At 49.1% G+C, this 71,824-nt stretch overlaps 1 protein-coding gene across 1 annotated transcript; it reads left to right on the forward strand.

Annotated features, from left to right (window-relative positions):
* Positions 1-9,573: 9,573 nt before the first annotated feature.
* PARP1 (poly(ADP-ribose) polymerase 1) lies at positions 9,574-49,451 on the forward strand. Its single transcript, XM_066595136.1, has 23 exons — positions 9,574-9,780; positions 16,036-16,198; positions 24,534-24,649; positions 26,556-26,773; positions 28,413-28,509; positions 29,889-30,005; positions 31,054-31,230; positions 31,359-31,497; positions 31,578-31,718; positions 32,135-32,362; positions 33,551-33,619; positions 34,269-34,401; positions 35,768-35,963; positions 36,080-36,208; positions 36,714-36,797; positions 41,469-41,591; positions 41,665-41,793; positions 42,498-42,596; positions 43,438-43,590; positions 45,013-45,140; positions 45,773-45,834; positions 46,026-46,140; positions 48,609-49,451. Exons 1-23 carry the CDS (start codon positions 9,661-9,663, stop codon positions 48,691-48,693), a joined length of 3,021 nt encoding a protein of 1,006 aa, XP_066451233.1. The 5' UTR covers positions 9,574-9,660; the 3' UTR covers positions 48,694-49,451.
* Positions 49,452-71,824: the final 22,373 nt, after the last annotated feature.

Consider the following 71,824-nt stretch of genomic DNA (forward strand, 5'->3'; position numbering starts at 1 on the left):
ATGGGTTTCACCTGCCATCTTGGTTGGGCATGGCCAATTTTTTCTGAGGTACATTAGTACTGTTGGTACACCAATTTTTTTGGGCCCTCACCTACAGTGTAATCATAGTAATTTCTATGTTCTTCGCCTGCACTCATGGTACAGAAAGGTGTGTGGGGTTGGCCTACACTTTAGCTACATAAATGTAACTGGGGCCTTGTCTATACTGCAGCTACTGAAATGTGAAAGAGACTGTTATCTCCCTAAACTGCTGCAATGGGAATGTTACTGGGGCCTGTCTTGAGTGCTACTATTACTGAAATGGAACTAAGACTGCGCTCCCCCTATACTGCTGCTAGTGATATGTTAGTGGGGCCTGTCCCTAATGCTACCGCTGAAATGTTAATAATTCTGGGCTCTGCCTATACCACTGCTAATGGTATGTCACTGGGGTGTGGAAACAGAGGCTTCACAAAGACATGATGGCGGCGAGGCCATTTCCCACCAACGCTGTTACTGTTAAGGTGCATATAACCACGGACACGTGTAGAGGACACATAGTGCCTCCAAAACATCCCCCTCCTCCTCCAACAATGAAAACATTCTTGGCAAATACCTTTGCATTGGTCCGTCTGGTGGCAGTCCAAGAATTTCACCTTTAACGACACAACAAGAGAGCCCCCCCACCATCCCCCCGCCACGGCCCACTTAATCCTGGCCACATTCCGAAAACCAACTACATAAAACCGCGCTACCAGGTCCGCAGTCACCACCACATTACCACCAACGAGGTTACTGTTAAGGTACATATTACCAGTCAGACTGGGGCATGCAGTGTGGGCCGAAGCCCACCTGTATTAAGCACGACATTACTACCTCAGCTGTGTTGGGCAATGCAATGGGATATTTTTATGTACCGCCGGTGGCTTCCTGGCACCCACCCATGCTGTGGGTCCACAGGGAAGTATAAATGCATCTGTTTCCACTTCTAAAGAACCCCAGTCAGACTGGGGCATGCAGTGTGGGCCGAAACCCACCTGCATAAAGCACGACATTACTACCTCAGCTGTGTTGGGCAATGCAATGGGATATTTTTATGTACCGCCGGTGGGTTCCTGGCACCCACCCATGCTGTGGGTCCACAGGGAATTATAAATGCATCTGTTTCCACTTCTAAAGAACCCCAGTCTGACTGGGGCATGCAGTGTGGGCCGAAGCCCACCTGTATTAAGCACGACATTACTACCTCAGCTGTGTTGGGCAATGCAATGGGATATTTTTATGTACCGCCGGTGGGTTCCAGGGAGCCACCCATGCTGTGGGTCCACAGGGACTTCACAATAGGGAGTTGTACCTGCCTGTGTCTATGAATTAAAAACCGCGGTCTGACTGGGGCATGCAGACACCTTGACAGAATGAATAGTGTGTGGCACATAGGTTCCCCATTGCTATGCCCACGTGTGCAGCTCCTGATGGCAGTGGCACAGGATTATATTTCTCATTGCTTCTGTACAGCATTGTGGGCTATCGCCCCGCCCCTTTTAAAGAGGGTCGCTGCCTAGCCGTGCCAACCCTCTGCAGTGTGTGCCTGCGGTTCCTCGTCATGGCAGACGCACTTATAAATAGACATGAGGGTGGTGTGGCATGAGGGCAGCTGAAGGCTGCGCAGGGACACTTTTGTGTGCGCTGTGGACACTGGGTTGTGCAGGGGGGGTTGGGCAGCATGTAACCCAGGAGAAGTGGCAGCGGAGTGTCATGCAGGCAGTGATTGTGCTTTGTTGGAGGTAGTGTGGTTCTTAGCAAAGGTATGCCATGCTAATGAGGGCTTTTCAGAAGTAAAAGTTGTTGGGAGGGGGGGGGGGCCACTCTTGCCGGTATTGTGGCTTAATAGTGGGACCTGTGAACTTGAGATGCAGCCCAACATGTAGCCCCTCGCCTGCCCTATCCGTTGCTGTGTCGTTCCCATCACTTTCTTGAATTGCCCAGATTTTCACACATGAAAACCTTAGCGAGCATCGGCGAAATACAAAAATGCTCGGGTCGCCCATTGACTTCAATGGGGTTCGTTACTCGAAACGAACCCTCGAGCATCGCGATAATTTCGTCCCGAGTAACGAGCACCCGAGCATTTTGGTGCTCGCTCATCTCTATTAAAGAGAGAAAGACAGAATTCCCTGTGGCTGAGCACTTTTCTAGTCACGGACACAACATAGAACACATGAAAGTTCTTTTACTTAAAAGCAATTTCAAATCGCAAAGCCACAGAAGAATTCGGGAGTACAAACTTATAACAACTTTTGAGACTTTCAACGGAATGTTAAATTGTTCAAGAGGATTAATGCGTGACTGGGAAGTATGAGAAATCTATAGCACAGATAACACTCTGGCCTGGTGACCCCCTAACACTAATTCAAGGGACCATAAAACCTTCAGATCTTTATCAGTCGACTATTTAAGTATGTTTTTATTTCTCTACTGATCCTGTTGTAGTATCCTTTCAAGTGCAAATTAATCACACCATGTCTGTGTCCTGTCATAAATATGTGAGTATATATATATATGCATGCCTCTTCAGATCTATTTAATTAGGCCTGAAGAAGAACCCTGAGAGATTGGAAAGCTCGCTAGAACATCATGTATTTTTGTTAGCCATTAAAAAGTATCATATCTACAAGATTACTTGGTTTCTCTTACTGAGAACAATCACATTTTGCTCTACTGGCGACACCGGATCGAACCTTTTTCATGTTCTTAGCAAGAGAGACCAAGTAATCTTGATCCAAGTGCAAATTAATCACAGCAGGTCTGTGCCTGTTCATATGTATGTATAAATGCATGTTTCTCCATAAGCCTGAGGAAGAACCCTATGAGGTTAGAAAGCTCGCTTTAGCATCATGTATTTTTGTTAGCAATTAAAAGGCATCATATCTACAGGATTACTTGGTTTCTCTTGCTAAGAACAATTGTAGTGGCCCAGAGTTAGCGGGGCCCCGCCATAATGTTATATGTCTGTCTTGTGTAATTGTCTTGTCAGTGTCTATATAGTGTGCATTTGGTATGTGTATCGCACCTTTGCAGCACTAAATGAGTTAATGTCTGGTTTATGTCTGGAAAATGTATCATGTTTTATGTCATGTGACTGTGAGATATATATGTGATTGCAAGGGAGATGCAAGGGGCTAGCATTCCATTCCAGCCTAAATGGAGTGTAAGAAGGTCTTATGACAAGTCAGCAAGAGGAGTCAGTGAGTGAGCCACACAGAGACAGAGTGGTCTGCGTGTGAGTGAGAATGGAGGAAGCTGAGCGATTCCCCTCTGTTTGGCCAGTCTACCCAGGATGTGCCAATACTACCACTAAGTACTAAGAGTGAGAGAAGAACTGCTGCATGGGTAAAAGCGCGGAGACAAGTAAATGTGAGTGTAGACCGGTAGAGAGAGAGTTGCCGGGAGCGGGATCACACAGATAACTGGGACTGTGGATAGTCCGGAGTACCCAGAGAATCCTCCCTCCACACCACTTTATTCCGTTGTATTTGTGCCAGACTGCGGATATTATTGAAGTTTGACAAGTTACAGTAAACGGACATTACTGACCGCTTCTGGTTTGTCCAGAAAGTTTCCCTGTGTGGGGACTGAGTTATTGACATCATCCAGATTCACCGCAGAGGACGGAACAGTGGCATCACGAGTGAACAAGAACTTTAAGGTAACTCCTAATTACTTTTCCCTGTGCCTTCCCCCAGCAGTAACTTAGATGGGTCCTGATCTACCCCCAGAGGAGGAGATGGTAGAGCCACTGTGACATAGTTATCCGTATCTACCCCACCATCTCCTCGGCTGTGGGCCTGCTCCTTCGACGCAGCACAATCACATGAAGAATTTCACATACAGACATCTTTGGCTCCTCACTTTTCCAGCACCCTCCCTTTTTTCTACACCTCTACACAATTTCCCCAGTCTGCAGTACTATTTGTTACGCAAAAAAAAAATGGAAACCTAACAGAACGGAAACAAACCGAGAGCTGTTATGGGAATAATATCAGATTCAGAAGATTTCACCAGTCTGCTCCAAATTGGTTATAATGAGAAGCTTCATGCATGATAATGTATTTAAGCTGACTCCTGTTATCAGTCACTCTCTAATACCCTTCTGATTTATTCAAACGTTACATCACAAAATAGGAGTATACAAAAAGAGTTATTGTGCTGATACAGGATTGGTTAATACAATAATATGGTAATTCACATATTAGTAAAGTATCAAAAGTGAAAGACTTTGCAGAGAAGCATACAACGTTATCTGTAAGGGAGCAGCTTATCCAATCAGAATACACAACTGCTCTGTGAGAATCATGCGTGGGAGGCATACACAGGAGTTAGGCCGCCTGTACACGAGTGGAAATTCCGCGTGGCGATTTCCCGAGAGATTTCCGCTGCTGGAAGCCTGCATAGGATTGCGTTAACAAATGCAATCCTATGCAGACAGCCGCGGTTTGGCCGCACGAAATCTCGCGCGGCAAACAAACCGCGGCATGTTCTATTTCACTCACCCGCCGCCGGCTCCGGTTTACGCATGCGTCGGCTGCCCGGCAAGCCGGCACATCAAACAGCTGGAGCCACGGGCGAGTACACGCTGGTCCCTGCAGGCGCTCGGGTCGGGTCCCGCGGCGAGAATTCTTGCCCCCGGATCCGACCTGCCTGTCTGCCGGCGGCCTCTAACACATTCTGATGTTGTAAATGAACACGTTAAACCGTTTAACTGCTAGCTATTTCCTATGAAGGTGAATATAGCAGTATATATATGATGGGTTTGTGTGGAGGACTGTGGTGGATGATGGGGGTTGTTTGGAGGACTGTGGTGGATGATGGGGGTTGTGTGGAGGACTGTGGTGGATGATGGGGGTTGTGTGGAGGACTGTGGAGGTTGGTGGGGGTTGTTTAGAGGACTGTGGAGGATCATGATGACCGCTTCTATCCTGATGCCAGACCCGGGCCGCGAACTGTATGTGAGTCCGGACAGGTGTCTGTGCCCAGGCTTACATGCAGAAGCAGGCGCTGACTCCGGTCTGAAGTCCACATAGCCTGGTGGCGGCAGGTGGTATTTGGAAGATGATAAGAGAGTTGTTTGGACTGTGGATGATGATGAAGGTTGTGTGGGGGTTGTGTGGAGGACAATGGGATTGTGTGGAGGACTGTGGAGGATGATGGGTTTGTGTGGGGGACTGTGGAGGATGATGGGTTTGTGTGGGGGACTGTGGAGGATGATTAGTTTTTTGTGTGGGACTGTGGAGGATGATGGGGGTTGTGTGTAGGACTATGGTGAATGATGGGGGTTGTGTGGAGGTTGTTTGAAGGATGATGGGAGTTGTTTGGAGGACTGTGGATGATGATGGTGGTGTGGAGAACTGTGGAAGATTCTGGAGGTTGTTTGGAGGGCTTTGGAGGATGATGGATTTGTGTGGACTGTGGAGGATGATGTTTTTTTCATAGGGAACTATGGAGGATGATGGGGGTAGTTCGGAGGACTGTGGAGAATGATGGGTTTATGTGGGGGACTGTGGAGAATGATGGGGGTTGTGTTTAGGACTATGGTGAATGATTGGGGTTGTGTGGAGGATGATAGGGGTTGTTTGGAGGACTGTGGAGGATGATGGTTTGTGTGGGGGACTGCAGAGGATTATGGGGGTTGTGTGAAAGACTGTGGTGAATGATGAGGGTTGTGTGGAGCAGTGTGGAGGATGATAGTGGTTGTATGGAGGACTGTAGAGGATGATGGGATTGTTTGGAGGACTGTGGAGGATAATGGGGGTTGTGTGTTGGACTGTTGTGGATGATGGGGGTTGTTTGGAGGACTGTGGAGGATGATGGGGGTTGTGTGGAAGACTTTGGTGGATGATGGGGGTTGTTTAGAGGACTGTGGGGGATGATGGGGGTTGTTTGGAGGACTGTGGAGGATTTATGGGTTTGTGTGAGGGACTGTGGAGGATGATTGGGGTTGTGTGAAGGATTCATGGGGGTTGTGTGGAGGACTGTTGAGGATGATAGTGGTTGTTTCGAGGACTGTAGAGGATGATGGGATTGTTTGGAGGACTATGGAGGATGATGGGTTTGTGTGGGGGACTGTGGTGGATGATGGGGTTGTGTGAAGCACTGTGGTGGATGATGGCGGTTGTTTGGAGGACTATGGGCGATGATGGGTTTGTGTGGGGGTTGTGTGGAGGATGATGGGGGTTGTGTTGTGGATGATGGGGGTTGTGTGGAGGAGGATGGGGGTTGTGTGGAGGATGATGGCGGTTGTGTGGAGGATGATGGTGGTTGTGTTGTGGATGATGGGGGTTGTGTAGAGGATGATGGGGGTTGTGTGGAGGATGATGGCGGTTGTGTGGAGGATGATGGCGGTTGTGTGGAGGATGATGGCGGTTGTGCTGGGGATGATGGGGGTTGTGTGGAGGATGATGGGGGTTGTGTGGAGGAGGATGGCGGTTGTGTGGAGGATGATGGGGTTGTGTTGGGGATGATGGGGGTTGTGTGGAGGATGATGGGGTTGTGTTGGGATGATGGGGGTTGTGTGGAGGATGATGGGGGTTGTGTTGGGGATGATGGGGGTTGTGTAGAGGATGATGGGGGTTGTGTGGAGGATGATGGGGGTTGTGTTGGGGATGATGGGGTTGTGTGGAGGATGATGGTGGTTGTGTGGGGATGATGGGGGTTGTGTGGAGGATGATGGCGGTTGTGTGGAGGATGATGTGGTTGTGTTGGGGATGATGGGGGTTGTGTGGAGGATGATGGGGGTTGTGTGGAGGATGATGGGGGTTGTGTTGGGGATGATGGGGGTTGTGTGGTGGATGATGGGGGTTGTTTGGAGGACTGTGGAGGATGATGGGGGTTGTGTGGAAGACTTTGGTGGATGATGGGGGTTGTTTAGAGGACTGTGGGGGATGATGGGGGTTGTTTAGAGGACTGTGGGGGATAATGGGGGTTGTTTGGAGGACTGTGAAGGATTTATGGGTTTGTGTGAAGGACTGTGGAGGATGATTGGGGTTGTGTGAAGGATTCATGGGGGTTGTGTGGAGGACTGTTGAGGATGATAGTGGTTGTTTCGAGGACTGTAAAGGATGATGGGATTGTTTGGAGGACATTGCAGGATGGTGGGTTTGTGTGGGGGACTGTAGTGGATGATGGGGTTGTGTGAAGGACTGTGGTGGATGATGGAGGTTGTTTGGAGAACTATGGAGGATGATGGGTTTGTGTGGGGGTTGTGTGGAGGATGATGGGGGTTGTGTTGTGGATGATGGGGGTTGTGTGGAGGAGGATGGGGGTTGTGTGGAGGATGATGGCGGTTGTGTGGAGGATGATGGGGGTTGTGTTGGGGATGATGGGGTTGTGTGGAGGATGATGGGGGTTGTGTTGGGGATGATGGCGGTTGTGTTGGGGATGATGGGGGTTGTGTGGAGGATGATGGCGGTTGTGTGGAGGATGATGGCGGTTGTGTTGGGGATGATGGGGGTTGTGTTGGGGATGATGGGGGTTGTGTTGAGGATGATGGGGTTGTGTTGGGGATGATGGCGGTTGTGTTGGGGATGATGAGGGTTGTGTGGAGGATGATGGGGGTTGTGTGGAGGATGATGGGGTTGTGTTGGGGATGATGGGGGTTGTGTGGATGATGGCGGTTGTGTTGGGGATGATGGGGGTTGTGTGGATGATGGCGGTTGTGTTGGGGATGATGGGGGTTGTGTGGATGATGGCGGTTGTGTTGGGGATGATGGGGGTTGTGTTGGGGATGATGGGGGTTGTGTGGGGGATGATGGGGGTTGTGTGGAGGATGATGGGGTTGTGTTGGGGATTATGGCAGTTGTGTTGGGGATGATGGGGGTTGTGTGGAGGATGATGGGGGTTGTGTTGGGGATGAGTGGGTTGTGTGGAGGATGGTGCCCCACATCGTTAGTGTTTGTGCCAAAAGGTTGGACCCCCCTGTGTGAGGGTATATGTATATATTGCCATATGTTCTTTATGCTTTTATACCTGTATGCAAGTTCTATTCAAAGTTAAAATGATAAAAACTTATATGTCGCCTTACATCAGATATTCCAAAGGCCTTGCAAGGCTGAGAGAGATGTCTCCAGAAATTCAGAGATGATACAGAACCGGATACGAAGGCCGCGTACTTGGCTGTTTTCCCAGAAGCGCCGTATCAAGATAACGACTGTTCAACTATGTATATAATCATCACTGCCTCAGCCGGAAATCCGGACTTCCCATATATGGTTATGCGGTGAATTTGAGCCAATGAGACCATTACCCATTCCTAGTGATGAGACCAAAGGGTATAAGATCCCATGTAATCTGTAATAAAGTGCGCAGTCATGTCCCCGTGGGAGGAACTATACCAGACCTCCGTGTGTGGTGTCTCTTCTTTACCGCCGGCAGCGGGGCATTGGGGTGGGCCCGATTGGTGCTGTACGCAGAAATTTCCCTGACACTTGTATTAGAAGGCCTGAGGTCATTATTATTTGGGGGTTCAGGCTGTATATGTTCTTGTCGGTATCTGTACTATGACCGGCTTATACGAGCGTATAATGTCACGTATATAGTACCGCATGTATAATGTCGTGTTTTACCGCTGTGTGCGCCGGCTATCATTGTGTAGGGAAGCAGTTTTGCGCTGCGTATCACAGCATATCTCACGCACGCTTCTTGCGCAGTCTATTCTTTTATTTTTGTATTTCCCGTTCTGTCGCCAGTCGCCGTAACCCGCAGTAACACAGAACATGCCGCCTTCTTATTTACGTGCGTCTTGTATGCAATTTAAAGCAGAGCGGGTCGGCGGCACCCGGGGGGCTTTCAGTGACGTCACCGTGTAATATGTGATGAAATTAAGAAGGCGCTGACCACGACACATTGTAGCTCACATTCGGGTTATGGCCTCCTGCCCTGGCCGCAGCGGCGGCCTCGCCTGTCATTTGGCCGTCTCTTCTGTACTGCGGATGGACCCGGCCGCTCGCCGTCAAACATGCGCAGTACAGATTTTTTTCAACACTTTTATTTTCTCCGCACCGTTGCTAGGCGATGGCACGGAATCCGCGACCTGTCCGCCATGTTCATTGCAAACGGGTGCGGGTCGGACGGCTTTCATTGACTTCAACGGAATCCACATGAAAATGGAGCTTGCTGCGATTTTTCCTCCGCTTGTGGGTAGGAAGCAGCGGCTCTACATAGGAAGTAACTGGCGGTATTTGCTGCGGATTCACGGTGCGGACGCCGATCGCGGATTCGCCGGTGAGCAGCGCCCTATATTTGTGATTTCACCCCAGGATGTACTTAGTTTGCCTTTTGATATGTTTTAGTTATATAGTTGACCATTATAGAAAACAAGGCTAAAGAACCTGCATAAGTCCTGGGGCCCCTCCAGCCACCGGGGGCCCAGGAAAAGTCACGTGGTGTGGAGGAGGAAAAAACACCCAAACATCCCCAGGCCCACGTGATACCCGTTAGCTCCTCTTTCCAGCCTGTTCTTTGTCAGCAGGCAGAAGTAATCGATCGCCGACCCGCAGACTACAGTGAGAGGCGTAAGGAGCGCTCGGCGCTCGTGCTCTCTGGCCTAGTTTGTTGTTGGTGGCGGGCTTCTGGCTCCACGCCGCCGCTGCTCCCTGTCCTGCCGGCTCCTCATCTCCTCCCGCACTCATGGCCGAAGCCTCCGAGAAGCTCTACCGGGCCGAGTACGCCAAGAGCGGCCGGGCCTCCTGCAAGAAATGCGGGGACAACATCGCCAAGGAGTCGCTGCGGCTCGCCATCATGGTGCAGGTAATCATGCGGCATCGTGTGTCTGGTGGCTACAGGGGGGTGCGGCCTCCCCACAACACAGCTGTGCGGGCTAGGGGGCAGATGGGGGCCAGCTGGGCCCTCTAAGAGACTTTATGCCCCCAGTAATAGTTGGTGACCTCTATGGGAATGCGAACTGCCCCAACCCTGCAGATGTGGGGGGCTTAAACTTTAGCATCGTGTGCTGGTCGTCCAGTGAGAGGCCGACCCGGACCGGGCGCCGCGCTGGTTGTCCAATGAGAGGCCGCTGCGGACCCGGCGCCGTGTCGGTCGTCCAGTGAGAGGCCGCCGCAGACCCGGCGCCGCACCGGTCGTCCAGTGAGAGGCCGACCCGGACCGGGCGCCGCGCTGGTTGTCCAATGAGAGGCCGCTGCGGACCCGGCGCCGTGTCGGTCGTCCAGTGAGAGGCCGCCGCAGACCCGGCGCCGCACCGGTCGTCCAGTGAGAGGCCGCCGCAGACCCGGCGCCGCACCGGTCGTCCAGTGAGAGGCCGCCGCAGACCCGGCGCCGCGCGCTAAAAGTAATCATTGGACAGTATGACGCTCGGCCATAAACTCACTGTATACACAGGGGGGTGAAGACTAACGCAACGGCGTCTAGAAACTGGACCGGAACCCGAGTCATGTGTGCTTAAAGGGGGTGTCCAGGAGTTATGGGCCTGTCCGTCCCTTTCAGAGATTTTATGCCCCCCAGTAATAGTCGGGTGACCCCTATGGGAATGCACACTGCTCCAAACCTTGCAAATCTGAGGGTGCTTAAACTTTTGCATCGCCATGTCGGTCATCTAATGAGATGCCGCCGCTGCCCCGGTCATCCGACGAGCTGCCGCCGCTGCCCCGGTCATCCGACGAGCTGCCGCCGCTGCCCCGGTCATCCGACGAGCTGCCGCCGCTGCCCCGGTCATCCGACGAGCTGCCGCCGCTGCCCCGTCGCCGAACGCTTTAAAAGTTCGACAATCAGTATGAAGCTCATCCGTGGACTCGCTGTGTGCCGGGTGTGTAGACTAATGCACAGGCGGCCCGACCGCACGGCCACCGATCTCTCGGTTATTCACGCCACCCACCAGGGGTATAACGGGCCGGTGAGGGTGTGCAGACTTGTGCAATCATTCAGGCCTTGGAGGCAGATTAACCTAGTGGGCGGCGCAGCCACATCCACACGGGACCCGCTGTATCCGTCTGACATGGGCGGCCATGTTGCTGCTCACACAGAATTGCGTAAAATACCGATGCAGCTGGTGTTTCTCAGTCCCTTGATGAGTTCCTGTATAGACCGCCGTCCCGAGGATGGGGGTCACTGACTAAATGTAGCGGTAGTCACACATACTGTCATCGTATACATTTCAGGGGGCCATCGGGGAGAGCGGAGCGTTTGACCTTGGCAGTCTCCTTGAATGGAGTGGCCATGTGCTCAAGTGCCGCTGCACTGATCGGGGGGATCGGACCCCCCACCAATCACATCTGTATTCCCCGTCCTGCTGTCCGAGGGCTTCTTTGCGGGCCGAGTTGTATTTTTCAGTAGTGCCGTATAACAGACTGAAGAGCGTTTAAAGACTAAGTGGAGTCATATGGAAAAAAATGCAATTCCGCCTTCTTTGAAGTGGAGGGTCTTGTTTTACGTATCGTATAAGAACTTGCCCCAGCACGATTACCATGCTAAACTTGTATAGTTTGAACTTTTTGGGTTCACAGAAACCCCCTCCTGAGGAGGGACACCCAGGATGCCCGAACTTCCCTGCTGCTTCCCTACCTCCCAAACACAAAGAGAAGCCCTAAATTTTCAGATCCTCTTGCTCAATGTCCCTGGGCTTCCCTCCCCCACCAAAGGGAGGTGAGGAATAGTGGAGGATCATGCTGGATATATAGATGCCGCAGCATGTGGAACCTACCTCTGGGGAGGTAAGTAGGAGGGCTCATAGTCTCCCATATCGCAGCACCCTGTCCGCTTCCCATCTCGTTACCCATTTCTTGGCTTCCCACCACATGTGCGACTGTCTCTGTTGTGGCCCGCATGTTTTTGCCTTTTGGGGGTGAAGTAATCCTCCTTGGTGGTGGCCTTACTTGGGTTGTGCCACGTGGGGCTGTGCCAACTATTTTCTGGTCGGTCCGGTCGCTTCCAGTTACGTCACGAGGAAGAGGCGTTCTGTTCACTTTTGCGCAGGGAATGCACTTTCCGCTCATAGGCGCTTGCATTTGGCCACTACACGATTGCTCAACAACCACTTCTGGGGGATTACTGCTTTTGGCGAACAGTCCTACTCCCATTTTCCCATGCGTCTCATCCTGGATATCATTTTTCCTGTGGCTCCTTACAAGTCAGGGGACCTCCAACCTTTTTGTCGTTCCGAAAAAAATATTGGATCGGTTCACCCGGTGCTAGATCTGAAACTGTACTTCAGCCAGAGAGGTAATTGCTTCTATGGATCAAGATGAATGTCTATCTCCACATCCCGATTCGCCAGTCCCACCAGTGCTTTCTTCAGTTTGCAGTCTACTTGAATCATTTCCAATTCCTCGCCTTGCCATTTGGCCTAGCGACGGTTCCCCGCATGTTCACCAAAGTCCTATCAGCTGTTGTGGCCCTCCTTCATTCTTGAGGGATTGTGCCGAGACCTTATCTGGAGTACATACTGATCAAGGCTCCGGCCCTCAGGGCAAGGCGGAGAGCCTCATGATGCGCTGAACCCTGTGTCGTTTCTGGTGGATCATCAATCGTACAAAGTCCAACTTGGCCCCATCAGATCAGCTCACTTTTCTCAGCCTATTCGACACGATTCAGGCTAAGGTACAACTTCTGGGGGAAAACCGCTTGCTTCTACAACATTGCGTCAGCTTCCTGCGGATACACAGTCCTGTCTCCATCCGCCAGGGTATGCGGGTGCGGGAACTCACAGTTTCACACTTGTCCACTACATCAAGATCGAGCCATCCTATCCAGCTAGAACAGGTTGCGCGAGTCCCTGGATTGGCTATTGATCCTCCCTCAGTCGGTCCCTCCTTTTAGTGGCTGATGTCCCCCAACCTCTCTCAGCAGGGGTCCTTTCTCCCCATTCACTGGAAAGTGATATCCACAGATGCCATCCTCCTTAGGTTGGGGGTAAATACTCAGCAGTCTGACGGTTCAGGCACACTGGACCAACTCGGAATCGTCCCTCCACATCATTGTACTAGGACTCGGAGCCATCCGCCTTTCTCTAACCCATTTGTTCCAGATTCTGACACTGTGTTCAAATGGACAATTGAAGGGCCATCGCATACACAAACCACCAGGGTGGTACAAGAAGCGCAATGGTGATGAGGGAGGTTTACGAAATTCTGGGACATGTCTCAGCCACCCACATTCCAGGTATGGAAAATTGGATGGCGAACTTCCACAGCAGTGAAAGAGTAGACCCCGGAGAGTGCACTACATGAGGAAGTCTTTGCGGACATGTGCCGGATGGGGATCTGATGGCATCCAGACTCAATAGTTCCCGTTCTTTGTTTCACGGACATACAATCTTCAAGCAATTGAATCATAGAATGGTAGAGTTGGAAGGGACCTCCATGGTCATCGGATCCAACACCCTAGTCAATGCAGTCAACGCCTTAGCGATACTATAGAACAAGTTCTCCTTCCTGTATGCCTTCCAACGATACTTCTAATCCCACATCTCCTCAAGAAAGCCAAGATGGAGGGCATCCCATTAATCCTCATAGCGTCAGCCTGGCCACGTGCCTTTGGTATTCCGATCTTGAGTTCCTCCTGATCTGCTGTGGCAGGGCTTTGCTCTTCACCCGCAGTTACTTGCGCTACGTTTGGCACTGCGGTTGAATCTGCAGTCTTGAAAGCGCAAGGGTTCACAGAACCCATTGTCTGGACTATGCTCAGGGTAGGAAACCTTCTCACATCTACCATAGGGTGTGGAAGTCCTTCTTCAGTTGGAGCGAGCAGTATCATCTACAACCCATGCAGTTTTCTTCCAAGAATCAGGCATGGATATGGACTTGAGCCTCAAGCTTTTTAAAGGGTAAAGTCTCCGCTCTATCCGTCCTTGTCCAACAGCCCTTGGCTTCCTTATCCGCAGTGGCACACGCAGACCTTCCTTACCATCTCCTGCTGGCACGTTGTGACCTCAGTTTGGTCCTTGCTGTATTCCAGTTGTCTCCCTTCGAGCCAATGCGTGACATTTCCCTTCTTCTATTATCTTGGAAGGTCACCTTCCTGGTAGTCATTACTTCGATATTTCGTGTCTCTAAACTTGCCACATTGTCATGCCGATCTCCCTTTCTGGTGGTTCATCGGGACAAGGTGGTCCTCCACCCTATTCCATCCTTCCTTCCAAAGCTAGCTTTGTCCTACCACCTCAACAAGGACATCGTTCTGCCCTCCTCCTTCTGTCTGCAAGCTTCACACCCTACGGAACTTTGTCTACACAAGCCTAACGTCGGCGGCACACGGCAGGTCTATTTTTTTTTGCACTGGATCCTTCGGCCGTTCGGATTCTTTGTTCCCCGTTCGTGGCGGCTCTCGTTGAGGTCTGGTGGCCTCAAAGTCCACCATCACCCGTTGGATCAGGTTGACTATCTCTGAGGCCTACCGTGCCAAGAGTGAAGAAAAAAGATACAGCTCACCGTTGGATGTTTGCACATGAAAACCAAATGTCCCTGCAAAACGTTCCACAGGTGCGCGGATGCAGCCGGCCGAGCCCAGTCCCGGAGTGAAGATGGGAAGTGTGAAGATTCAGTCCAGCTCCAAGAATACCCACAATCGTCTCTTGTAAATGGCTCTTAAAAGGGTTGTCCTGCGAAAGCAAGTGGGGGTAAGCACTTCTGTATGGCCATATTAATGCACTTTGTATTAGACGAGGGAGAAGAAGGCTTCGGTCGGCGCCATGGAGACGGGGATGCCAGCACCGGAGGGGGTAAGTGTATAACTTCTGTATGGCCAATATTTAATGCACGATGTATATTACAAAGTGCATTAATATGGCCATACAGAAGTGCTGAACCCCACTTGCTGCCGCGGGACAACCCCTTTAAGTAATCCTGAGCATAACACCCTGGACATCCCACTGATACATTCTAGCAGCATTGATACAGTGTAACAAACTATCAGGACAGGAGGGAGTTCTGTGCTGCTGCTGTGTTCAGCTCACAGAGGGTTGTCTGGCCTGGAAACCATTGTAGCAAACAACCAGCTGTGAGAGGTGTTAGGTCAGTATAGGGTTCCATGCCCCGCATCTAAACAAGAACCTTCCCATTCACTGTCAACAAGCATAGATTTTGAAAGCAGTTGGAGACCTCCCTGCAGACCCCACCACAGAAGTGCGTTGCCTCGCGGGCAGCGGTTGGCGCTGGTTACGTGTGAAGTCCGGATGTTCATTAAATCGTTTTGCGGTAAATGTTTATCTGCGTTATTGCCAAGTTTTCAGACGCGGCTGCCATATTTGGGAATTGCACAGTCCATGGAAGAAAAATGCCGTAGTGAACGTAACCCTTTAATATTAAGTGCCTGAATATCAAATCCCCTCCCAGCTGGGCAGCGGAGCAGTGGGGGCTCACAGCTAAAGTAGGAGGGTTTACCGTGCAGGACTCTCAGAAAGCTGGGGTCAGGCTCTGCAGAAGCTGGGATGAGGCCCCTTTTGGTTTTCGCCCATAGCGCATGGTTAGTGTTAATTACAAGTGCACTATATCTGCTCTCTGATTGGACAGAGTTACTGATGTGATCAGTGCTGGCCAATTACAAAGCAGCATAAAGTGCGTATTAGGTAGTTAGAAAATGGCGACCATCTTGGCTGCCTGAAAAGGTGGTCCCAAACTGGCAGAATGGAGGGACGGCTGAGATCAATATAATATACCTCCTCCAGCCCCAGGACAGAATATTGCCCCAAAACCGGTGGGTCATCTTAGGCTAGTTTCACATGGGTGAGGGCCGTGAATCGCAGCCTGATATTGCCCTCGCCATCCATGTGAAAGTCCTGTGTATGCGAGGTGTTTTCATGTGAGAACAGCCTTGCGTCACGGCCGCGGCAGAGGATCGCGAAGCTCACCTATTGCTTTCAATGGGATCGGCGCTGCTATTCAGGAAAACATCGCTCATATGTATGATCCCCACATTCAAATGAATGGGGTTCATATTTGTGCGTCTCGCAACGCACAAATCTCGCACGATTTTTTTTTCCGGACGCATGCAACCGGCCTTAATTGGATATTTAACATGCAGAACTAATGTGATGATGTTTTGTTTCCCCCATAGTCCCCCATGTTTGATGGGAAGATCCCGCACTGGCACCACTACTCCTGTTTCTGGAAGCGGGCACGGGTCGTATCTCACGGTGAGGTCGATGGCTTCACAGAGCTGCGCTGGGAGGACCAGGAGAAGATCAAGAAGGCGATTGAAACCGGAGGAGCAGCTGGCGGTAGGTCGGAAAGGGGTTCTATGTGAAAAGCTCTACAACGTCGTGATACATTTTGCGTTAATTCTGCCTTTTTGAAGTCCTCGGCATGCTGGGAGTGAGGTGAAACCTGTTTTTTCCTTTTTTTCCGGCGGTTGCATTAGGGGACATAGCTTAAGACCGTGGGTATGGCTACTGCCACAAGCAGGTGAATGCTAGGCAAAAAAGTGTTAGGTCCTCCTACCAGCCGTATCCCTCCTGCAGGCACCAAGCTAATTGGTTTTAGCTTATGCTGCGTTTAGATAAAACGATTATCATTCAAAAAAAATCATTCAAATGAGTGAAAGCGAACGATAAACATGAGGCAACGACGAATGAGAATAGGTGGCTTCTCAATTTTCATTCAGTTTCTGCAGGCATAAACAACTTTTAGTTCATTTGCTTATCATTCATTTAAACAGCAATCATTCCGCCCCCCTCGTTCGCTTATACAGGGACTGAACAATTCTTGTTTGAACAAGCCAACAATGCGTTTGCCTGTGTAAACGGGCTGCGTGACTGCGAATGAGTTGGCGGTGACGTCACTCGCTTGTTAACCCTTTCCAATCCAATTATTTTTTTCTCATTCATTCTCCCCAGCTCCAAATAAATTGGAGCAGGTGAGAATAGATGAGAAAAAATACATTGCCCTGCACCCTCCTGAACTGACAGAGTTCAGGAGGGTGCAGGTGCTCACTGCACTGTGGGGGTGGGGCTGCTTACCTGTCCGGCATCTTCCGCATTCTCTCTCTGCCTCCCGGCTCGGCGATCATGTGACCGCTGGGGTCAGGTGGCACCGAGCGGTCACATGATCGCCGAGCCGGGAGACAGAAGGGAGAATGCGGAAGACGCCGGACAGGTAAGCAGGGGCCCCCCCACCCACGGTGCAGGCTCCCGGCTCGGCGTTCATGTGACCGCTGGGGGTCAGATGACACCGGCGGTCACATGATCGCCGGCCGGAATCTCCGTGCATTACATAGCGCTAATTGAGCACTATGTAATGTGTAAAGGAGAAGGCAGAAAGGGTTAAAAACCCTTTCTGCCTTCTCCTTGGGGGTCCTCAATGAGGACCAGTGCAGGAGTGTATCTGCACCCGATGTGTCTGACGATCCGGTGCAGATGCACTCCTGCACTGCAGTGTCGGGCCTGCCCCGACATCGGAGCTGTGGAGGGAAATTATGATGTCGGGGCAGGCCCGACATTGGATTGGAAAGGGTTAAAAGAAGAACCTGCTAGTTTAACCCCTTAACGACCAGCCCATAGTGTTTTTACGTCCTCCCGAAGTGGGCTCTATTCTCTGAGGACGTAAAAACATGCTTCCTGCAGAGAATAGTGCCCCTCGGGCTGTGGACGTGACAGCTCCATGCTGTCGGTGTCCGCAGGTAGCTGACAGCATGGAGCTGTCATCCCGGGCTGTTCGGAGCCCCCCCCGGCATTGCGATCGGCGCTATGCAATGGATAGCGCCGATCGCAAAAAAAGTAAATAAACGTACATAAAAGTTAAAGATTCAGCTGCTCTGATGGATCGGATCCATCGGAGCAGCTGAAATTACTCACCCAGGTCTGGCACGCTGCTCCCCGCTCTCCTGCCGCTCCGGGGCCCGAAGCCGGTCTTCTGCGCATGCGCGCCAGGCGGCATTACGTCAGCCGCATGCGCAGAAGGCCCGGCGGCGCGGGAGATTTAAAATCTCCTGGCTCCCGGCTCCTGTAGGTAGCCGGGAGGCAGGAGATGTCAGCGGGGACTGCGGTGAGCGGTCCCCGGTACCGCGATCGCCGTTATCCAATGGTTAGCGGCGATCGCGAAAAAGTTAAAAAAAAGTTTAAAAAAAGTCAGTTTCACCTCCCCTCATGGATCGGATCCATGAGGGGAGGTGAAAATACTCACCCCCAGTCCTCAGCGGTGTCCCGATGTCCCGGGACCCGAATCCCCGTCTGCGCATGCGCGCCCGATGATTGACATCGGGCGCGTGAACAGACGGGCTCGAGCCCCGGGAAATTTAAAATCCCTCTGCTTCTGGCTGCCATGTGTAGCTGGGAGCAGAGAGATTATACCGGGGACATGATCACTGTCATCCAATGGATGACAGTGATCATGTAAAGTGAGAAAAAAGTGTAAAAAAGTAAAAAAAAAAAAAAGTAAAAAAAAGTTTTTAAAAGTTTAAAAAGCGTACGTTTCATCTCCCCTCATGGATCATATCCGTGAGGGAGGATGAAAGTACGTACCTAAGGCCCCCAGATTTATCCGCGGACCTTACCACAGCTTCTGCACACGCGCCCGTCGCCAAAATGGCGGGCGCATGCGCAAAAGCTGTGGATTGCCAGGATAATTTAAATTCTCCCTGCTCCTGGCTACAAAACGTAGCCAAGAGCATGGAGATTTAATGGGGGTCCGCGGTGAGCGGTTCCTGGTCACGTGTTCGCCATTATCCAATAATGGCGATCACGTAAAAGTTAAAAAAAAAATTTGAAGTTTCATCTCCCCTCACTGATGCGATCGGTGAGAGGAGATGAATCTTTTTACCGGAGGCCTCCGTATTTGAATCCCGACGCGATCTTCCTCCGTGGACCTTCCAGGATTCTGCACATGCGATTGCCGGCAAAAAGCCGGACACATGCGCAGGAGTCAGGGAGCCCAGGAAATTTAAAATCTCCTTGCTCCCAGCGACCAACGGTCACAGAGAGCCTGGAGCAGTGACCAGGGGCCTCGTTGAGCGGTCCCCGGTCACGTGATAAAAAGGTAGCGATCTACCTTAGGCCGGTCTCACATGACCGGATAGGAATGACGGATTCCGCATGCGTCTGATCCGCGGTAATACGCAGATCAATCGCATTGGATTACACAATTCCGCTCACATTAGCGGGTCAGAATTGTGTTATCCACTCGCAGAAAAGAGAACGCAGCAGGTTCTATTTTACTGCGGATATCGGCAACATAGAGCCCATTGTGCTCCATGGTCGTGGATATACCCGCAGCCCATACGCAACTACATTGTATACGGGCTGCGGGTACCCGCGTCATCGCTAAGCGATGGTGCGGGAAATACAAACAAAGGTGTACTGTGCATGACCGCCTGTGTGAGTAGGCAGTTATGCGCAGTACATTACGCAGCCGTACGCAGGGTCACAGCCGGGCTCACAGATGGGATCCGCTGTGGGCCTCCGCAAGCGGATTCCGCCTGCACCCGCGTGAGCCCGGCGTTATTCAGACCGCTACCTGTGATACGTATTTTACAAGAAGCCCCGGGAACGCTCGCTTTCCTGCAGTTCCAGGAGCACCTTGTTGAGCGCCTTCTGTGTGAGACCGCCGCACCTCATCAAGCTTACGGAGACTCACGGAACGCCACTTTTTACACCCCATACCCGCCACTGAGGTCATGAAATACCCCCAAAAAGCATGAGAGGAGGGGGGGGATACCCGGTTTTATTGCCCCATGGGCCCATTCAACCAGCCTCCGTAATTACCCCTGTCTTCGGAAATACTACACAGTTCACATTTTTACTTTTATCTAAGATTTGCGAACGCCAAAAAGGGCGCTGAGGGGGAGGGGGGGGATTTTTAGGGAGTCAATCTTTATTCTGTACAAATAAGCAATGGGGCCTGGAATTTATTCAGTTGTGCCCTAAAATCCAACAGGTGTTCCGTCCTTTATAGGCCTTGCCATGCGTCCTGTAAGTAGATTAGGGCCACAATGGGTATGTTTCTGAACTCGGGACAAACGGGGGTATCCATTTTGGGGTGAACGTCTTCATTCCTATGTGCACTGTACAAAAAAACTGTTTTTAAATTGAAAAAATTGCCAAAAAAATTGAAAATCGTAACTTTTTCCTTCTGCTTTGCTTAGATTCATTCAAATACTGTGGGGTCAAAATACGCAGTACACCCCTAGATGAATTCGTTAAGGGGTCTAGTTTTCAAAATGGGGTCATTTGAGGGGGTTCTTTATAGTTTTGGCCGCTCAATGGCTCTATAAGTGGGCAATGGGGCCTGGAATTTATTCAGCTGTACCCTGAAATCCAACGGGTATTCCTTTCATTGTAGGCCTAGCCATGGGTCCTGTAAGTCTATTAGGGCCACAATGGGTATGTTTCTGAACACGGGACAAACAGGGGTATCCATTTTGGGGTGAAAGCCTTCATTTATATGTGTGCTGTACAAAAAAAACTGTTTTTAAATTGACACAATAGCCCAAAAAATGAAAATCCTATTTTTTTCCTTTTGCTTTGCTTAAATTTATTCAAAAACTGTGGGGTCAAAATATGCAGTACATCCCTAGATAAATTCGTTAAGGGGTCTAGTTTTCAAAATGGGGTCATTTGTGGGGGTTCTATATGGTTTTGGGCGCTCAAGAACTCTACAAGTGGGCAATGGGGCCTAAAAGGACTTCAAGCAAAATCTATGTTCTGAAAGCCACCGATTACTCCTTTTATTTTGGGCCCCGTTGTGCATGCGGAAATAAGATTAGGGCCACAATGGGTATATTTCTGAAAACAGCACAAACAGGGGTATCCATTTTGGGGTGTAAGTCTTCCTTCATATGTGTGCTGTACAAAAAAAGCTGTTTTTAAAATGACAGAATTGCCAAAAAAACAAAAATCCTAATTTTTTCCTTTTGCTTTGCTTGAATTTATTCAAAAACTGTGGGGTCAAAATGCGCAGTACACCCTTAGATAAATTCGTTAAGGAGTCTAGTTTTCAAAATGGGGTCATTTGTGGGGGTTCTCTATGGTTTTGGGCGCTCAAGAACTCTACAAGTGGGCAATGGGGCCTAAAAGGACTTCAAGCAAAATTTGTGTTCCGAAAGCCACCGGTCGCTCCTTTCATTTTGGGCTCCGTTGTGTATCCAGACATAAGATTAGGGCCACAATGGGTATGTCTCTGAACACGGGACAAACAGGGGTATCCATTTTTGGGTGCAAGTCTTCCTTCATATGTGTGCTGTACAAAAAAAGCTGTTTTTAAAATGACAGAATTGCCGAAAAAACGAAAATCACAATTTTTTCCTTTTGCTTGGTTTGAATTCATTCAAAAACTGTGGGGTCAAAATATGCAGTACACCCCTAGATAAATTCCTTAAGGGGTCTAGTTTTCAAAATGGGGTCATTTGTGGGGGTTTTCTATGGTTTTGGGCGCTCAAGAACTCTACATGTGTGCTATGGGGCCTAAAAGGACTTCAAGCAAAATTTCTGTTTTGAAAGACACTGACTACTCCTTTCATTTTGGGCCCCGTTGTGGACTCAGATATAACAATAGGGCCACAATGGGTATATTTCTGAACACGGCAGAAATAGGGGTATCCATTTTGGGGTGTAAATCCTGATTTTCATGTAAACTATAGGAAAAAATTATGTCTTTAAAATGACAGATTTGCAAAAATATGAAATTTTACTTTTTCTCCTCTAAATTGAATTAATTCCTGAAAAAAAACTGTGGGGTCAAAATACTCATGACACCCCTCAGTGAATACATTAAGGGGTGTAGTTTTTAAAATGAGGTCATTTGGGGGGGTATCTATTATTCTGACACTCATGAGCCTTTCCAATCTCGGCTTGGTATAGGAAAACAAAGTGTTCCTCAAAATGCTAAAAAGTAATGTTAAATTTGTACGTCTCCTAAATAGTTAAAAAAAAACGAAAGTTTTTCCAATGTGCGCCCAAAATAAAGTAAACGGGTGGAAATATAAATCTTAGCAAAAATTTCTATATTATGTTTGCACATATTTAAGATATTGCAGTTGGAAATGTGAAAAAATGACGATTTTTTCAAAATTTTCCCAATTTTGGCGCTTTTAATAAATAAACACAATTTCTATCGGTCTATTTTTTCCGCCTAAATGAAGCACAACATGTGGCGAAAAAACAATGTCAGAATCGCTTGGATATGCAAAACCTTTCTGGTGTTTTTCCATGTTAAAGTGACACATGTCAGATTTGCAAAATTTGGCCTGGTCATTAAGGCGCAAACAGGCTTGGTCACTAAGGGGTTAAAAGGACCCTTAGTGTCTGTAGGAGGCAGTCCTCTCCGTTGCTGGTCTTTTTCTATGGCTGCACTCAGGAATACAGGGCAAGCACTGCCCACCGTGGAGCCAACCACCCTGTTGTATGCCTGATCCTCAAAAGGAAAGGTCAGACAGCAGTTGATTATGACTCGCCAGCCATAGCAGGTAGGGGAGTACTGGGGCACACGCTGCTGGAGTATCAGAGCCATTTACAACGGATGGGTAAGTATGTTTCTCGATGAATGTACTTTCTCCCTCAAATTGGGATCTGGATGAGGAACAGTCGTGCCAGCTATCCTGTCTAGTCGATAGCTGAATAATCGCCGTGAAGGACACCCTTCAGGTGAAAGATCTGGATCTAGAAACGTCTGCAGGTCTTTCAGATCTCCAAAGCGTTCTCCAAAAGACTTTCCATTCCACAAAGGATTTGAAGACGTCCCGAGTAGGGGCAAGCATTTCACTAAATCGAAGCGCTTGGATATCATGTTGCTTTTTCCAGAATATTCCATAAAGAAATGAGCTGCTTCTTTAGTAGTAGACCCTCCAATGTCACACTTGGCAAAATACACCACTTGACCTATGGCAGACGCCTCTTCTATGGTGGAACAAAGATGCTGGAATCACTGGCCAAAGGGGTTCGGCCCTCTGACCTCTTTGCTTCTACCCGGGTCAGCTGTGCTACTACTGAATGGGCCAAGCAATTGCGCCTTCTCAAGGCTCTTCCCTGAAATAACTTGCAGATATTGCACCACAAGTCGGCCAGGCAGGCAGACATTTGTGTGAGGCCTCCCTCGAGGCGGCCAGACAATTAGCTCAGGTCTCGACAGCCTCCGTATCAACATGCCTGACTTGTGGCTAAAATTCTGGGATGCAGTCCGTAACTGAAATTCCCTTTGTAGGTTCCTGACTAGACGAGATCACCTTAGAGGCCACGAGTGGTAAGAGTTCCCACCTACCACGGCACAAGTCTAGCCAAATGAGGTCTACTCAGTGTTGTTCTTTTCTGCGTACCTCGGATGCCAAGAAAATCACACATGGTCACAGGAAGAAACTTTTTCTTCAAACCCGACCCTCCTGGCGTCCCCGTCCACAGACTTCCAAGTCCTCCTCTACAAAGACCTCCACATGAAGGGCGGCTTCTACCCCGGTCACTCAGGATGGGGGGGGATGACTTTCCAGATTCAGAAACTGGTTATCCCACATCTCGGACATCCGGGAGGTAATTTCCTCAGGCTATGCTTTGGAGTTTGTCAAATGCCATCCAGACTTCCAATGTCTCCTTTGTAAATCAACGATTTGGATCAGGCGATATACGGTCTCTTCAGCCAGGGTCTCCTGGCCACCACATGGACTGCTCTTCAGTTTTGCAAGATTTTACATGGTTCACGCTTTTGCATCCACTGACTCCTCTGTCGGCGGTGATATAACTAACCGCATTAGTTCTTACCTACTTTTTCCCACCGCCCCCTGGGGACTGCTCTGGGACTTCCCGTGGCCTTAAGCTGTACTCCCCAGTGACGCAGATTAAAAATCAAGATTTTTGTACTTACCGTAAACTCTCCTGTGTCATTTGGGGACACGGCACCCACACGATTCAATTCTAAGAACTTTCCGATATCTTCCCCCCTTGTAGGAGCGTTCTCCCCGGAGTTACGTGTGGTTCTCCTGTGTTACGGTTTGCGTTAATGCTTCGCTGGCTGTTTTTACCTTTCATATCCTACTCTGCATACAAACTTATTTAGCTTTTTGCCTGCCGGAGGGGTATAGCTGGTAGGAGGAGCTAACCCTTTTTTGCTTAGTGTCGCCTCCTAGTGGCACTAGCGATATGCACGGTCTTAAGCGCTGTCCCCCAATGAAGGAGGTGAGAGATTTCTCGGTAGGTACAGAAATCTTGTTCTGTCCTGGTCATGTTCTGCCAACAGATACTGATGACCTTTCCTCAGTATTGCTCATCAATATCAATTTTGGTGGTTTTGGCACAGGACCACCACTGATTAGCTGATTGAGGAGTCCACCGTGCTTGGATGAGCACTGCAGCCTCTGAGGCCTGTACCTTCATTTCTGCAGGTCACATGACCTCAGAGTAGCTCCGTCCCATTCAAGTGAATGGGATTGAGGTGCTATACCAGACACCACCACTACGAAATGTATGGCACTGTGCCTTCATATGCAGCGAAGAGGTTGCGTATGAACATGCCCTTAGCTAGACAGACTTGCCATCTCCAAGAAAGCTGTACTGCAACTTTTCATAAAGCTGTAATGGCAGCCATGTTAGTCATCGCTCAGCTTTTTACCTACTGACCACTTGCTTATCTCCTCTGCAGGACCCGGCGGTGAAGGTAAAGGCGGCAAAGCTGATATGACGCTGAATGATTTTGCAGCTGAATATGCAAAGTCCAATAGAAGCACCTGCAAAGGCTGTGAGGAGAAGATCGAGAAGGTAACGCTCTTTGTGTACATAATTTTATTGATCTCTATCATAAGTCTGTCTTCAGTGTGCTCCCCCTAGTGGTGGCTGCAGGCAGACAGAATTTTATTTGCTGCTCCATTTTAGAAATCTGTATCCCTTCAGTCCAGTGTTGTCAATTAGTATCTCATCCTCCCACATTCTTATACTTTTCTTCATGACTTCCGAGGCAACAGGATAGTAGAGAAGTCTTGATTATTGGTAAATCCTTATATCCCCCCATCCTGTCTGCAGACTGATACATTGTAACAAACACTATCAACCCTCAGCTATGAGAAATAAGTCTGTATGCGGAAATGAGTGATGGAATAATCCTCCACAGCGCCACCTATTGGAAGGTAGCTACACTGTGAGCCAACGTCTGACCTTTTAACAGGCCTTGCTACATGACTAGAGATGGAAGCCAAGCCAGAGTACCCATGTGCAGACAGCTGTGTCGCCCCTCATCCGCATACAGTAGGGCTCTGCTTGGCTCTAGGCTATCCATAGGAATCCTGGGAGTAATGTTTCTCCTTGTGGAGAGCACCACGAGAAAGTACAGAATCTAATGGTGAATGCAATGCTCCCTGGGAAAATGAGTGATGAAATCTTCCACGGCGCCACCTATTGGAATCCAGCTTCTTATAATCAGTATCTGACCTATTAACAGGCCTTGTAACGTGACTAGGGAGATAAGTTAAATTAACCCCCTGCTCCCAGATTGATGGCCTCTCACTCAGCCAGCCAGAACCCCAAAATGGCTAATAAAAGGTGGCAGGGTGGTGCCCTGTGGGTTTGGCCCGGTGAAGGTGGCAGGGTGGTGCCCTGTGGGTTTGGCCCGGTGAAGGTGGCAGGGTGGGGCCCTGTGGGTTTGGCCCGGTGAAGGTGGCAGGGTGGGGCCCTGTGGGTTTGGCCCGGTGAAGGTGGCAGGGTGGGGCCCTGTGGGTTTTGCCCGGTGAAGGTGGCAGGGTGGGGCCCTGTGGGTTTTGCCCGGTGAAGGTGGCAGGGTGGGGCCCTGTGGGTTTGGCCCGGTGAAGGTGGCAGGGTGGGGCCCTGTGGGTTTGGCCCGGTGAAGGTGGCAGGGTGGGGCTCTGTGGGTATGGCCCGGTGAAGGTGGCAGGGTGGGGCCCTGTGGGTATGGCCCGGTGAAGGTGGCAGGGTGGGGCCCTGTGGGTTTGGCCCGGTGAAGGTGGCAGGGTGGGGCCCTGTGGGTTTGGCCCGGTGAAGGTGGCAGGGTGGGGCCCTGTGGCTTTGGCCCGGTGAAGGTGGCAGGGTGGGGCCCTGTGGCTTTGGCCCGGTGAAGGTGGCAGGGTGGGGCCCTGTGGGTATGGCCCGGTGAAGGTGGCAGGGTGGGGCCCTGTGGGTATGGCCCGGTGAAGGTGGCAGGGTGGGGCCCTGTGGGTATGGCCCGGTGAAGGTGGCAGGGTGGGGCCCTGTGGGTATGGCCCGGTGAAGGTGGCAGAGTGGGGCCCTGTGGGTATGGCCCGGTGAAGGTGGCAGGGTGGGGCCCCTGTGGGTTTGGCCCGGTGAAGGTGGCAGGGTGGGGCCCCTGTGGGTTTGGCCCGGTGAAGGTGGCAGGGTGGGGCCCCTGTGGGTTTGGCCCGGTGAAGGTGGCAGGGTGGGGCCCCTGTGGGTTTGGCCCGGTGAAGGTGGCAGGGTGGGGCCCCTGTGGGTTTGGCCCGGTGAAGGTGGCAGGGTGGGGCCCCTGTGGGTTTGGCCCGGTGAAGTGACTGGATCTGTGTGCTCTTTATCAGTGTATTGATTAAAAAACTTCATCCTCAGGTGGTTTGGGGTGGACAGGACAACCTAAAAGCGTCTCCCATGTGAGGGGCCAGGCTGACGGTTATCCCCCTCCTCCTTCTATGGTTCAAAATTACTGACCGGTTTGTTGCCTTTGCAGGGTCAGGTCAGAATATCTAAGAAGAGCCTGGATGTGGAGCGGCCTCAGCTGGGCATGATCGACCGCTGGTATCACCCAGACTGTTTTGTGAACCGCAGGGCAGAACTCGGGTTCCTCCCCATCTACAGCGCCAGCCAGATGAAGGGCTTCAGCATCCTGAAGGCAGAAGACAAGGATGTTCTGAAGGCCAAGCTCCCGGCGGTGAAGGCAGAGGCCGGGTATGTGTGCGCAAACACTGCCCCTGTGTTGGGCCACAAAGTGTCAACATACTTCAGAAGTCTTTGTAGGGCGGAATTTAGTCTGACAACCAGTTTCTTCAGTGCGGTTGTCGGGCAGCATTTACTTATTAATCATCTGGTCTCAGATTACTCAGGTACTCAAGGCAGAAATAACAGAGGTTGTGAGGAATCTGGGTTAAGGTCCATTTACACCAGCCGATGATCGCTAAAAAATCGCTAATTGGAGATCATTTTAGCGATAGTCGTTGCGTCTAAATGTGCGCCCATCGCTCACTGCTAGATGATCGTTAAATTCAGTCCAACCTAAAAATCGTTGCTCACTTTTATCAGCAGTTCTCCACGGGGAGAACAAAGGATCTGAGCACAGATAATAGCCTCCGGCTATTAGCTGCATTCAGGGAAGGCTTCATCTGCACACTAATAAGCTATTATGTAGCTGAGTAGCCACTTAATAGCTTATGCAAAGTGATCGCCCAAAGCTGTCACTCAAACTGTCGTTTGAGCAATATTTTAGCGATCACTGGCCTGTGTAAAGAGGACTTTAGGAATATGTCTGATGATAAACTTGTTGACTGCTTCCAATAACATAATAGTGAGTGCAGCTCTGGAGTATAATACAGGATGTAACTCAGGATCAGTACAGGATAAGTAATGTATGTACACAGTGACTCCAGCAGCAGAATAGTGAGTGCAGCTCTGGGGTATAATACAGGATGTAACTCAGGGTCAGTACAGGATAAGTAATTTATGTATTCAGTGACTCCAGCAGCAGAATAGTGAGTGCAGCTCTGGGGTATAATACAGGATGTAACTCACGATCAGTACAGGATAAGTAATGTATGTACACAGTGACTCCACCAGCAGAATAGTGAGTGCAGCTCTGGGGTATAATATAGGATGTAACTCAGGGTCAGTACAGGATAAGTAATGTATGTACACAGTGACTCTACCAGCAGAATAGTGAGTGCAGCTCTGGAGTATAATACAGGATGTAACTCAGGATCAGTACAGGATAAGTAATGTATGTATTCAGTGACTCCAGCAGCAGAATAGTGAGTGCAGCTCTGGGGTATAATACAGGATGTAACTCACGATCAGTACAGGATAAGTAATGTATGTACACAGTGACTCCACCAGCAGAATAGTGAGTGCAGCTCTGGAGTATAATACAGAATATAACTCAGGATCAGTACAGGATAAGTAATGTATGTACACAGTGACTCCACCAGCAGAATAGTGAGTGCAGCTCTGGGGTATAATACAGGATGTAACTCAGGGTCAGTACAGGATAAGTAATGTATGTACACAGTGACTCTACCAGCAGAATAGTGAGTGCAGCTCTGGAGTATAATACAGGATGTAACTCAGGATCAGTACAGGATAAGTAATGTATGTACACAGTGACTCCACCAGCAGAATAGTGAGTGCAGCTCTGGGGTATAATACAGGATGTAACTCAGGATCAGTACTGGATAAGTAATGTAATGTACACAGTGACTCCACCAGCAGAATAGTGAGTGCAGCTCTGGAGTGTAATACAGGATGTAACTCAGGATCAGTAATGTGATTCCGTTTAATGTGTAGATTTATTTCTCTGTCTCTCTTGAAATTCATCTAGGAAGAGAAAAGGCGATGAGGTGGACGGATCTGCTGTTTCCAAAAAGAAATTAAAAAAAGAGAGAGAAAAGGAATCAAAGCTTGAGAAACTGCTGAAGGTGAGTAAAAAGTGTGACTGTATTTATAGCTTGTTGTTCCTTTTCCACTTGCTGATGGTGCGTACATACTGTACACTCTCCATAAGTATTTGGACAGCTGAGCAAGAATCACAAGTAGTATTTATTTCCATATGCTAATACTTGGTGTGGCTCCTTTTGTCCTAATCACATTTGATACTCTCCATGGTATACTTTCTACTAACACCTGATACACTTCAGCTGACAATTCCCTCCATCCAACCTGCAAACATCTGGTGAGTTCTCTCAGACAATGGACCCTGCTCATGTTTCCTGACCCGCCGTTCCAGTTCATTCCACAGATGTTCAGTAGGGTTCAGGTTGGGACTGTGTACAGGCTAGTCCCATTGTGTGGCATCCATAACCTCAAACTAATGTAACACAACGTTGGATGTGTGACAAGGCACATTGTCTTGTAAGTATGGCCGACCATTCCCAGAGTATTGCCCCATTGTTGGCAGCACATTGTCTAGAATGTCAGGGTACACCTCTTGTGTTCATGGTTCTCGTCCCTGAAACCAGTGGACCATGCTATGTAAAACATCCCTCCACCCCAACGTACGTCCAGCTGCTATGAAGATGCAGCAGTGGGATTTGTCACTCCGTAGAACGTTCCATTGCTTAACTATTCAATGACTATGCTCCTTGCATCATTATAGACGAACCGATGTATCATTTTTGAGAGAACTCGCCAGGCATTTGCAGGGTGAATGGAGGGAAAGCATCAGACGTTGGTAGAAAGTAGGCCACAGAGAGTATCTAATGTCTTTACGGCAAAAGGAGCCCCACTAAGTATTAATGTATGGCGTGTGTAAGGTCGCTGTTAATAAGCGGGGGGAATGGGAACACAGTGACAAATAGATTTGCACATTTTCAGGATGCATAGAGGGAATGGCACAATGCCTTTATTTCTCAGAGAATGAAGATATTAAAGGGGCTGTATTGGGTTAGAAAAAACATGACTGCGGGTTATGGTCGTTGCTGATTTTAGGATCCCAGATCTGCAGCAGGTCCTCCATAGATTTCCTGCTGGACTGTTAGATTTTGCAGGAGTGTTTATAGGAAGGGCAGAAGCAATGCATTGTGTTAGGGTTATGGATCGACCACATCCATCTAGTTATATTACATGCATTGTGTTAGGGTTATGGATCGACCACATCCATCTAGTTATATTACATGCATTGTGTTAGGGTTATGGATCTACCACATCCATCTAGTTGTATTACATGCATTGTGTTACGGTTATGGATCGACCACATCCATCTAGTTATATTACATGCATTGTGTTACAGTTATGGACCGACCACATCCATCTAGTTATATTACATGCATTGTGTAACTTACCCCTTTACTCCTCACAGGAACAGACGGAGCTCATCTGGTGTATAAAGGACGAGCTGAAGAAGGTTTGCAGCACCAACGACCTGAAGGAGCTGCTCATCGCTAATAAACAGCAGGTCCCATCTGGGGAGGCGAATGTGAGTGGGAGAGCAGAGCTGTGACTACTGTATAGGCATATCTGCTGCACTCAGCAGTGATTGGGGAGGAAGGGAGTGGCCGTTTCCGGTCGTCACCTGCTTGCTGCATTACTTTTTTTATTGAAGGGGGTTGTACCAAGATTACAAATTATCCACTATCCATGGAATGTGATAGCTTGCTGATTGCTGGGGGTTTCGCCGCTTAGACCTCCACTGATCTCGAGAACGGGGGTCCCACTTCTGTGTAGTTACTGCAGCCCTCGTTGTGAGTAGAAGACTGAGTGGTGTGCTGGTGCTCAATTCACATTCAGTGGGACTGCTGAGATACCTGAGCGGTAAGCAATCGGGTATTTCCGTTGGCTCCAGTGAAATGAGTAAAGTACTGATTGTGCATGCTCAACCAGCGCCAGAAGTCACGGTCGGGGGGGTGACTCCTACAGTGACTCCCACAGTGGGCCATGGGACCCCTGTTCATGATTGACGGGGGTTTAAGTGGTGAGATCCCCACTGATTAGCAAGTTTTTCCTTATCCTGTGGATAGGGGATAACTTAAAATCTTGGTACAACTAATGTAATCACACTTGAAGGGGTTGTCCAGTTTTTTTTTTTTGTTTTTTTTTTTTTTTTTTATGGACCCCCACCCCATCCTCAGGATAGGTCAGCAATAGTTGATCAACACATTCCCAGGCCAGCAGTGTGGACAATGTTGGAAGCAGATAGTGCTGTTAACATTGCAGTGGCTCAGTCTGGTACTACAGGCATTGCTCCTATTGTGTTTAATGGGACTTGTGTCTGCAGTACCCAACTGGGCTGCTGCAATACGGACAGCACTATCCGCTTCCAACGCTGTCCGTACTGACAGCAGTGCGGGATATCGGCAGTGGAACCCTATTGATGACTTATCCTAAACCCCTTTTAAAGGCCCAATGCTCTGCTTGTGGATGCATGATCGCCGGTTAACCCTTTGGATACCAGACCTTCTGAATAGATCACTGCATTATTAGTGTTTGTATTGCTTGTTGACTCCTTTTCATCTCTGTTGCTGTAGATCGTGGACCGGGTGTCGGACGGCATGGCGTTCGGTGCTTTGCTCCCTTGCGAGGAATGTAAAGGACAGTTTGTTTTCAAGACGGATGCTTACTATTGTACAGGAGATATCAGCGCCTGGACCAAATGTGTTGCTAAAACACAGACCCCCAGCAGAAAGGACTGGGTTATACCAAAGGTATGGTGCAGCACGCTTCTGCTCTGTCATCCTGTCCTTGGCATAGCGGTCCTCATAGTATCTAGTATATAAAGTCTGGAATTGCTTTGTCGACTTCCTTGACATAATGTCCGGCTTCCTGTATCCAGGAGTTCCATGAGGTTCCGTATCTGAAGAAGTTCAAGTTTAAAAGACAGGACCGCGCCTTCCCTCCCGCCGCCCCCGCTCCTGTGACCGCTCCGGTCACTATCGCCGCTCCAGCTGTTAAAGAGGAGGCGTTGCCTGAAGGTGCGTGAAGCTTCCCTGTAGTGTCAGAGGAATTAATACGAGGCAGCAGAAGTAAAATGTTCATTCATTTACATTCCTAGGCAAACCATTGACCAAAATGGTGATTCTGGTACTTGGCAAACTGTCCAAGAACAAAGAAGAACTTAAGGCTTTGATTGAAGAGCTGGGCGGAAAGACGACCGGATCTGTAAATAAAGCTACAGTTTGCATAAGCACCCCGAGTAAGTACCAAGTCGCTCTATAACGTCACCCGCAGCAGCATTACAGTGGCTGATAGATTAAGGAAGTGCATAATATGCGGCACGTCCCACTCATTCTACCGGTCTTGGCTCCTCCCACTCTCCCCCCCCCCCCCCCCCTTCTCTATCAGCTTATTCCCCCCACCCCATCCCTTGAGACCTCAAGGGGGTACTGCAGGAAGTATTCGTTGGAGCGGTCCTTGCTGCAATGACTGGTGCTATAGATATATTGTCACCTGGCTGATTAACGGACCCGGGGGCCGCAAATATTTACCAGCGACGGATTCTGAATGACTTGTTATACACGTATAATGTGTTGGGGTGCAGGGAATCGTTCCAGCAGCTCGTCTGCAGTGAAGAATGTGTTAGTAACCTGTCTGTGTATTGGCCATTAACAGAGGAGGTGGAGAAGATGAATAAGAAGATGGAAGACGTCAAAGCAGCCAACGTGCGGGTGGTGAGTGAGGACTTCCTCCATGAGCTGCAGTCTGGTAAGGGCGTCCAGGAGCTTCTGACGCAGCACGGGATCTCTACATGGGGGGCCGAGGTCAAGATGGAAGTGGAAGCCAAGCCAAAGCAGAAGTCCAGCACAGGGAAGAGCTCGGGGAAGGTGAAGGAGGAGCAGGGTGAGTAGGATGGAAGAACGGGGACTGACCGTCTCCAACCCCGATTCTCAATGCCTTACCAGGCAAGACCCAATAAGCCCAGCTTACCGAGTACGGGCGGTCATTAACCTCCTTATGGTGCCAGTACAATAGCGGTCAGACAAACGATCACTTGTTCAACAGCTTTTCCTCCCAGCTTCTCCTTACTCAGGAACCCTCATGTTTGTAACCTCTTAGTGACCTGGTCTGTTTTGGACTTCCTAAGGACATAATGATCTTATTGGGGATTTTCATGGCTTTTGATCTTTCTATCCCCAGGGCCGTATGAGGGCTTGTTTTTTGAATGGTGAGCTGTGGCTTTTATTGGTACCGTTTCTGGGTATATGTAACATATTGTATAACTTTTGTATGAACTTTTCTTTTTTTTTGGATGGCAGGGAGAAAAAAAAATAACTCTATTCTGCCATTGTTGTTTTGGGGTTTTGTGCAGCATTAGGGGGTCTCAGATTGACTGATTCCAATTGGGGGACCTGCAAGCGGAGGATCCGCGGCAAAACAAGCATTGAAAGGCATGAACTTTTTGTAGTTTTTTCCTTCACACTTACGGATACGAATTGCGTATTTTGCGAGCGGAGGAAAGATGGCAGCGTGCTCTATTTTGCCGCGGACGGCCTCCACTGAAGTCAGAATCTCACTTGATTATTGTTCACTACTTTAATTATTTTTTTTTTCTAACCTTTTTATTTCCTCTGAACCTCTAATGTTATGATTACTTTGATAATACATTGCAGTACTTCTGCAATTATTTCTTAACATAGCAATGACATGTTATGGTGGACCCGGATGCCATTGACTGGCATCTTACTGCCACAACAATCCATTGGCCCTCAATGTTTAAAGTGGGACACTTGATTGTGGCATGTAAGTGGTTAACAGCGGGGATCGGTGTCCTCACTGATCTGTCACTCACCTGGCCCCCACTGCAGATGGCGCAGGCTCAGACGTACATTTACGGGAAACCCTTCCCAACCGGAACATGAACTTGCGCCCTGGACAGGAAGGGGTTAGTGTGTATGGAGGGTTTTTAGTGCAACCTGAGTGCAGAATACATTGTAGCAGCCCAAGCGGACGACTCTTCGTTGATTATTGTCATATCTGCAAATTCATTTTACAAGAACGCAGAATAACAGATTTGTTTCATAATTGTAGGAGGCAGCAAATCGGAGAAAAAAATGAAGTTGACCGTCAAAGGAGGAGCGGCTGTCGACCCCGATTCTGGTAAGTGATTCTATGTGACTCAAGGCTCCTGCACACTGGCGAGGGCAATATCGGGATGTGATTCGCGGCCCAATATGGACCTCCCAATCCTTATGAAAACCCCGGCGTCTCACAAGGAAGCAGCCTCGCATTCCTGCAGGGGTTCCCTTCATCCCCGCTGTGGCAGGAGATCACGTTGCTCTCTCATCGTTTTCAATGGGGCCGGCACTGCTACCGCCAGCCCCATCGCAAATGTAGAAATCACATTCTGCACTTCTGGTATTCCCATAACTTTTTTTATTTGGCTACATGGCGGCTTATTTTTTGCAGGATGAGCCGTATTCTAAAACGGTTCCATTTAATGTATTGTTAAAAACGTAAAAAATTTCTGCATACACAGCATATACTTTTGGACATCTATATTAGTCCTAACGACATGGCACATACACAGTCAGGATGTATATAGCTGTATGGCTGGTGGGAAGGGGTTAATTACTGCAACACTCCATTCATCTGATTCTGCGCCGTGTGAATAGTTTGTGCAACAAATCTGCAAATCTAGCGGATACATCATGGATGACCCTAACTGCTGGCGTGGTGCGGGGCGCTCGTAGACTAAACGCTGCAGTCCGTGGTTCGTCTTCGAAAATGTAATTTTTTTTTGTGTCAGGACTGGAAAATTCATGTCATGTGCTGGAAAAGAGCGGCAAGATCTTCAGTGCTACCCTGGGCCTGGTGGATATAACCCGAGGAACGAACTCCTACTACAAACTGCAGCTGATAGAACACGACAGAGACTTCAGGTAACGCCGTGCATTAACCCCTCAGTGACTGCACTATTTGTTTTGCCTTATGGACCAGGCAATTTTTCTCACTGCATTGCAAGTGCCATAGCTTGTTGACATAGTCGTGGTAGGGCGTGCTTTATTTTCTGGGATGAGTTGCATATTTTAATAGACCCGCTCTAGGGTACATGTAATAAAGTTCTACAACACATTATATATTTTTTTTATGGGAGATCAGGGGGTGAGATTAAAAAAAAAACATCCAGAGATTCTGCCACAGTTTTTGGAATCTGTCTGTACAGCGTTCACCACGCAGTAAAGGATACATTTAAAAAGTAATGCCAGAATTGCCATTTTTCTTTTGCTCACCTCTGAAAAAAACACAATAAAAAGCAATCCAAAAGTCGGACGTGCCTCAAACTGGTAACCAATGAAAACTCTTCCCGCAGGAAAACAAGCCCTCACAGAGCTCCGCTGCTGGCAAAAAAAATGTTATGGGTCTTAATGCCCTTTTAGACGGGGCGCATGTCGGGCAAACGATGCCCGACACTCGTCCCCGCACATACTCGCTGCGGTGCTGCTGCTGCACAGGAGCTTGTATGGCTGATCGCCCAGCACCCTATGCAGCATAAACGATGGACGATCCACTCATCGTGCAGTTTAAACAGCCGCCGTTCTGTAGTGAACGGCCGCTGTGTATCTCAATGAAGGGGGGCGCGGGAGCAAGAGGAGAGAAATCTCCTGCAGCCACCCCGCCCCCTGCTGGCTGCTCTGTGAGCGAGCCAGCACTACTAGCGCCTGTGCAGGAGCGCTGACACACAGGGACGAGTGTCGGACATCGTTTGCCCGACATTCATCCCGCCAAAATGGACCCTTAGAATGCGGCAATGCAGAGTTAATTGTTTTTAAAAATGTGTTTTTTTTATGGTGCAAAAATGTCTAAAAACTGCATAAATTTGGTATTGCAGTCATAGTGCAGGTCCAAATAAGAAGAAAATGTTCATAAATAACCCCAAAAAACTTGTTTGTCTGGGTCAGTGCGAATACAGTAATACCGAATCATGTGCTGTTTTTTTTAACCATTTTAAAAAGGGTTTTCTGTTGGGAATTTTTTTTTCCTTTTTTCTATCCTCTGCTTACATGCTGCAGTTGCTATGGCTGGTGGCCTGTAAAGGGTTAAACTGTCAGTGTCTGAGGTTTCTCCATTACTCACGGTTAGAGCAGGAGCCCCACTGTCAGTCAAAAATGTTTGTGCCGGTTTAAAGCCCATTAGTGAGATCAGTAAATGGCCGTCATTAAGGGGTTAATGATGGAAGTAGAGAAAGCCCCATCCTTCTGGACCTGCACAGACTTGCAATGAGCCTTTTTCCGTTGCGTTCTGCAGGTACTGGGTCTTCCGTTCCTGGGGTCGCGTGGGAACGGTCATCGGCAGTAATAAACTAGAAGAAATGCATTCCAAAGAAGAAGCCATTGACCATTTCTTGAACCTTTACCAAGAAAAGACGGGCAATGCATGGCATTCCACCAACTTCACCAAGTACCCCAACAAGTTCTACCCTCTGGAGATAGACTACGGGCAGGTACGTCGTGACTACATTGGGGTTCCAGGGCTTCTGTATTGTAGCCTCCTTACACCCGCTCACGGACAGAGGCGGCAAGTTTGTGGAGTTAGACGGAAGTTCCTTGTGTCTTGCAGGAGGAGGATGTGGTGAAGAAGCTCTCAGAAGGAGCCGGGGCAAAATCTAAACTGCCTAAGCCGGTGCAGGAGCTCATCAAGATGATATTTGATGTGGAGAGCATGAAGAAGGCCATGGTGGAGTTCGAGGTATTTGCTGCTTCGGTTGTAAAATACAAATGAAATGTTTGTTTTACTGTACAGTGACCAGGGTCATACAATCCGCCGCTCCACAGAGGCTTCATGGGGAAACTTACATACAGGGAAGCGCCAATTATGAAAGGGGCCCGGGGCTCGAATAAAGCGGCCAGTCAGCGTATATAGATTTTCATTTTAAAGGGGTTATCGGGACTTTAAACGTTTGATTGCCTGGCCTTAGAATGGGTCGTCAATAGCTGATCGGTGTATGAATGGCTCGTATGAGCTCTGGGGGTCCCTTCGTTCTGAGACGCTTTGTCCTCAGATCGCTGTACTTACAGAGGCTGGGAGTACAAGCCGAGTCCCGGAATATTGTAAATATGTAAGAGGCCGCCGTGAGGTTTTTAAAGCCTGGACAACCCCTTTAATGGCTGCTCTGTGATGCCTTATTTCTACTTCAAGCAATAAGAAATTGCCCTTCATTCCTCATAGTAAACATATTTTTCCTTTATTCTAGATCGATCTCCAGAAGATGCCATTGGGCAAACTTAGCAAGCGACAGATTCAGAGTGCCTATTCCATTCTAAACGAAGTACAGCAGGTGAGTTCGGCACGGGGACATACTAAGGCTCTGCTCACATGGCATAGTAACATGGTGTGTGAGGCCGAAAAAAGACATTTGTCCATCCAGTTCGGCCTATTACCCCTCCAATATTGGTCCGGAGAAAGGCAAAAAAACTTCTGATGATGGAACCCAATTTTCCCCATTTAAGGGGGAAAAAAATTCCTTCCCGACTCCAATCGGAATAATCCCCAGATCATTAATAATTATACTCTTGTAATTTTTTATCGAGTTCGCCATCACCACGTCCTCAGCCAGAGAGTTCCATGGTCTCACTGCTCTTACAGTAAAGAACCCTCTTCTGTGTCGATGTAGAAACCTTCTAGACACAGAGAGCTCCCCTTTGTTACAGTCCTGGGTATAATAGATGATGGAGAGATCTCTGTACTGACCCCTGATATATCTATACATAGTTATTAGAGCGCCCCTTGTTACAGTCCTGGGTATAATAGATGATGGGAGAGATCTCTGCACGGATCCCTGATATATCCATACATAGTTATTAGAGCGCCCCCTTGTTACAGTCCTGGGTATAATAGATGCTGGTAGAGATCTCTGTACTGACCCCTGATATATTATACATAGTTATTAGGTCGCCCCTCAGATGTCTTTTTTTCTAAACTCAACGACCCCAATTTTGATCACTTCTCTGGGTATTGTAGTCCGCCCATTCTGTTTATTACTTTAGTTGCCCCCTTTGTACCCACTCAAGCTCTGATATGTCCTTGAGTACCGGTCCCCAAAACTGTCCACAATATTCCATGTGTGGTCTGACCAGTGACTTGTAAAGAGGTCATCATGCGCCCCTGGACCTCTTTTGCTGCCATCTTATTTTAGTAATTTAAACGTTTTCTCTTTGCTGCTTATTCGCCCCCTTTACATCTTAAGGACATCTTATATCTTCAAGGACGTAAGGTTCAGATTCCGCTTTAACCCCTTCCCGCACCAGGGTGTAAATTTACGTCCTGGGGATAGTGCGAGATCATAAGCGATCCAGCAGCGGGAGTCGGCTGTTAGTGATAGCCGGCCTCCCGCTGCTGAACGCTGTAATAAGCCATAAGGCATTGCAGAAATACTGTCACAGCGATCATCAGTGGTATTGTGTAAGTCCCCCAGAGGGACACATAGTGTTAAAAAAAAGACAAGAAAAATGTACAAAAAAGAAAAATGTAAGAAAAAACTTTTTTGTGCTTTTTCTCATATTAGCGTAAAAAAGGTAAAAAATTTAAATCCCACATATTTGGTATAGACGCGTCCGTAATGACAATAAGTTGCACATTCTTTTTATTCTAAACTTTTATTTTAAACTTTAAAAAAAAAAGCTAAAAACGCAATAAAAGGGATCAAAAAAGCCACATGTACTCCAAAATGGTACCAATAGAAACTAACTAGTCTCGCAAAACACAAGCCCTCACACGGGCGCGTCGACAGGAAAGTCAAAAAGTTATGGCTTTTGATAAATGGAGATGAAAATCCACCAAAAATCGGTGCGTCTTTAACCCCTTCATGACATGCCCTATTTTGGGCTTAAGGACGCAACAATTTTTGGCGGATTTTCTTCTCCGTTTATCAAAAGTCATAACTTTTTTATTTTTCCGTCGACGCGGCCGTATGAGGGCTTGTTTTTTTGCGTGGCGAACTGTAGTTTTTATCGGTGCCACTCTTGGGTACATAGACTATATTGTAAAACTTTTTTTTTTTTTTTTTTTTTTTAATGATAGCAGGGAGAGAAAACGCATCAATTCTGCCATAGATTTTTTTTTATTTTTTTTTTACAGCAGTACTCATGCAGCATAAATGAGACATTCCATTTTTTCTGCGGACCGGTACGGTTACAACGATACCAAAATTCTTACATTTTTTTTAGGTTTTCCCACTTTTCTGCAATAAAAACCCTTTTTTTGGAAATCTTTTTTTTTTTTTTTTTTTCTAAATTGCTGCATTCAAAGTCCTGTAACTTTTTAATTTTTTGATGTACAGAGCTCTGTGAGGGCTTATTTTTTGCGGGATAAGCTGTAGATTTTATTGGTACCATTTTGGGGTACATACGGCTTTTTTGATCACTTTTATTGCGTTTTTAGTGAGGCAAAATGCTAAAAATTAGCATTTTGCCTCAGTTTTTTAGGGGGTTTATTTGCGTTTTTTTTCCATGCACAGTCAAAAGCATGTGCAACTTATTGTACGCGTCGTTACGGACGCGACAATACCAAATATGTGGGGTTTTATTTTTTTTTTACCTTTTTTTTATGCTAATCTGAGAAAAAGCATTAAAAAATGGTTTTTTTAACTCTTTTTTTTTTAAATTTTTTAAAATTCTTTTTTTAATCTTTGTTTTTTTTATAACATTTGTGTCCCCCTGAGGGACTTTAACCACTGCCCTGATGATCGCTGGTATAAGGCATGGCAGAGCTACTGCTGAAGGGGTTAACAGCGGGGGATGCATCTCCGATGCCCCCCCGCTGTTGCAGCGGGACGCCGGCTGTGACTGACAGCCGGCTCCCGCTGCGAGAGAGCGCGGGATCTTATGTGATCCTGCGCTAACCCCAGGACGTAAGTTTACGCCCTGTTGCGGGAAGTACCAGGCTGCCAGGACGTAAACTTACGCCCTGCAGCGGGAAGGGGTTAAGCCCAAAATAGGCCATGTCATTAAGGGGTTAAACAGAGTCCAACAATATGGAAGGTTTAACAGTAATAGGTTATTACAACTCCGTAATAATGGAGCGCAGGGTTAATAATTGTCCTTCTGTCGTGAATTGGTGATAAAGTTTATAATTAACACGACTTCATCATCCATCTACAAAGTGTAACGATTCCATCCCATCATTGCCAAGTCTGAGGGCGACCTCTTATATAACCGCGACCGGGGAAGCTGAAGGCCCTTTTACACACAACTGTTATCGCTCCAAACTCATTCAAACAAACTAATGTGAGCGATAATAGTTGTATGTAAATGCTAAACCATCACTAATCGTTCAGTTGTCGTTAACGAGGACTTTCAGGCAGCGAAGAAACGACCGCTGGATCGCTGTCTTCTCGTTGCCCCTTAAATGCTTCCTGCTCAGCGCTTCGCATAGAAGGTGAAGCGCTGAGCGAGAAACCCGCGATAGGTCTTTCAGTGTAAACGCTCTGCACGAGCGCCGATGATCTTAGCGGAGACGTCGGCGCTTATGGTGCTATAAGAGTATCTTCTCCAGTAGACCAACGCCAAAGGTTCCCCTCACTTCTAGGGTTCTGACAGATATGACGCTTCCCCATTCTGGCTCCAAAGCTTCCAATTTGACTTGAGGAAATGGGACCTTTTAAAGGTCGAGTCCCCCGTTGCAAGCGGAGAGTCGTGACCGACTCCTAGGGTGATGTCGCATTGTGACGTTGTCTTGGCAGACTGTTTTTGCGGGGGGTTTGCCATTGCCTTCCCCAGTCATTTTTACCCCCCAGCCTACTGCGTACTCACCTTACCGACCTCAGAAGGATGGAAGGCTGGGTCAACCTTGAGCCGGCTCCCTGAACTCGCAACCTTCAGGTCGTGAGCGAGAGCTTAGGACTGCATTCTGCTGCCCTAACACTCTGCGCCACACGAGGCTTTACTAATACAAATGCCCACGTCTGCATTCCAACCGGAGAGGTGCCAGCATATCTCTGAAGTGGAGATCAAACCGATCCTAAATATTGACTCCTCTTTGTATGCAAACCTAAACCGCCTCTTCTCAGAAAGAAGCACAGCCTTCTACCCAAGATAAGGGATGTCTTAAAGGTCCATCCTGTTGACTTCTCTTTTGATATGTAGATTTGATTTGCTCAAACCCAATCCTATTTACTTGGCTCCCCATCCAGAACAAGGAGGGTTCAAAAGCCACAATTCAGATTATTCCGGTCAAAGACTGAAAATCGTAATTAAAATGGCTGAATACAATCTAAATAATCGTACATTCAGTATTTTCTTGACTCTAACCCTTTTATTCCTGTACTGCTCACAGATGGGTGGAATCCGACCCGGTGCCTGGCCAGTGACCCCTGCGGACTTGTCCATAGTGTTCATTCGTATTGTGGATGGGCCGACTAGCACATGCGCAGAACAGATAGCCCCGTCGCTAGGCAATGACGCTGATTCTGCGGACGGGCCGCGGGTCGGATGGCTTCCATTGACTTCAGTGGAAGCCATCAGCGCGGAAATTGTGCTAGAATAGGACATGCTGCGATCCAGATTCCGCAATGCAAATACGCCCGTGTGCATTGGGTCTAAGTAGTTAGGATGTTTTTAAACTTTTCCCATTTTATGGTCTGTGCTTCTATTTCTGAGGACATTGTCCCATTCCATAAGGTTAAGAGCGTCTCTGAGCTGAAGATTAGTATTTCCGTAGTTCCCCTATAAAGCTTTCTCTCGAAGAACAATTTTTATTTATTATAGTCTGGTCACTATTTCCCAGCCCCCCCCCCCACTTCCCCGTCCTGCACCCCTATTATTCTGTCAGGTCTGTTGGTTAATATGAAGTCCAAAATGGCAATCAGAGACTTTACAGAAACAATAGCTCCATGTGGCCCTTTTGCTTGTTGTCAGTTCCCAGGATAAATCTTTATATTGTCCTGCTGTGTATAGAAGCTTTGCTGTGGTCATTGAAGGGTTAACCCTGGACGGCGCTGATTGTGTTTCAGGCTGTATCTGATAGCGCCACTGAAGCCCGGCTGCTGGATCTGTCCAATCGCTTCTACACGTTAATACCCCACGACTTTGGGATGAAGAAGCCGCCTCTTCTAGATAACGTGGACTACATCCAGGTAAGAGTCGGTCCCGTAGCCCGCACTGGTGGCGGCCGGACAGATTTCATGGTTCGTCTTTACTGCGTTCCAGGCGAAGGTGCAGATGCTGGACAATCTTCTGGACATCGAAGTCGCTTACAGCCTTTTAAGAGGCGGCACGGACGATTCCGAGAAAGATCCCATCGATGTGAAATACGAAAAGATTAAAACTGACATTAAGGTAATGAGAAACAAGAACATCTCGTAGACTTCAGACGAACATTAAAGCGACCCCCCCCCCTCCTTCCCCGCTCCTGGACAAACCAAGATGGCCACACCACTTCTCTGATGCACGCTGTACGTTGGTGATGCATCCATAGACTGGCAGGGAGAAAAGGCCTCAATTTCGGCATTGTTTTTGGAGTCATCTGTTACAGCGTTAATGATGCAATGACACGGAAAAAAATTTCTGCGGGTTGATACAATTACAACAATATCAAAACTATTAATTTTTTTTTTTTTTTATTACACCTTTTTGTCTTTTTTACACACTATGTCCCTGTAGGAGACTTTGAACCTGTAAAGCTATGATCACACTGATAATACATTGCGGTACTCCTGTACAGCGATGCATTATCCCTTCCCATAGCCATGGTAGGCCATTGCAGACCCAGATCCCTATTGTCCGGCGTCCAATTGCCAACCCATCGGTTGCGGATAGTGCGGGCTCCGCTTCTGACTCATCCATGGGACATAATTGTGTACCCCGGGGCAAGAACTGCCTCCAACCCAACATGGATATTTATGCCCTGGGCCAGGAAGGGGTTATGCATCCATCAGGGAATATATTTTCTAGACCTCCAGGGGCATTAACAATAAATAGCTGCACCTCCTGAACGAGGAGTCGGTGAAACGTGGAAGCTGTGAACTTTTATGTCTTTGCAGGTCGTTGACAAGAATTCAGAGGAAGCCAAAATCATTCATCAGTACGTGAAGAACACTCACGCCGAGACCCACAACACGTACGACCTGGAGGTCCTTGATGTAAGCGTTTACTAACCCCGTAGGTCACGTCCTCCGCCACACCTAGCGGACTGCAGGGATTGGGGAACGGAGTGATGTGGGCCGCAGCGCATGCCATGGGGGCCTCATTGCCGTATCTGATGCAGCGCCGCCATGTGGTTGTCTGCTGCATCCGCACAGAGGGAGCTGCCTTGTTTCCGCTACCAGTCTTCTGTATGTGCAGTGATGGTGCCTTATGTTACTACTGTGTCTTATGGGAAACCATCTTGCGGTTCTACAATCTTGGTTTTTACTGTGTAGCTAAGAATTAATTCTGTGCAGCCTGTTGGTCAGAACGATTCCTGACATCCTCCTCCGACCCCTTTCAGTGATGGGTTGTTTCTGTCTGCAGAATCCCCTTTAGCTGGATGTTTTACTCGATCGCGCCATTCTCTGTATACTCTCCACAACCTTACATGAGAACACCCCCCCCCCCTCCGCAGTTGGCAGTGAGCCCCCGGCTAGTCCAGCACCGATGACCGGCCTCGTTTAAGTCGCTCCCATCGCTGGATTTTCCCATCTAATGTGGATTCACACTGAAACTGATCCACAGAAAACTTGTCATGTGATTTAATGCTGCACTCCGGGGTCACGGGGAGAATTACCATACAAGCAAGCGCTAATCGTGAGAGGGCCGGGGGTCTAATAAAGTGGTCAATCAGTGTGATGTGTAGTCTGCCGATGAGATCTGTAGGATTGTCTCACATGGAGTCCAGAGAGCAGGACAAGCTGGTCCGGGCTCATCGTAGGATAGTAGATTCCCGGGAACGGAGCTCTTCAGCTTTAAGATGTTTTCTAATCCTTCTTTCTTTCTGTATAAAAGATTTTCAAGATTGAGCGAGAAGGAGAGCGTCAGCGCTACAAGCCTTTCAAGCAGCTGCACAACCGCCAGCTCCTCTGGCACGGATCCCGCACAACAAACTTTGCTGGAATCTTATCCCAGGGTCTCCGGATCGCTCCTCCTGAAGCTCCTGTTGTGAGTACACACGACCTGTTACCGCAGTGGGTTGGAAGAGAACTAAGATGTGTGGTTGTTGCACCGAAAAGTTCCCCAACTTGAGAACCCCGTCTTGGGGTGGCGAGTATTGTCCAGATGGTCGCTCAATAGAGCGAATGTGAACTGCAGTCCTCCTGTGTAAACATGACCATCAACCGGGTGATGAGTGACAATTCATTCACTAGTGGCTTCATTTCGGGTCACTTAAAAGTAGTCGCTGGTTGATTCTGTGTCCTCTGGAGTGAACAGGTAATCGCTGTCTTTTAACTACTAGCCAAAAAAAATTTGCAGGAAGGTGCACGCTTGTTTGGTATGCACCCCCACTAGAGATGAGTGAGTAGTGCCTTAGCCGAGTATCTCCCCGCTCGTCTGTAAAGATTCGGCTGCCAACGCGAGTGACAGGTGAGTTGCGGGGGGGGGGGGGGGGGGGGAGAGAAATCTCCCCGGCCCCCGAATCTTTACAGACGAGCGGGAGGATACTCGGCTAAGGCACTACTCGCTCGAGTAGTTAGCTTTAGCAAGTATACTCGCTCATCTCTAACCCCCACCAAACGATTGGCTTCTGACATTTTTTTTTTTACATTTTGCCCTCCAACTTAAAGCTCATTGGTTCCCAAAACCGCATGGATACATGCAGCTGATCCTAAACTGAGCCGTCCCTCCTGGTCCTTGAAGAACCTGTACTGCTATGGCCTCTCACAGCAGCAAGTGTTCACTTCAAGACCGCTCGCAAGTATTCAGTGAGCGCTGCAGTCAATGAGCGGGTGCTGGGGAGGGCTTGAAACTTCAGATACGCCCGCCTTAGAACCTCATGCCCTCTAAGTGGGCAAAGAACCAGATTTTGGCCCGTGTAAATGCTTTCAACATATCCGCAATCGCAAAATTGAATGATGAGCGAACAATGGAGAAGAGGAAGACGTAATGAGTAATTCATGTGGACCGGTGTGCACAGCCCCGTAGGCTATAATGGCTCCATATGCCGTCTGTGAATAGGGATAGCACGCGGACCCAAGTACACCTGTGTGCTGAAGACCTGATGGTGCACACAGAGGGGTTTGTATGCGTTAGCAATTATTTCGAATGACCCTTCATATTCTAGTAGTCCCATCTGAAGCCATGCTTGGCCGCAGTAGATAGCAGCTGCAAAAACCCACCAACTTCTTGCCCTGTTTACAGAAATGGGCGATGTGCAATACTACAAGCGGTCGGTGGCCGTTGACTCCATCACCCTGACCGAGGTGGCTTGGCTCCAAGTAGGGTTGTTGAATACCTTTCTCATGTAGACAATATAAGGATAAAGCAGGCACTTTTTCACAATTTTTTTTTTTTAGAGCGCAAGTTCTTTCTGTCAGTATTCACCATTTCTGTGGGGGTAACGCACCGCCTTGTTTTATCTTACAGACTGGTTACATGTTCGGTAAAGGTATCTATTTTGCGGACATGGTATCTAAAAGTGCAAACTACTGTCATACAATGCCTGGTAATCCGATCGGCCTTATCCTGCTGGGAGAAGTCGCTCTCGGAAACATGTGAGTAAAATGTCATTTTTAAGGTTTTTTTTTTTATGTTTGGGCTGTAGAAATTCTTTTGCAAAACCCTTAGGTTGTGTTCCCACATGGCGGGTTGTCATGTGACTACAGCAGATTTCACCATGTCAGTTAATGAGGTGAAGTTTTGTTGCAGATCCAAATAGTGCAAATTTTCATGCGAATTTCCCACACTGGAACATGTGCACCAAATCTGCTACATGTGAGCACACGCCATTAAAAGGGTTTTCTAAGACCAAGATCTTGATTATCTAACCTCAATAGGTCATCAATAGCCGGTGAGTGGGAACCCCCCGTGATCAGCTGTACGAAGTGGCTGCGGTACTTGGAGAAGTGCCATGGCCTCTTCATTGCATAATGGGCACAGTGCCGTACATTTCATAGTGTCCGACCCTGGAATAACTCAATCAGCTGATTGGAGGGGGTCCTGAATGGTGGACCCCCCACTGACTTGATATTGTTGACCCATCCTTAGAATACGCCATTAATATCCTAGTCCTGGGAAACCCATTTTAATGCAGTTTATCCCATTGGTACATGCCCTGTAAGCACATATGTACATCATAGCGGGGCTTTACCTTGATCATCCACTAATCTTCATGTCTTCATTTCAGGCATGAATTTAAAGCTGCTGCTCATATAACAAAGCTACCTAAGGGGAAACACAGTGTTAAAGGTAAGTGCTCTGCCACACGCATCAGTAACATGTATATATGCTGTCCTACCTGTAGAAGCGTCAGCAGCGATGTTCTGATGAAGTGATGGTATGATTTATCTAAGCCCGTTGCACAACCATCAGTCATGTTCTGGAAGTCATTACCCCTCGTGTGTGCCAGCCAGTGTCCTCATGTAATTTTCTTTTTACAGGTTTGGGTAGAACGGCGCCAGATCCTGCTGCTAGTGTAAAACTGGACGACGTGGAGGTTCCTCTGGGGAAGGGCACTCCTACCAACATCAGTGATACCAGTCTGCTCTATAATGAGTATCCTTTTAACATGCTTTTCCTGTTTACCTTGCAGGTAGTCCTTTCCATATTCACTGGCACAGAGCCTTAAAGGGGTTGTCCCGCGGCGAAATCAAAAAACATTTTTTCTACATACCCCTACATTGTGCCCCGTTAAAAACAATCCCTTTGTTATTTTTATTTATTTTTTTTAAATCGCTTACCTGCATCCCCGTTCGGGCAGCTTCTTCTTTTAAAGATGGCCGCTGGTCCTTTCCCATGGTGCATCGCGGTTTTCTCCCATGGTGCATCGCGGTTTTCTCCCATGGTGCACCGCAGGTCTTCTCCCATGGTGCACCGTGGATTATCTTCTTCTGTCTTGCGTTCCACTGCCGATTAAAGCCACCTAATTAACTGATCGGCACCTTGTGATGGAGGCGGAGCTACGATGACGCGGAGAAGAGGGAGGAGCCAGGACGCAGCTCGTGAGCCCGGAGGTAGACAGAAGAGGAATCCTTCGGTGCGCAAGTGCGACTGTTCGTGCGACTAAAGAAGCAGCTTTAGTCGGCGCCATGGAGACGTGGACGCCAGCAACGGAGGGGGTAAGTGAATAACTTCTGTATGGCTCATATTTAATGCACGATGTATATTACAAAGTGCATTATTATGGCCATACAGAAGTGTATAACCCCACTTGCTTTCACGGGACAACCCCTTTAAGGGTACAATTGCAGGTGGTGCCACCAAAGTGAGGACTGCGACTTGTTGGGTGCAGAATCCTAAATAATAATCCTGCTAGGATTTAGTACTGTGAATTGTTGGATCGCCTTTTGCAAAATCACTACTGGCCAAACTGTCATACACAGACTTCATGAGGGTGGCATGACACCTCGTCGGGTGACCTGTGCCTATAGCCCATGATTGGGCAGCTCAATTGCCAGAGAACACCAAAATTGGCAAGTCTGCCATTGGCGTCCCACTGTCTTTACAGATGAACGCAGGTTCACACGGAGCTCGTGTCTTTTGTTCATCAAGATCCAAATGTGATATTTTTTTTTTTTTTTTTTTTGAAGGGGTTGTAGCAAGATTGCAAGTTATGCCCTATCCGCAGTGAGGAGGAGACTGCATGGAGAGCTGGTCGCGCAAGCGCTCTAATGCTCCATTCACTCTTAGCGTGACTGCGGAGAAAGCAGAGCAGTACTGACTTCGGTATCTCCAATAACCGACATCACTGTGTGGAAGTGACAGGCAAAATGGTATATGGGAATCCCATTCTGAAGATCGGCAGGGGGAGGTCTCAGCGTTGTAACCCCCCACAAATCAGCAAGTTATCCCCTATTCTTTGAATAGGGGACAACTTGCAAACTCTGTACAACCCCTTTGAGTTTTCCCTTTAAATTTTTTTGGTCCGTGTAGAACTGGCATTATAGTGTTTGTTACAATTGTATCCAGTCTAATCCGTCCTCTGTAGGCTGATACATTGAAGCAGACGTGCGATTTGAACTGCTGATGTGTTCGGTCGCTAAGCTCTGTCATTGGCTGCAGCAGCCTGTGACCTCCTGTAAACAGGCGGGGCTGTAGCTTGTAAACGGGCGTGGAGGGCTTAGCGGCGCTGCGGCTTACAGCCGGAGAGGTAAGTATATGCTGGTTAGTTTATGTTACTGCATGGGGAACGGGGTTTTAACGTACAATAACTGATTAACTAGAGATGAGCGAACGTACTCGGTAAGGGCGATTTCGCAATCGAGCACCGCGATTTTCGAGTACTTCACTACTCGGGTGAAAAGATGCGGGGGGAGGCGTGGCGGCGCAGGGGGTAGCAGTGCGGAATAGGTGGGAGCTCTCACCCGAGTAGTGAAGTACTCGAAAATCGCGGTGCTCGATTGCGAAATCGCCCTTACCGAGTACGTTCGCTCATCTCTACTGATAACCCCTTTAATCTAATTTGTGCCGGAGTAAGATGCACATCTTTGGCTTCCTGTTTGCCAGAAAATGAAATTGTCAATTTCAGCTACAATTTGCACCAATTTCTGGCATAAATTATAGTAAATCTGTTGGTGGAAGAGGCTCGACCTCCCATGACCCAAGCCCAAATCAATTTTTTGCAAAGCGGCATAAAATAAAAAAATATATATACACAACTTGCAACACTAAGCCCCCCAAAACAAAAAACCTGGTGCAAAGTCCTTGATAAGTTGCGCTCCAAAAGTATTTTAGAAAGTTGCAGCCTTTTGCATTGTTTTGTTTTTGAAGCTAAGGGCTCTTTCCCCTATTATCTGGATGTCCCGTATGGAGCCTGTGTCGCAAATTTCTGCTAAAATCCAGGATGAAATGGCACCGAGTGTTTTGCGTTATTTCATCTGGCTTAGCAAAAGCTAGAAGGACCCTATTTGAGTCAGTGGGGTCATTTCAGCGCCATTGATTTCCAGGACGACAGAAACCCTAATGGTGGTGTTAGCGAGCCGTAACCTCTTCCTTGTTTTCTGCCTTAACCCTTCGCCTTACAGATATATCGTTTATGACATCGCCCAAGTCAACCTGAAGTATCTCCTGAAACTGAAGTTCAACTATAAAGGCGGGATGTTGTGGTGATCCTGCTGCTGCGTCCGCCTCGACCTTTCTAGATATAGACCTGACTTAGTACTGACCTACAGGGACCTTCCACGCCGCTCACTTGCTTCGATATATTCCTCCACTGGCTGCAGGGGGCGATACCAAACATGCACTATTTAGAATTCCTGCCTGCTTCTCGGCTTCAGGTTGTTTTATAGTTGGACCTGTTATCCTGTCAGATAGAAAATGCAGAAGCTTCCCAGAATTCAGAGGTAGGCGGCCCAAGTGCAACAAGGCTGCTACACGCCATGTTCTTTTGTATCCATAATATGGAGGTATGCCCCAGCCTGACCGCGCGGCTCCTGACCTGAACTCCCAGCGCCATGACTGAGCTCAGTGCAGGAGATCCACAGTCGGGCCGGGGCACACCTCCGGATTACAGATGAAATACGGTGCTGTCATCGGGCTAAGTCTAAGTTCCTGACCTGCAGGTCTTGGAGGTTCTGGTTCCTGCCTGGGGAAGGAGCGGACGAGCAACTTTGTATCTGTTCTTGTTGGTTCTGATCTTTCAAAGTTTGTTTTTTTTTCTTGTTCAACGGTCTCAAACTTTTGTTTATTTTCACATTAAAAAACTTTAAAAATAAAATAAAACTTTGGTTAAGTTCGTTTTCTAAGGGCTGAGAATATTTTTTAAAGTCACCGGTGTTTTGGGGATATTTTTGTGCATACTGAAGCTGCTTCCGATCGTTCATCGTCCAGGATGAATGTACAATAAAGCTACTCACTCCCTTCTCTAATTGCTTCTTTGCCTTTTTTTTTTTCCCAAAAACTGGCTTAAGGTGAGTTTAAAAAAACAAACAAACCATGCTATCAACTATTTTTTAAAGGGTTTCCAGGACTGGATATTGGTCTATCCTCGGGATAAGACCTCAATATTAGATTGGTTGCTTGGGACCCCCACAGATCAGCTGTTGACTAGGCTGTGACTTTCAGGTGATCATTGTGGCTTCTCTAGCTGGCGATGTCACATTCATCGGTCACATGGCCAACGAGCAGCTCAGTCGAGGGAATGAGATTGAGCTTCTATGCCAGGCACTGGCTCTACAACATGGGCTGCAACGGCGGCGGGGCTTGCAGCCACTTCAAACCACTGTTGGAGGGGATCTTGAGCAACAGACTCCACCGATCGTATATAACCTTTAACTGAGCATACACTGTTGACAAAAGTATTAGAAGCCCCACCAATCCTGTGCGGTCAGGTGATTTATGAGCATTAGCTATAAAGGAGAGGATTACACCAGAGATTCCAGTGGAGATGCCACCTATGTGTAGAGCGGACAACAAGGTATGGTGGGGGGAGATGCCACCAGGTGTAGAGCGGACAACGGGGTCTGACGGGGGATTGCCACCCGAGAAGAAGGTAGAGTAGTGCTGGAGGCAGTTGTCAAAATGTTGCGGAGGTGGTGGTGGTCAACTAATACCGGGTGTCAGATGGGGAGAGGGGATGCGGTGCACTTCACAGAGTAAGGCCATATTTATACAGCCAAGTGCAAGTTTTGCCCAAGGCTCTCGAACGCAAGTGCTGTCCAAGCAGCTGGTAGGGTTACTATGTATAAGCTAGTCTCATCTATGAAGTAGGCCACAATATTGCGTATTGTGATTTGTTTTCCTTACATGGACCATTGGTCGATTTAAAACAAAAAAAGAACGATCGTGTGCATTGTCCAGGATGTACTGAGCATATCGCTGAGCTGTCATTGTCCCTTGTACCACTACTAGGGGGGACTGACTAGATGTGATATACTGGTGGTCTGTCGGGGGCGTCCTAAGCCTGGTCACGTTGTGTGCCCTCATACATCTGGTCCCAACACCCCCTAACAGTCTGGTCAGACACTCCTCTCTACTGGTGGTCTGTAGGGGGCGTTCTGAGCCCGGTCACCTTGTGTGACCTCACACCTCCACTGGTCCCAACAGACACTCCTCTCTACTGGTGGTCTGTAGGGGGCGTCCGGAGCCCGGCCACCTTGTGTGACCTCACACATTTCTGATCCCAACACCTCTACACAAGGGGCCTTTGAGAGCCTCTTATAGGCCAAAGGGGGAACAACTTTTAGGGCCTCTGGTGACGAGGCTGATCATTTGTTATTTAGGGCCCATTTACATGCAAAGATAATATTTCAAACGACTTAAAGATTTTGCGATCTATTTGCGTAAAGTGTTAATAGCCATCATTTGGATGTAAAAGGGCTGCATGAGCTGTTTGCAGAGCCCAGCATGTGATTAATCACAGCTGCATTGTTCTCTTTGCGGCTGCCCGCAGATTACATTGTTTTACAATACTTTATCGCTAGCTGAACGATGGGTTTTAAATTCACCTTAAAATTATCGTTCAAGCGAAAACTGCGGGATGCCTGCGTCTACATGTAACGATTATCGCTCCTTTTCAGGTGGTTGAGCGAATTTTAAGCGATAATCATTACGTGTAAATGGGCCTTAACTTTAGGTTATTTAGGTTTGGCTTCTGAATTTTTCAGCTTATGAGCCACTACCTCTTAGGTATTTTATTTTTTTTTTAGTCTGAAGCCCTGAAACGGGTAGTGGTTAACCCCTTCACGGTCCATGCTGTACTGTTACATCATGGAGGTTTGGGGTTTGTATGGAGGAGGATCAGGAGTCTAACCCGCTCCATACAATGTGTGTGCTGGCTGTTTCTTACAGCTGACACCCACCCGCAGCAGCTGCGATCAGCACTCCTCCTAATCGCAGTTGGTAATACTTTAAATGTTGCTGTCACCCCTACTGCACAATCCCGACATTCCCCCTGGCCTACGTGCAACTCAATTTGTATGGTGGCAAACAAATGGTTTGACGTCTCTATAAGACTTTCTTATACATGGTAAGCTGATCTCACTAACCAACATAGACCACCCCCACAGGAATGGTGGAGGAGAAAAATGCAAGTCTTCCATATTTGGTCTTCAATCCTACCCTCACCGACCAAAACAGAGATGAGTCACATGGAAGCCATATGCAAATTCTGCCCCACACACCCAGGCACCCTTTCCCATTTCTACAACATGCTGAACAAAACACTGCAGGACTCCAAACATCTCTTTATGCTACAATGGGAATCCGACCTACAATCCTCCCTGGCACTAGACCGTTGGCACCACTGCTGTGAGACCTTAAGTAAAAATAGCTGGCGAGTCTCTTTGACAGAGACGTCCATAAAAGTTCTACATAGAGCCGATCTGGTTCCTGAGAGACTAAACGCCATCTACCCGGAGATTTCCAAGGCTGTAACGAGGTGGGCTCCCAGCTCCACATCTGGTGGACGCGCTCAATAGCACAAGCTTTTTGGAGAAGGGTCTCCCACCTGATAACCTCAGGGACGGGAATATGCCTTAGACTCGACCCCTTTATACTAGGAAATAAACCTGCAGGGATGCGCAATGCCCCTTTTAATTTACTCCAATATATAGCGATGGCAGCACGAATACTGATAGCATAGCAGTGGCGGAAACCAACACTCCCATTCGAATCCCTTATAACCCGCATAAACAAAACCCTATTGAACAAAAAACATATAGCTGTACGTCAAGATAAAATCCTGGATCAGATCTGGAGTCCCTGGTTAGCTACTCCAACGGTCCTAGCTTGCAATATTTCGTGAGTCTATAGGCGAAAGACGAAGAACATTAGAAATAATTGAACGCTACCTGACCCCCTCTACACCCATATATGTCAGGCAACTTATAACCCCTAATGAGATGGAGATATTGAGACCGGTCCCCTCTCTGTGAGAGGTTCGATGAGACGTAGACGATACTAAGCATACACTTGGAAATTCCATCCTTTTATTTTTCCTTTCTTTCTTTTTATCTCTTTCCTTTTTCTTTCTTGTTTTTTACTGCTATATGGAATCTCTGTACTCCAATGTAAAGTTATGACTTTATCCCCCTGCGTAGGGTCTATGCGGCAGAGTGTTGCCAAATTCAATGTTTAAACCCAATAAAACCCTTTGAAACATAAATGTTGCTGTCCATACTGACAGCAGCATTTAAATGCCCAGATTAGAGTTTGGTTGTCCCCTGCAATAAGATCGTGGGGGTGATGTTTGGTTGCAGCTGTAGGCCTTCTGAAAGTCCCCAGGACTGCCGCTGCAGATATCTATCAAGTCATTCCTGGCTTGATTGCCTGTCAGATCGTGGTATAATGTAATACTATGGTGTTAGTGTAAATCTCACTCTAAGGGTGCATTCACACGAACGTATATCGGCTCGGTTTTCACGCCGAGCCAATATATAGTGTCCTCATCTGCAGGGGGGGGGGGATGGAAGAGCCAGGAGCAGGAACTGAGCCCCCACCCCCTCTCTGCGTCCTCTCCGCCCCTCTGCACTATTTGCAATGAAAGAAAGTGGGACGGGGCGGGGCTAATTTGCGGTAACTTAGCCCCGCCCCGCCCCATTGCAAATAGTGCAGAGGGGCAAAGAGGGGGTGGGAGCTCAGTTCCTGCTCCTGGCTCTTCCATCCTCCCCCCCCCTGCAGAGAGAGACAACGTATATTGGCTCAGCGTGAAAACCGAGCTGATATACGTTCGTGTGAATGCACCCTTAGGCATACTGTGGGTGCCATATTAGGTGGGGTTGGTATAATTGTGGAAAAGCCAATGAATAACGCGCAGCACAGTGCGTAAAACCAAAGGGCATCTGACGGCAAAAAAGCTTATATTGTAACAAAAGGTGTGACGCCTTACAACACGTCGTGTGCTGATAGGTCATTCTCATGGGGAGAAACGAAGGAAATTAGCAGACATGCTCAGTAGGGTCTTGTCACATGACCGTTAAAAGCATCTACATCATTCATTCGGTTCAAAGTGGTTTTCGTTTGAAATGTAAAGAATTAGCAATTTCTGTTGAGGACAAGCAGGCGCGCCAACAATGTGACGCGGACTCTGAAAAGTCAGCTTAACAAAGTGCAAATGACAAGTGAGCAACTTTTTTTTTTTTGTACGCATTCACACTAAACGATTGTTGCTCAAATTTGTTCGTTTTAACGAATTTTGACCGATAATTATGTGTAAATGAGCCTTAAAGGAGATGTCCCGCGCCGAAACGGGTTTTTTTTTTTTTTAACCCCCCCCCCGTTCGGCGCGAGACAACCCCGATGCAGGGGTTAAAAAAACCACCCGCACAGCGCTTACCTGAATCCCGGCGGTCCGGCGTCTTCATACTCACCTGCTGAAGATGGCCGCCGGGATCTTCTACCTTCGTGGACCGCAGCTCTTCTGTGCGGTCCACTGCCGATTCCAGCCTCCTGATTGGCTGGAATCGGCACGTGACGGGGCGGAGCTACACGGAGCCGCTCTCTGGCACGAGCGGCTCCATAGAAGACTGCTGAAGACCCGGACTGCGCAAGCGCGGCTAATTTGGCCATCGGAGGCCAAAAATTAGTCGGCTCCATGGGAACGAGGACGCCAGCAACGGAGCAGGTAAGTATAAAACTTTTTATAACTTCTGTATGGCTCATAATTAATGCACAATGTACATTACAAAGTGCATTATTATGGCCATACAGAAGTGTATAGACCCACTTGCTGCCTCGGGACATCTCCTTTAAAGCCTACATAGCTGAATATATGAAAATGTAGAAAAGTTCCTTATTTTGTGTCCTCTCCCACAATGGCATTACATCGTACTGCAAGAGCGATCAAACCATCACAAGTTCTTACAAAAATCAGGGGCAAAAAGGTTTCATTAATTATTAAATAACTGTTAATAAAAGCTTAAAAATAAAACTTTTTGCCATATTTATAACAAAGATAAAACAAAAACCACCATATTTGGTATTGCTGCATTCCTAAAAGTCTGATCTATCAAAGCAAAGCATTATTTATCCTGCATGGTGAATGTCGTCAGAAAAAGAAAAAATACACAACGCTAGGATTGAGCTTTTTTGGTCATCCCATCTCCAAGAAAATGTGATAAAAAACAATCAAAAAGTTATACATACTCCAAAATGGTACCAATACAAACTACAGGACGTCCCGCAAAAAACGAGTCCTCACACAACTCAATGAAAAGAAAATACAGAAAAGAAGGTTGGTGGCAGGGATGCAATAAAACAGATCCGTTATTCTTCCTCCATTGTAAAAGCTGCAATGTTTCCATCTTTCAAAAAGATCTTTGTCAAGCATAATGAAACACTCACCACACCTCCCATATACACCGTGTTTCCCCAAAAATAAGACAGTGTCTTATATTAATTTTTGTTGAAAGGTTTAACTTTTTTACATGTATAGCTGCCTGGACACTATTTAAATTGACTTGTTTAATAGAGATGAGCGAACGTACTCGTAATGAGTACTTACGCACCCGAGTACCGCCATTTTCGAGTACTTCAGTACTCGGGCGTAAAGATTCGGGGGGCGCCGGGGGGCGGGGAGAGGCGCGGCAGTGCGGGGGGGAGCAGCGGGGAACAGGGGGGAGCCCTCTCTTTCTCCCTCTCCCCCCCACTCCCCACTGCTACCCCCCGTGCCGCCACGGCGCCCCCCGAATCTTTACGCGCGAGTACTGCTGTACTCGAAAATGGCGGTGCTCGGGTGCGTAAGTACTCGTAACGAGTACGTTCGCTCATCTCTATTGTTTAATTAACTGTTAGCAGGGCTTAATTTTGGAGTAGGGCTTATATTTCAAGCATCCTCAAAAAGCCTGAAAAATCATTTTGCATCCTCAAAAATTCTGGAAAATCATGCTATGTCTTATTTTCAGGGTATGTCTTATTTTCAGGGAAACGGGGTAGCAGCAAAGCTCAAATCAAACAGATGGCTGTGCACGAACATGTAGACAAACATACCACTGGTTCAGTCTCAGCGTGTCCTCACTCTCTATCACATCAATATGGGGTCCTTAACAACGGACCACTCATGCGCGGGAATCCCATATCCCGTGAGATCATAATGACGTGGTTACTTAGACATAAGTGTCATCGCTCTCCTTCATACCAATAGAGCATCCAAAATAACGGACTGCGCATGCGTGGTAATCCCACATCCCGTGAGATCATGACGACATAATTATTCAGATATAGATACCTACTGCGCATGCGTAGATGAGAAATAAGAGACTACACCTACATAGATACTTTGAAAGCCTGTAGGGCAGTAGCGGCTTACAAGTTGCCACAGCAACAATCCGCGCATGCGCAAAGGCACAACACCATCAAATACCCTGATGTACACAATGCAAATAGCATTTACAAAGGGAATCTTAATTATAGATAAAGAGGGCTATATCAAATAAAAGTAACCAACATGTAGGCTATGGTGAAAATAGATATAGACATATATATCGGTATAAGACCAATATTCTCCAATATCTACCGTAGAAATAAAAAGCTATCCCACTATACATTCAACGGGTCCTACCAAAAGGCTTTCTGGGCTATATATTCCCAAATCCCATAGATCGATAACAGATAACCTATAAAGCCCATATCCCTTCACCAATTAATTCAATTCTCAAAGTACAAGGAAAGTATATATATATATATATATATATATATATATATATATATATGCATCCTATTAGATCTTTTTTAATTGCAAATAGATTGTATATAGAGAGTTTCATATAAAGAACTAGCTGATATACCCGGCTTCACCCGAGTTAATTTGGTACTGGTGTTTATCTGGTGGTCACACGGAAAATCTTATGAAGTCGTGGTTACTTTAGAGATACCGGAAAAACATATGTTCACCATTTTGCATGGTTCTTTGTGTTACCCAGGAAACACCACGTGGAGGCAACCATGCGACGTTTCCTTCATATAAAATGACATCGGAAAGTGAGAGAATTAGATTACGTACGTAAAATTTGGATGCTAATTCTTTTGCGCTTAGAATTGAATAATCGAGCCGGGACCCATTAACTTTTCCTATTTTGGACATAATCTATGTTTGTTCCAAATTTCAAGTTTCTATGACATCGGGAAGTTGGAGAATTAGTAGCCAGTCAGTCAGTGAGGCCTTTCGTCTTTATTAGAGATGAGCGAGTATACTCGCTAAGGCCCATTACTCGAGCGAGTAGTGCCTTAGCCGAGTATCTCCCTGCTCGTCTCTAAAGATTCAGGGACCAGCGCGGGTGACAGGTGAGTTGCAGGGGGGAGAGAGAAATCTCCCCTCCGTTCCTCCCCGCTCTCCCCCACCACTCCCCGCCGGCCCCCGAATCTTTAGAGACAAGCGGGGAGATACTCAGCTAAGGCACTACTCGCTCGAGTAATGTGCCTTAGCAAGTATACTCGCTCATCTCTAGTCTTTATATATAGACTGGAGGATACGTGTAGACATCCCAGTGGCCTAAAAGACAAAAACAAGGTGTAGTTAAAATCAAAAAGCCCAGAAAAAAAAAATGTACAAAACTGCAAACACCTATGTCAGAGCATTACAGACGCGGTACATACGGATAATCAAGATTTAAGCCCAGTGGTATGTTTGCCTACATGTTCGTGCCCCGCTGTCATCTGTTTGGTTTGAGCTTTGCTGCTCCATATGGGAGGTGTGGGGAGCGTTTCATTATGCTTGACAAAGATCTTTTTGAAAGATGGAAACGTTGCAGCTTTTACAATGGAGGAAGAATAAAGGATGTTTCATCGCATCCCTGCATGCCGCCACCAACCTTTTCTGTGACTTATCTGGAATTTTTGGATCCGAATTCCCTTTTGTGGCGTGCGTAATGAACACGGTCCTGCGTTATTGAAGCTAGAGAAGAGTGCTGCTCGTACCTATATTTGTCAACGAAAAAAATAGTTATGGTGGCAGAAAATACTTTTTTGTTTTCTACCAAAGATATTTTATTTTTTAAAAGTAGTACAGTGAAAAAAATATATATAAGGCCGCCTGCACACGGGCGGGTCGGATCCGGCAGCGAGAATTCTCGCCGCGGGACCCGACCCGAGAGCCTGCAGGGACGAGCGCGTACTCTCCCGCGCCTGGTGGCCCCGGCTCTTTCATGTGCCGGCTGCGGCGCAGCCGGCGCATGCGCAGACCGGAGCCGGCGGCTGGGTGAGTGCGAGCCCCGCACAAAAATAGGACATGTCACGGTTTGTTTGCCGCGCGAGATTTTGCGCGGCCAAACCGCGGCCGTCTGCATAGGAGTGCGTATTGTAATGCACTCCTATGCAGACTTTCAGTGGCGGAAATCCCACGGGAAATCCCACCGCGGGATTTTCGCCAGTGTGCAGGCGGCCTAAATGTGGTATTTCTGAACACAGGACAAACAGGGGGATCCATTTGGGGGTGAAAGCCTTCATTCTTATGTGTGCTGTGCAAATAAAACTTTTTAAAATGGCACAATTGCTAAAAAAAAATGAAAATCATAATTTTTCCCTGCTGCCTTACTTAAAGTTATTCAAAAACGGTGGCATCAAAATACACAGTACACACCTAGATAAATTTGTTAAGCGGTCTAGTTTCCAAAATGGAGTCATTTGTGGGGTCTCTCTATGGTTTTGGCCGCTCAAGGGCTCTACAAGTGGGCAATGTGGCCTAAAAGGACTTCAAGCAAAATTTCTGCTCTGAAAGCCACCGGCTGCTCCTTTAGTTTTGGGCCCCGTTGTGCATAGAGACATAAGATTAGGGCCACAATGGGTATGTTTCTGAGCACAGGATAAACAGGGGGATCCATTTTGGGGTGTAAATCCTCGTTTGCATAGCGTCCATCCTGGCGGCACACATGGAGGTTGCCCTGCCTGAGCTCGTTGGGAAAGACTGGGAACACTCACAATCCTTTACCCGCTCACTTATCTACTAAATAACCAATACTTACAACTTCTTGTTTCTGCCAATTGTGGGGTAGGCCACAGCTTTTATTTATTAACGAATATCAAAAAACTTTATTGAAAAACTTTATTGAAAAAACCGTCCATGCTGTCCGTATGCTAAAACTTTAAAGTCCGTAAACAGTCCACTGAGGACGTTTGTAAGCCCCGTTCCTTCGGCTTGCAAACCCTCCTCTACTTCCTCACAGCATGGACAAAAAATCCGGGCCAAAACAGCTGTGACAACTTCCAACGATAGTCCTTCATAACCATCCCACCTCTCCCCTATCCCTCCAGGGCGGGTGGGCGGGTGTCTCTTCTCCAGTCTTCTCCCGTCTCTTCCTGTCTCACGACTGAGCTCCTTCCGCTCCCCCCCACCCTTTCTCTTCCTGTCTAAACTCCACCCCCCTTTTGCTCGCTCTACTTAACCCCTGCTGTACCTGTTCCCAGTCATGTGCCGCATCCTTAGTTAGCTCGCGGCATTCAAGACTGGGAACACTCACAATCCTTTACCCGCTCACTTATCTACTAAATAACCAATACTTACAACTTCTTGTTTCTGCCAATTGTGGGGTAGGCCACAGCTTTTATTTATTAACGAATATCAAAAAACTTTATTGAAAAACTTTATTGAAAAAACCGTCCATGCTGTCCGTATGCTAAAACTTTAAAGTCCGTAAACAGTCCACTGAGGACGTTTGTAAGCCCCGTTCCTTCGGCTTGCAAACCCTCCTCTACTTCCTCACAGCATGGACAAAAAATCCGGGCCACACGGGATGTGCCGCGTTACTACGGCTCATTCCGTCCCCACCCCACCAACCCGAGCTAAAGCTTTCTCAACCCCATCCTGCAAGCCGGATAGGAACGTATCCAACCCTACATCATTGAGGTGAACACCGTCCCTCCTCAATGCCCCCTTTTCCTTCTCTTCCAGCTCCCAATGGCGCACCGCCACCCCTCCGATGGAGTGAACGAACTGCGACATCCGCATGTTGATCAGCCTCCTGGCTCTGTCCACCGCTTCCAGGCTCCTTGCTCCATTCCAGAGCCTCCTCGCGACAATGTCAGACCACACGATGATGCATCCATTAAAACATTCCCGAAAGCGCAGTAAGTCCTGTTTCATGATGACCAACAGGTCTCGTGTCTTTGCTTTCCCGAGATCATTCCCCCCGGCGTGAACCACCAACACCACTTTCCGGGGGGTACTTCTGGCTATGTCCACCACCAGCTTCCACATGTCGGGCCATCTTAGCCCCCGGACTCCGTGCCAGGTTACGGATGTTCCGGGTAGGCCTAGCTCCGATCCCAACGGGCGTACTGCTGCCCTCCTTTGTGCCCAGTGAATATAGGAATGCCCGACTATGTGTACCTTCCACGGTTCTGCTGCTGCAAATAAAAAACAAGAAAAACAAAACAAGGGCAACCAACTTGAGGGACACTGCCTCACATTTAAAGAAAAACGAGGGGCCTTTTGACCCTAACTTAAATCTCGCACCGCCAGATCGGGTCGCACATAAGACTTATATGCCTGGGACTTCCATCTCCCAAGCCGTTTTACCCCGTCTTCGTTCATTCCACCCGCATCTGCCGACGTGGCCGCACCGATTCTGAAGGAGTGGGTTCCGAATTCCTTCGGATCGAGGCCCACAGACCTCAAAGCCGATTTTAACCCCGCCGTTACCTGAAACCTGGTGAGGGGGAGGCCGGATGCGTGAACCAAAAACTGCTCCCCCGCCGGCCTTGTTGCCATGTAACTGGCTACCGTATCTACTGGGCACCAAACGGCGCCTAGCCGCGAGATCGGCACCCACTCACCTCTACCGAAAACGTCGGTTTTTGATTTTTTAATCCTGACCCGTAGCCCGTCGTCTACCGGTACCACATCGTCAAACATAAGACCTCCCGGCATAAACTTGCTCTTCGGAACTAACTCGCCGATCCTGAGCGCCGCAAAAAATGCCAGCAAGAACGCCGTCCTAAACAGTAAAACCTCGTACCCGTTGCAACACGTGACCTCCAAAGTGTCCAATAACTTGCACAACAACTGGTAAGTAATCGGGCGGCGGGCATCAGAGCCGGCCTTTTCTTTCTTCCACCCGCGCACTATCTGGCGAAAAACGAACTCTTTTGTAACGTCTCTGAACCCGTGCAACTTTAGCAAAAAAGCGACGCCCGCAAGATGCTTTTTCGCCGCATCCACCGACGCCCGTCCCGCCCGTAGGGACGCTAACATATCCAGGGTAGCTGACCGGGCCCTCTCGCCCCCAGCTACCCTGCCATCCGTACAACACAACCATTTTTTCCACACCGCATTATAGTTTTTCCAGGTTCCCACTGCCACGGATGACTCGACAAGCTTCAGCAGCTCTGTTCTGCCAGATCCCACAAGAAAAGCGGGCAGCGTACTCCCAACGCATCCGCCTGAGGGTGCCGCTCTCTGAACCGCTCCATCTGCGAACGAGAGAGCGCGTCAGCTGCCACATTTTTATATCCCGGCACATGCTTTGACCGTAAATATATATTACGCTGTAAACATCTCAAGACCACATGTCTCACGAGTGCCAACACCGGTGGGGAAGATGAAGACTGCCGATTAATAATGTGCACCACCGCAGCATTATCAGACCAAAAACACACTTTGTGATCTTGTAACTCCTCACCCCATAGTTCCACAGCCACCACCAACGGGAAAAACTCCAATAAAGTAATGTTTTGATTCCACCGCTTAGTTATCCAGGATACTGGCCATGGTTCCCTGCACCAGTGGTTCCGGAAAATAACCCCAAATCCGGTAGACCCTGCAGCGTCCGCGGACAGGCTAAGACCTGTACCCGACCACTCTTCCTTAGGGCACACCACCTGCCCATTGAACGCTTCCAAAAAGATTTTCCATGTGTGTAAATCCCCTCGAATCCCGGGCGTGACTCTAATAAAATGATGCGGCTCCTTTACACCCACCGTCGCTAGCGACAGCCTCCGTGAAAAAACGCGACCCATGGGTATCACTTTGCACGCAAAGTTCAATAAACCCAAGAGGACCTGTATTTGGCGCAGCGTAACTTTTTTACACCATACGACATCGTTAACCGTCTGCCGGAGGCGGGCAATTTTTTCAATCGGTAATCTAAAAACCATTTCCTCGGTGTCGATCTCGATTCCTAGGAAAGTTAACCTTGTCACCGGGCCCATGGTCTTTTCCTCAGACAATGGGACCCCCGCCTCCTGCATCAATGACCGAAATGTGCGTAACAAAAACTCGCAGGTGCCCGATGGCTCCGTACCGATAAACAGAAAATCGTCAAGGTAGTGCGTCACCGATGTGATGCCCGTTTCGAACCTGAGCATCCATTCCAGGAATGAACTGAAAAGCTCGAAGTAATAGCACGAAATCGAGCAGCCCATCGGCAGACACATATCATAAAAGAACTGGTTATCTACCTTGCAACCCAACAAGTGGAAACACTCAGGGTGAATTGGAAGTAGCCGGAAAGCCGACTCAATGTCGGCTTTCGCTAACTGTGCCCGCTTACCTGCTGCTCTGACCAAAGCGACCGCCTGGTCAAATGGCGCATAAACCACCGATGCTTGTTCTTTTGTGATGCCATCATTTACCGACTCCCCTTTTGGGAAGGATAGATGATGGATCAATCGGAACTTGCCCGCCTCTTTCTTAGGGACTAGCCCCAACGGTGAGACCCGCAAGTTCGCGAACGGTGGTTCGTCGAAGGGGCCCGCCATGCGGCCCGCCGACACCTCTTTGTTGACCTTTTCTCTTACCAATACTATATTATCCAGGGCCGACTTTAAATTTGAGCACAAGGTGGAAGCAGGTTGAAATGAAAAGGGGATTAAAAAACCGTCGGTGAAACCTTGTCTAAGGATTCTTGCTTCCTCCCTCCTGTGGTATCTGTCGAGCCACTGGAAGAGGTACTTGCTTTTCACCGGGGTTCGGTGCTCCACTGGCACCGCCCCCGGCGACTGGCTGTCTCTGTTTTCTGAAGCAGCGCACCGCGGAGTGTTGTCCTCCGCAGACCGAACATTCGTGCCTAAACTTGCACGTCGCGAAAAACCGACAGTGGCCCTCATTATAGAGCCAGCATGACCCGTTTTGCCGCGGAGAGGCCGCAGGGGGCTGTTGCCCGCCCCCCGCGGCCCCCCCTTGAAAGGTAGGTTTCTGCGGGCGTTGGGCTAAAATGAGTTGCAACCATACATCGGTCGCTTTTGTCGCCCAACTCACGGCCGTACCCGACACGCGCCGACGAAAGTCCTCGTCATAGCGCCACCACGCGGTGCCTCCGTGCAACTTATATGCACTGAAAATGGTGTTAAGATATACCAACATCTCGGGACCTTTCTTAGGGTACTGTTGGCATGTAACGTACGCCAAAATCGTAAACGCTTGAACCCAATTACAGAAAGTCTTAGCGACCTTCGATTTTTTATCCACACGATCCGACACCCTCTCTTTATCCACCGTCACATGGTCCGGAGACAACAGAGACCATATATCCACATAAACACCTTTCCGGATCTTATCGAGTAGATCATCCGACACACCGACCCCCAAGGGGGCAACCCCGCAGAACAACGAGTCTGCGTATCTCAACCCTTCCATCGGGTCCACTTCACCTCCGGCTGTTAAGCCACCCTCCTGCCCCACGGGTGGGCCCGCGCCCCCCGGGGATCCACAGGACACCGATAAAACCTCTTTTTTATCCATTTTATTCAAAACCGATTTTAATACTAACACCAAATCGTTTTTCTCCGCCACCTTGGCGGGATCCATTACATTTTTCCAAGCATTTAAACAGTCTGACTCACCGGCACGACCGTCCTCCGGCATCGCCAAGGGCGAGGTCCCTGCCGTCCTTCTCCCAGGGCTCCTGCCTCTGCTGCTCGATGGCTGCCGCGAACTCACATGCGGAGCGTCGTTTGCCGCATATCCTCCCGCTATCATAAGGTGGCCCCGCTCTGGCCGTCCCGGGGGTGTATCCCGCCTCCTGTGGCGTATGTTGTGCCTGCTTGTTGAAGGTGTTGGCGGAGGTTCCGCATGGCGGTAAGTATCCTGGTGGTGCCGTACACCTGGACTCCTGGATCCGTCGCCCAGAGACTCTCCGCTCGGCCTCCTTATGCTCTCGCTTGCTTGCGCTCCTACTCTCGCAAGCTCACTCTCGCGCCTTTGCTGATACCTTGCCCTCCTAGCTCTCTCGCGTTGTCTACGCTTGGCACCCAAACCTTGCCTGTTGCCGCTTGCGCGACTGGCGTAGCCCTGTGAGGAATCCCCCCCACCTGACGATGTTGCCACCACGAAACGTGGGTTGACATAACAAAGTCTCTGTGAGCTAGGGGCCGCTATCGCTTGCTGCTGTGGAAGGTGATATCTGTGAGCCGCGCGACCGCTATGCTCACGGGTCTGGGTGCTGACTACGTACCCGATGCCAGCGGGCGGGATGTAAGTTACATACCGGCTATGTCGATGCTCATGGATAGGGTGACCCGCATAAGACCCGGCCGATGGACCCTCCGGGACCAGGGAAACAAATGGGATCCCCGCTTCTCCTATAATCTCCCCACTTTCCCTAACTCCCTGAGCGCTCCCCGCCCTGGTGGCTGCACTGCCGGTAGAGCTGGTGGCCGGGCTGTATCCCCTATCCCTCCCCCCCCCAGGGTTATACCTCCCGGGTAATGGGTTTAAGTGCCTGGCCGCCTGGCCCTCTGAGGACGCTCCTCCCCCCCTCCTCCCCAGTACCTGGCGCTGCTGCCTTGCTCTGCCGCCATCTTGCCTGCCTTCCCGCCATGCGTCTGCACGTGGCACGTGCCTCCTTGGCTGCTCCATGCTGCCGGTGTCTCCTGCTGCCGTGCGCCCGACTGCGCGCTGGCTCCTGGACCCGGAGCCCCTGCTTGATGCTGCCGGTGCCCCTCTGCTGTTTTGCGGACTGCCGCCCGGCTGTTCCCGCTGCTCCTCCGCGGTCGCTCCAACCGCCGCGCGATTCGAATTTCGCGCCTCCGCCCTCGTGGCGCGTCCCGCGCCCTGCAACATCTCTCCGCTGCGGCCGCTCCTGCGGCCGACCCTCTTGGCGGCGGGGCTCGGACTGAGCCTCGCAGGGGGGTTCCGTCTCCTCCTCGGGCGGCCTCGCCCGGCATCCCCCAGCTGTTCCGCTCCCTCGGCAGCCGCCGGTAAAGCTGCTGCCGGCCCGACTGGCCTTCCGGACTCCGACCCCGATCTGCAGCTTGCGATGATCTCCTCTAGCCATTCCGCGCCGTCCGTCTGGATCGCCTCCCGAATCTGGGCTCGCAGCTCCTCCATCCTCCGATCTTGGGACTTCTGGATCGCCGGACGCGGTTGCCTTCTCTTCTTCCACGCCGCTTGCAGGTATTTCTTCGCCGCTTCTCCTCTTCTGCTGGATACTCCTTCCCTTTGCCGCACCTCTTCTCCTCTCTCTGGAAACACTTTTCGCCCTTTGCAATCTTCTTTCTGCTGCTGTCTCTTCTCCAGTCTTCTCCCGTCTCTTCCTGTCTCACGACTGAGCTCCTTCCGCTCCCCCCCACCCTTTCTCTTCCTGTCTAAACTCCACCCCCCTTTTGCTCGCTCTACTTAACCCCTGCTGTACCTGTTCCCAGTCATGTGCCGCATCCTTAGTTAGCTCGCGGCATTCAAGGAAGGAGAGTTCTTTAGGTCACCTCCCACATCCATCTCCAGTGTTTCTTCCTGTCCCAGGTCCGGCCCGCCAGCATACAGCAGAGTGGTCAGGAAGCCGTAGGACCCGCGGCAGGTGCAGCTGCATCATGCGCTTAGGTCTAGAAGCGTCCGGCTCCCAGTGATGATGCCGAGCTGTGTCGTACGTGATGATGTCAGACACATGCCACCGCTGGTGTCCCCCCCATACAAAGGCGTAAGAAAAGAAATTCTAGAATGCATTCCGCTAATTTAAAATGCGGCGGCATTTCTAGCCTCGGCTGAATCTGTAAGGTTCGCTGCAAGGAACGCAGGGCTAGGGAACTCTGCCAGAAGGGCATTATGGACCTCATCCTGCATGGTGACTGTAAAACAGGGAAGATATCGACGAGTTTGTATAGAAAGCCATTTGCAGGAAACACAATATTACACGCAAGTAGCAGCCATCCGAAGCACACAGTGGGGAGCTAATAAGGGCAAAGAGCCTGTACAGAAGGTGAAAAACATAAATGATCTCTATGTAACAGATTAAAGGGGTTGTCTCGCGGCAGCAAGTGGGTCTATACACTTCTGTATGGCCATATTAATGCACTTTGTAATGTACATTGTGCATTAATTATGAGCCATACAGAAGTTATCAAAAGTTTTTTACTTACCTGCTCCGTTGCTAGCGTCCTCGTCTCCATGGTTGCCGTCTAATTTTCGCCGTCTAATGGCCAAATTAGACGCGCTTGCGCAGTCCGGGTCTTCTGCTTTTCTCAATGGGGCTCCGTGTAGCTCCGCCCCGTCACATGCCGATTCCAGCCAATCAGGAGGCTGGAATCGGCAATGGACCGCACAGAAGCCCTGCGGTCCACCGAGGGAGAAGATGCCGGCGGTCATCTTCACCGGGTAAGTAAGAAGTCACCGGAGCGTGGGGATTCAGGTAAGCGCTGTCCGGTGTTCTTTTTTAACCCCTGCATCGGGGTTGTCTCGCGCCGAACGGGGGGGGGGGGGGGTTTGAAAAAAAAAAAAAACCGTTTCGGCGCGGGACAACCCCTTTAAATAAAAGGGGTGATAGTAGGAAGACACTTAGTAAAGTCTGTGGAAAGGTGGATAAAAGAACGAGGGAAGGGTTAATAAGCAATGTTTCATTGCAAGAAAGTACTAATGTCTCTGGTAGAACTAACAAAATGCTATTTTCTACTCCCTGTAGTGATAATTTCTTTCAGGTAAAAAAAAACGACCGGTATTTCTTCATTTTCTGCCAATTTTGAAGCAGGATGAGGATGTATGCAAAATTTTGGAAAATGGTGTATCCATGGTGGCTAAGAGGAACCTGTGCCTTGGTGATGTCCTGTCCCCACGCCTCTTTGTGCGGAGGAGCAAATCACATTGGTTAACACAGAAGGGTAACTATTAGAGATGAGCGAACGTACTCGTCCGAGCTTGATGCTCGTTCGAGTATTAGGGTGTTCGGGATGCTCGTTACTCGTGACGAGCACCACGCGATGTTCGGGTTACTTTAACTTTCATCTCTGAGACGTTAGCGCGCTTTTCTGGCCAATTGAAAGACAGGGAAGGCATTACAACTTCCCCCTGCGACGTTCAAGCCCTATACCACCCCCCTGCAGTGAGTGGCTGGCGAGATCAGGTGTCACCCGAGTATATAAATCGGCCCCTCCCGCGGCTCGCCTCAGATGCGTTCTGACATAGTTCAGGGAAAGTGCTGCTGGTGCCAGAGCTGCTATAGGGAGAGCGTTAGGAGTTATTTTAGGCTTCAAGAACCCCAACGGTCCTTCTTACGGCCACATCTGACCGTGTGCAGTACTGTTGAGGCTGCTTTTTGCAGTGTTGCACTTTTTTTTTTTGGTATATCGGCTGTGGAGAGCATTGCGTCCAGAGCATTGCGTCCTGCAGTAATTTTACATAGTCCAGGGCCAGTAGTGGTGGTGAGGCAGGGACAGTGAAAGACATATACAGTCTATATAGGCAGTGGGCTTTTCCAAAAAAATTTGGGAAAAAAATCTATTTGGGCTGCCTGTGACCGTCCTCAGTGTACTGCGTCTCTGCTGGGGGTAGTTGTCCTAATTCATACGCAGCCAGCTAAGTGTTACAGCAGGCTTGCGCAAAATTCTTTCCTGGCTCTGCTGTGCGTTCCGTAAGCGAAGTCAGCCTCCAACCACAGGCCAATAAGCGGCACATTTAATTACAGCGTTCTGTTTCTGCACTACTGGTAATACAGCATGCTGAGGGGTAGGGGTAGGCCTAGAGGACGTGGACGCGGGCGAGGACGCGGAGGCCCAAGTGAGGGTGTGGGCACAGGCCGAGCTCCTGATCCAGGTGTATCGCAGCCGACTGCTGCGGGATTAGGAGAGAGACACGTTTCTGGCGTCCCCACATTCATCTCACAATTAATGGGTCCACGCGGTAGACCTTTATTAGAAAATGAGCAGTGTGAGCAGGTCCTGTCGTGGATGGCAGAAAGTGCATCCAACAATCTATCGACCACCCAGAGTTCTGCGCCGTCCACTGCTGCAACTCTGAATCCTCTGGCTGCTGCTCCTCCTTCCTCCCAGCCTCCTCACTCCATTACAATGACACATTCTGAGGAGCAGGCAGACTCCCAGGAACTGTTCTCGGGCCCCTGCCCAGAATGGGCAGCAATGGTTCCGAATCCTCTCCCACTGGAGGAGTTTGTCGTGACTGATGCCCAACCTTTGGAAAGTTCCCGGGGTCCGGGGGATGAGGCTGGGGACTTCCAGCAACTGTCTCAAGAGCTTTCAGTGGGTGAGGAGGACGATGACGATGAGACACAGTTGTCTATCACTCAGGTAGTAGTAATTGGAGTAAGTCCGAGAGAGGAGCGCACAGAGGATTCGGAGGAAGAGCAGCAGGACGATGAGGTGACTGACCCCACCTGGTTTGCTACGCCTACTGAGGACAGGTCTTCAGAGGGGGAGGCAAGTGCAGCAGCAGGGCAGGTTGGAAGAGGCAGTGCGGTGGCCAGGGGTAGAGGCAGGGCCAGACCGAATAATCCACCAACTTTCCCAAAGCGCCCCCTCGCGCCATGCCACCCTGCAGAGGCCGAGGTGCTCTAAGGTCTGGCAGTTTTTCACTGAGAGTGCAGACGACCGAAGAACAGTGGTGTGCAACCTTTGTCGCGCCAAGATCAGCCGGGGAGCCACCACCACCAGCCTCACCACCACCAGCATACGCAGACATATGATGGCCAAGCACCCCACAAGGTGGGACGAAGGCCGTTCACCGCCTCCGGTTTGCACCGCTGCCTCTCCCCCTGTGCCCCAACCTGCCACTGAGATCCAACCCCCCCTCTCAGGACACAGGCACTACCGTCTCCTGGCCTGCACCCACACCCTCACCTCCGCTGTCCTCGGCCCCATCCACCAATGTCTCTCAGCGCACCGTCCAGCCGTCGCTAGCGCAAGTGTTGGAGCGCAAGCGCAAGTACGCCGCCACGCACCCGCACGCTCAAGCGTTAAACGTGCACATAGCCAAATTTATCAGCCTGGAGATGCTGCCGTATAGGGCTATGGAAACGGAGGCTTTCAAAGGTATGATGGTGGCGGCGGCCCCCGCGCTACTCAGTTCCCAGTCGCAACTACTTTTCCCGATGTGCCGTCCTAGCCCTGCACGACCACGTCTCCCGCAACATTGTACGCGCCCTCACCAACGCGGTTACTGCCAAGGTCCACTTAACTACGGACACGTGGACAAGCACAGGCGGGCAGGGCCACTATATCTCCCTGACGGCACATTGGGTGAATTTAGTGGAGGCTGGGACAGAGTCACAGCCTGGGACCGCTCACGTCCTACCCACCCCCAGAATTGGTGGTGGTATCTGCGGCGGTGTATGCTTCCTCCACTAAACCACCCTCCTCCTCCAACGCAACCTCTGTCTCGCAATCAAGATGTGTCAGCAGCAGCACGTCGGCAGCAGTCGGTGTCGCGCGGCACGGCAGCACAGCGGTGGGCAAGCGTCAGCAGGCCGTGCTGAAACTACTCAGCTTAGGAGAGAAGAGGCACACGGCCCACGAACTGCTGCAGGGTCTGACAGAGCAGACCGACCGCTGGCTTGCGCCGCTGAGCCTCCAACCGGGCATGGTCGTGTGTGACAACGGCCGTAACCTGGTGGCAGCTCTGCAGCTCGGCAGCCTCACGCACGTGCCATGCCTGGCCCACGTCTTTAATTTGGTGGTTCAGCGCTTTCTGAAAAGCTACCCACGCTTGTCAGACCTGCTCGGAAAGGTGCGCTGGGTCAGCGCACATTTCCGCAAGTCCCACACGGACGCTGCCACCCTGCGCACCCTGCAACATCGGTTTCATCTGCCAGTGCACCGACTGCTGTGCGACGTGCCCACACGGTGGAACTCTACGCTCCACATGTTGGCCAGGCTCTATGAGCAGCGTAGAGCTATAGTGGAATACCAACTCCAACATGGGTGGCGCAGTGGGAGTCAGCCTCCTCAATTCTTTACAGAAGAGTGGGCCTGGTTGGCAGACATCTGCCAGGTCCTTGGAAACTTTGAGGAGTCTACCCAGATGGTGAGCGGCGATGCTGCAATCATTAGCGTCACCATTCCTCTGCTATGCCTCTTGAGAAGTTCCCTGCAAAGCATAAAGGCAGACGCTTTGCGCTCGGAAACAGAGGCGGGGGAAGACAGTATGTCGCTGGATAGTCAGAGCACCCTCCTGTCTATATCTCAGCGCGTTGAGGATGAGGAGGAGGGGGAAGAGACAGCTTGGCCCACTGCTGAGGGTACCCATGCTGCTTGCCTGTCATCCTTTCAGCGTGTATGGCCTGAGGAGGAGGAGGAGGAGGAGGAGAAGGATCCTGAAAGTGATCTTTCTAGTGAGGACAGCCATGTGTTGCGTACAGGTACCCTGGCACACATGGCTAACTTCATGTTAGGATGCCTTTCTCGTGACCCTCGCGTTACACGCATTCTGGCCACTACGGATTACTGGGTGTACACACTGCTCGACCCACGGTATAAGGAGAACCTTTCCAGTCTCATACCCGAAGAGGAAAGGGGTTCGAGAGTGATGCTATACCACAGGACCCTGGTGGACAAGCTGATGGTAAAATTCCCATCCGACAGCGCTAGTGGCAGAAGGCGCAGTTCCGAGGGCCAGGTAGCAGGGGAGGCGCGGAGATCAGGCAGCATGTACAGCACAGGCAGGGGAACACTCTCTAAGGCCTTTGACAGCTTTCTGGCTCCCCAGCAAGACTGTGTCACCGCTCCCCAGTCAAGGCTGAGTCGGCGGGAGCACTGTAAAAGGATGGTGAGGGAGTACGTAGCCGATCGCACGACCATCCTCCGTGACGCCTCTGCCCCCTACAACTACTGGGTGTCGAAGCTGGACACGTGGCCTGAACTCGCGCTGTATGCCCTGGAGGTGCTTGCTTGTCCTGCGGCTAGCGTCTTGTCAGAGAGGGTGTTTAGTGTGGCTGGGGGAATCATCACGGATAAGCGTACCCGCCTGTCAACCGACAGTGCCGACAGGCTAACACTCATCAAGATGAACAAAGCCTGGATTTCCCCAGACTTCTGTTCTCCACCAGCGGACAGCAGCGATACCTAAACAATACGTAGGCTGCACCCGCGGATGGAAGCATTGTTCTCTATCACCATCAAAAACGTGGACCTTTTAGCTTCATCAATCTGTGTATTATATTCATCCTCCTCCTCCTGCTCCTCCTCCTGAAACCTCACGTAATCACGCCGAACGGGCATTTTTTCTTAGGCCCACAAGGCTCAGTCATATAATTTTTGTAAACAATTTTTATACGTTTCAATGCTCATTAAAGCGTTGAAACTTGCACCTGAACCAATTTTTATTTTAACTGGGCCGCCTCCAGGCCTAGTTACAAATTAAGCCACATTAACCAAAGCGATTAATGGGTTTCACCTGCCCTCTTGGTTGGGCATGGGCAATTTTTCTGACGTACATTAGTACTGTTGGTACACCAATTTTTTGGGGCCCTCGCCTACAGTGTAATCAAATTAATTTTTTGCCCACCTGCATTAAAGCTGACATTACATCAGCTGTGCTGGGCACTGCAATGGGATATATTTATGTACCGCCGATGGCTTCCTGGCACCCACCCATGCTGTCGGTCCACACGGAGTTGTAACTGCATGTGTCCAGTTATAAAGAACCCCAGTCTGACTGGGGCATGCAGTGTGGGCCGAAGCCCACCTGCATTATGCACGACATTACTACCTCAGCTGTGTTGGGCAATGCAATGGGATATTTCTATGTACCGCCGGTGGCTTCCTGGCACCCACCCATGCTGTCGGTCCAGAGGGACTTCACAATAGGGAGTTGTACCTGCCTGTGTCTATGAATTAAAAAGCCCGGTCTAACTGGGGCATGCAGACACCTTGACAGAATGAATAGTGTGTGGCACATAGGTTCCCCATTGCTATGCCCACGTGTGCAGCTCCTGATGGAGGTGGCACAGGATTATATTTCTCATTGCTTCAGTACAGCATTGTGGGCTATCGCCCCGCCCCTTTTAAAGAGGGTTGCTGCCTAGCCATGCCAACCCTCTGCAGTGTGTGCCTGCGGTTCCTCCTCATGGCAGACGCACTTATAAATAGACATGAGGGTGGTGTGGCATGAGGGCAGCTGAAGGCTGCGCAGGGACACTTTGGTGTGCGCTGTGGA

Source organism: Eleutherodactylus coqui, chromosome 3, assembly GCF_035609145.1.
Source record: "Eleutherodactylus coqui strain aEleCoq1 chromosome 3, aEleCoq1.hap1, whole genome shotgun sequence".
NCBI lineage: Eukaryota > Metazoa > Chordata > Amphibia > Anura > Eleutherodactylidae > Eleutherodactylus > Eleutherodactylus coqui.

Coding starts and splice junctions, on each gene's coding strand:
- PARP1 (XM_066595136.1), top strand. CDS start 9,661: ATGGCCGAAGCCTCCGAGAAGCTCTACCGGGCCGAGTACGCCAAGAGC. Junction 35,964..36,079: donor TGGAGATAGACTACGGGCAG/GTACGTCGTGAC, acceptor TGTGTCTTGCAG/GAGGAGGATGTGGTGAAGAA. Junction 41,794..42,497: donor AGATTAAAACTGACATTAAG/GTAATGAGAAAC, acceptor ATGTCTTTGCAG/GTCGTTGACAAGAATTCAGA.